At 38.5% G+C, this 60948-nt stretch overlaps 2 protein-coding genes across 2 annotated transcripts; one reads left to right on the top strand and one right to left on the bottom strand.

The window, feature by feature from the left end:
* Nucleotides 1–5367: 5367 nt before the first annotated feature.
* Nucleotides 5368–35073, bottom strand: ERO1B (endoplasmic reticulum oxidoreductase 1 beta; the record flags this gene model as incomplete). The annotated part of the gene is made up of 15 exons (XM_081997653.1): nucleotides 5368–6221; nucleotides 7124–7257; nucleotides 8714–8800; nucleotides 9941–10010; nucleotides 10870–11116; nucleotides 11270–11362; nucleotides 12831–12889; nucleotides 14839–14892; nucleotides 14983–15103; nucleotides 17779–17852; nucleotides 19949–20031; nucleotides 24465–24506; nucleotides 24906–24989; nucleotides 30191–30310; nucleotides 34975–35073. The coding sequence occupies 15 exons, from the start codon at nucleotides 35071–35073 to the stop codon at nucleotides 6161–6163; spliced, it is 1428 nt and encodes a 475-aa protein (XP_081853779.1). The 3' UTR covers nucleotides 5368–6160.
* Nucleotides 35074–43730: 8657 nt separating this feature from the next.
* EDARADD (EDAR associated via death domain) lies at nucleotides 43731–60052 on the top strand. The gene is made up of 6 exons (XM_081997042.1): nucleotides 43731–43875; nucleotides 48585–48643; nucleotides 50297–50336; nucleotides 53261–53349; nucleotides 56150–56195; nucleotides 58724–60052. The coding sequence occupies exons 1-6, from the start codon at nucleotides 43845–43847 to the stop codon at nucleotides 59098–59100; spliced, it is 642 nt and encodes a 213-aa protein (XP_081853168.1). The 5' UTR covers nucleotides 43731–43844; the 3' UTR covers nucleotides 59101–60052.
* Nucleotides 60053–60948: the final 896 nt, after the last annotated feature.

Consider the following 60948-nt stretch of genomic DNA (forward strand, 5'->3'; position numbering starts at 1 on the left):
GTCACGAGCTTTTCATAGTTCAAGGAGAAGTATAAGCTAATAATTTAAACTTTGAAGACTGTTGTAATTAATACCTTGTTCTAAGCCATGGTATTTCTGGCTTTGAATAGAGTTGTTAGAGGGTATAATTTAATCATTTTATGCTCATTTTAAAAGAGCAAATTTCATGAAGTGAAATGGCATCATTATTTTCTAAGTATTTTTATTTTTACACTGCATATTAAGTTAGAAATACATTATTATGATGAATACACTGTAAAAACATGAATGGGTTCTTCAAATGCATGACAGCAGCGATTCTTACATGCACATAAAAGCCTGTAAGGGAAAAATATCAACCCGATTAAATACTGTCTTTTCAAGTTACTGCTACCATCTCAGAGCACAATTTACTCTTTGGATCATCACTGCTTACTCAATGTGGCAAGATGGTTGGAGGCTAAAAGTCACCTATACTGTAGTTATGATCTCAAAACATGCTGCATTCTTCTAAGAAAGCAAGAAATCCTATTTTCTCAGCAGCTATAGGGACAGTCCCAGAATGGTAGTGAGGAGCATCTGCTGGGGCTGGAGCATTGTGAACTGCAAAACAGGCTGAAAATTTGTGTTTGAAAAAAAACATTATGCAATCATGTCTATCAATCAAGTTCTAGGTATATTATGTAGAAGAGGAAGTCAAATACCTAGCCAGGGAGACGGACACATGTAGCAGTATGTACTTACTGATTAAAAACCTAGGAAGTGCAGTCTGGGAATAGAACAAGAGCCAGGAACACATAAAGCAGAACAACCTCAAGTGGACCTAGACGATAATTCTGCATAACTAGCAGAAGGTCAGCAAAGCTGTGCTTCAGCCTTGTATGTTCAGGGATAAATTTGGTGCTTTGTGGTGGAAATAGTGGATAAATACCATTCTACTATGTGACATATGCACATAGCAAGCCTAAAGATAATTAATACCAATCTAAGGTGAGCAGGAACCCTAACTCTACTTTGGGTCTTTTTATTGTGCCCCATACTGACTGGTATGCTGTACTGTGAAGAACTCTGCACCCCCAGTGTCTCTTTCTCCTGCCAGTCTGAAACAAATACTGTAATTCAATCCACATTTCTCCAGGAGAAAAACGTATTTCTTACAGTAATCTTTACTTCTACAGAAGTAGTTCATTTGAGGTATATTACAGCATTCCAAAATGGTGGACAGGCTTGATGTTTTCCTCATATTCCACTTCAGGAAGAAGTACAGAATTCTTGCATCCATTTCACAGAGGATATACAGGAAAAAAAAGAAGGGATGAGGAGTAGATCTGACCAGGTCTGCTTGGAAGCTGACAGCACGATTGTGCTACACACATATGCCAAGTCTTCCACAGGGTCTTTAGTTTCTGGGGCCTTTGTAGCAAAAGCAAAGCACAAGCCCTGCCTCTGGCAGCAGCATAACCCACCCTGCAAACTCTTTGCCCTCCAAAGCTTCCATTAGTTTCTTCCCAAGTGTTCGTTGAAGGAAAAGAGCCCATTAAACTATCAGCCAGAGATCAAAAAAAAACCGGTGCCACGGGGCTGAGAGAAGAACAAATTTTATTAAACCCTTTGGAGTACAAAACTGCTTGAAGACCTATTGCAAGAAAAGTCTGCAGGAATTACATTTTCTTCACAGTGGATATAGCTGCACAGCAAAAATTTAGTTATGAGAATTCTGCGCTTAAAACAAGCTTAATCCCTATGCCACAGTATCCATGCAAAAAAACAGAGTGACAAGCCAGTATAACCAACCATAGTGATGAGTTTTAAATACTCTCAAACATGGGAGATTTAAACAACAATGGGAAAGGTAAGATCTTAAAATTAATCACTATAATTATCATCACCTGTGTAACAGGTACTCACCCACCTAAACTGGGGATGAAATAGGTGTATCAAATTTTTAGCAAGATAATTTGTTAAAAATATATACACAGAATCAAACAGCTGCGGAAATCCTTTAAGGGAAATAATTTCACATGGAGAGCCCCACTGGGTGAACCAACCAGAAAAAAATACTTGCAAAATTATTTTATAAGCTAGTCTGAGAAAGGCACAGAATGGACCAAACTTCATTTCAAAATAAGCCTTTTTGCCTCTTAAAACAATTGGACTTAAACAGTGGCTGAATTTGGCCATATTCATCCAGAAACATATTGTGATTCTGCCAGATGAATTTCTGATGTGCTGACACACTACAATGCACTGTAAGCGGCAACAGATGCACAGGTTACATTAATCTTTTGAACAGAATTAAAGTGAGAATGAAAGCCTGCTCATCATCATAAGCTTAAATTACTGACATGTAAATAATTTAAGTTATATATAATTTCTACCAAGTGTAGTTGAAAGGTAAATGAAAAGTAAAAAAAATTTCAAATGAAAACCCAAAAATTATGTTCAGAAAAAGTTGTAGCAGAAAATACTTTAATTCGCATTTTATAGATTCAAACATAGCAAAGATTCCAAAGTGTTTAGATCTCAGTAAGCAGTTCCAACATTGATTTTGATTTTAATAAATATTACACTTTAATAGGCTAGCTACATGGAAGAATTGTAAAGTGATGAATTGCTGATTGCTACTTTATAAACATAAGCATCTAGATATTTACAACATATTACAGGTTGTAAATTCCCAGAAAAGCACAAAGCAGGGTCAGATAAAGGCAACCCAACCATCAAAACACAACTCAGGGAAGTGTGGCACAGTGTATTTCATGCACATACAATGACATACAGCACAAATCACCAGCTGAAAACACTTTTGTTATTCCAGTTTACACGAGTCTCTACATTTTACTCTTTTAAATCTGTATTCGCACCTTCCTCCTCAGGCGCTGAAGAGCAAGTTGTTCAGCAACAGCGCCCTACATTTTACCTATGCAATTTGCACCAAGTCTTAGTTCACAGAAGTCCTCATGATTTGCGAAAAATGAAACATTTTTGTCTTTGTCCTCTCACTACCTCTGCAATTACAATCATTGTGTCATTTGTACAGGAGATGGTTCAGGTTGGAAGGGACCTTTAAAGCTCACCTAGTCCAGCCCCCCTGCAGTGAGCAGGGACAGCTTCAACTAGACCAGGTTGCTCAGAGCCCCGTCCAACCTGATCTGGACTATTGCCAGGGATGGGGCATCTCTGGGCAACTTCTACTCTGAAATGAATGGCAGACAATGTTGACAAGCTGATCTCCAACAGGGAGCTGGAATTTAAAATAGTTCACAGGTCATGGACAGTGTAACTAACCTTATTCTTTAGTATAAAAACAGATTTGTGAATTTCTAAAATTTAATTTAACATATAAAGAATTAAGCTATCCAACTCACATGGCAAAACTTCATAGGCAGCATAGTCACAGAATGTACCTCAAATACAGTAAAAAAAGATGGTGACAGGAAAATTTTTTTCAACTAGATTTGTAACCAGAAAAATCTTACGTCCTATTTCTACAGTAACAGTGAAGTGAAATGCCTTCCATATTTGATCGCCAAGCGAGATGTACCTTCAAATGCAACAGAACTTCCCTGTATGCAGAATTTGCTGTTCAGTTGCATTCCTGTGTTTTCATGACAGAAAGGAAAAGAAGGAAAGCTTCCCATCTCTGCGTGTCCTTACCCAACGGTATTAACCTTGCCTGCATTCTGCCAGAGGGTTGAAAGGAGCAGGTGTCCAGGATCTGCATGCCTGAATCCCTCACCCATCCCCTGGAGCAAGTGCATGATGCTAGCGTGTGATGCTGCTTCTGCGTCTGCAGATTTTAGCCAGGCACAGGTGGAAAAAAAGAAAAATAGCAAGTTGCATCCCCAGAAGGAGGTTGGAAGCAATTCACTTTCCCCACAAAGCAAGGGGAAAAGGAAGCAACAATTCAGAGACTTGGGTCCTTCCTGGGGGCAGCACACACAACACAATTTTTTTTCAACTAGAAAATCCTGCCTAAAGCTTTAGGCACTATAATACGTAACAATACAGATAAATCCCAGCTATACAGCATTCTTAACACAAGTAAGCCTACAGGTTCTAGCCCTTGCAGGTCAGTCCAAAAGGCAAGGAATTAATGGCCAACTGAAAACCACACTCTTTCAATATATAGTTACTCAGAAGAGTTAGCTACTTGGGGTGTAACTCATTTACCAAACACAGCTGTTCACATCTGAGCTAGTTACCCAGATTCTCCAATTTAATGGAGAAAAATAAACTCCAGGGTGCAAATACAGAGCTCAGAATAGGCCAGACGAAGCCCCCTAGGAACCACCTGCTCTTTTCCATTAACTAGAAAAAGGAAGCCTGTGGTATCTTGCTCGGACACAGGTGCCTGCAGGCCAGAGAGGCTACTAGGTAAGAACATAACATCCCCAGGCTGGCATCCACTTTCTCTAACACGTTAGATTATCTGCTGGCTTAAACAGGAACCTCCCACTGGATACGAGTTCATTGCCATTTTGTGCAACTATCACCAGAACTTTGTGGTGATGTCTTGGTTTTTTTCTTTTTTTTTCCCTTTCATTTAGCTTAACCCAGTTTGACTCAAGAGGGTTTACTTTCTTGAAAAACAGTGGTTTTTATAATAGCAAGTCAGCAGGATAGTCTATCTCATGTCCAGTCAGGTAGAAATTTGAGGCTAGTCTGGAAACAAAGGACATCGAGCATATTCCAGCTTTCAGAAAGTCTCATCTGTAAAGGACCACATTATATGGAAGCCAATACAGTTACAATCAATTATATAAGCAGGTCACTAAATATCTGGTAGGGTGAGAAATGTTTAAGAGCACTTTATTTTGTGAAGACTTATTTTTAAAAACAAGAGATGTATCTACACTGTACGAGCACTTCCTACGTTCATCACTCCTAACTTCACTTTGAAACATGCTGGTTTAAAAGATATTACTTCATTTTCAATTTAAACCAATATTTGGTTGCTACTAATCAGTAGTACTGTTTCTGAATTCTGTTTTGGACAATGGTAAGTTATAATTGACATTTGTGGACAATGATACATAATTTCTTATTTTATGAAAGTTATGTTATTAATATACCCGTTTTTTTACGCTGAATATCCTTTTAAAGAAGATACAGTTAAGGATTGCATAGATAGAGATGTGGTATTAAATGTCAGTGTGATGATGAATTTTAAAAAGCATCTTTTAAAAAAAGTGACTAGAAAAACAAGTTCTTACTTTTTGCACTGACATTTTAACCTACCACTAAAACATAATGCAAAGAGCAAATCTATTCCCATGGCTCAAAGATTGAAGTGTGCTATTTTAACATTTTAGACACTAAAAAGACAATTTCTGGAAACTGAACTTGCAATTACAATCTAGAAGATAAAATGGGGTAGGTGCAAATTTGATCAACCGAGGCTTTTTAGCTAGCAGCACTCCACTAATCGTCTCCCCCTGCCCTGACCCCTACCCCCAAGCAAATGCAGGTAGCCCAGGGGCTGCAAAAAAGTCACTTCCCAACTGTGCTGCTTCAGAGACAAGGTAGTTATCTTAAATAAAAAGGGAAATTCTGAAAAGCAGCATATAAGGAAAAAAATGTTGATATCAGCATGATGCAAAGGAGCTTGGTATGAAATAAAATTTTCTGCTCCGTAAATTTCCTATTTTTAAGTAAGTTTCATTATTACAGTAAGAAGTCAGAACTCAACAAGAGCCTTATTTCCTTTTCTGTGGGGTTGTTTTCTTTTCTTTTTTTTTTTTTTTTCTTTTAGACAGCCAGAATCAGCATACCCAATCCTCAGAATATACTGAGCTCAGTACTGGGGAGAGGCAAGAGGTAAACCACCTCTCTCAGGACAGGCCAAGTCAGGGTGGAGGTACATATGTTTTCATATAAAACAAACGTCTCAGAAAGACAAGGAAATAAAGAAAATTTATGAAGTTTCAGTACAACAGAACTGTGAGCAGAGAACTTAAAAAATAAAACCGATCAGCATAATTTACACATTTAAAAACCATATATTTCATTCATAAATATCTTTTCTAATTAATATCCATTCCTCGTTCAAACATAAATATTCAAGTTGGTATTTGATTTTACTTTTTATCAGTTCATATGAGTCCTCTAAGGATCAGTTCCTTTTGCTCAATGCAGTCACGTAAATGTTCTTCACTAATGGCTTGTGCAAAGGCCTTCATTACCTAGTTTGTTGTAATAAAACTTTAAAATTCTGCAACTCTCTTATACTTGTGGAAAGCCTGTAAAACAAAAACCCCTTAAGTGTTAGTAAGTCAACTGCAAAAGAGAAGTGCAAATCCCACAGGGGCTTTTTGTTTGGGTTTTTTCCAAACACAATTCTGTTCCAGATGAACACACTTAAGATACTAGTTTCCCTCAAAAGAACTACTATCTGACTCTGTTATATTTACATAATAAATTGCAGGGATTAAAGTTTTTATACACACACACACATATATGTATGTATGTATGTTTAATTGTCCCAACTTCATTAAACATCTAAAAATCTTTAGCCAGAGGTAATAATGTTTATTACTTTCTTTTAAGCAGGAACAGATTGTTAGATTCAAGAGCTGAAGAACTAGCATGATGAACAAAGCAAGTTCTACACATCTTTTAAAGCTGCTAAAATGTTTTATTTCATCACTTCAATGGAGTCAATTTTCAAAAAAATAATCAAAACTGAAGTTTTAACAAAAATAATCACATCATACACAAAAATCCAAAAGCCTAGGTGCTAAATGACACTGTTAAAAAGATCTCCAAGTATTTTTCTTCCTTTTCGCTACTTTTTACATACACACATTTAAAACAGAAATAGAAAATGTAGAACAGCTGTAGTCAGTGTTCAAAAAGAAGGAGACATACTCAACGTCTAATGCTTATGACTGGTTAAGAGACTTAAATCCAGCTTTCACAAGATGGAATTTATGAGTTTTGAGATAAACACAGAATGATGACCAAGGCTAGTAATCAACACTCCATGTACTCAGTTTGATGGCATTAAGTTTATCAATGTCACTAATAGTAATTCAGCCTTTACAAAGCTACAGCTACATGTACAACACCATCTTTCCACAGACCTCGAGTGTTGACACTGAAGTTTTAAGTTTTTTCTACTAAACAAATGATAAAAACTTACCTTCCAAAGGCATTTACAAGAGCAACTATTTCTTGACGTGTGAGTTGAAAACCTTTTGACGGGCTATTCTCAGGAAGGCTCTGTATTTCTTTCTCAGAAAACAAGATCTTCAGAGCAGTTCCTAAGCCTTGAGTCTACAAAAAATGGCCAATGTGTTAACATCAATAAAGATCACTCCTTTGAACACTCAGAAAACCATAAAAAAAGCTAAAAAATTACTAATCTAGGCCAACTGTAGTACCAAGTCTTATATATTGACACTCCCTCAACCCAAATAACCACACACAAACCAGGACACTAATGCATGTGCATGCCATCAGTTGCGTACCAGCTTCAGTCACATGTTTAAGAACGTTAGTTTCCTCAGGTGTACTTGCTCTTCATCCTCGTGTTTTTAATCTCTTCCTTTCCCATCTCTTTTTTTCCTCAGCCACAGCAGATGCATATGCAAATATGCCTGTTACAACGCTTCCAGCTCCCTCCCGCCCCTTACCTTAGAGATATGCTGCCAGAGCTATTGGACCAAATCTTCCCTTTTCCTCTCCCGTCCCACCTCAAAGTCAAACTAGGTTTTATTATGAGGTATCACAACACTTCTGCTTTTTCCACCCCAGTACCAGTAGCAGACATTGCAGTTTCAACCCCAATTTTCTATACAGAAATAGAACAGAAAAAGCTATTCTTATTTCCCCTTTTAATAGGGCTGCAAAAACAACCACTGGGTTTTTGTCAAAAGTGGTTGAGGCTGGCTGCAAGAGCATTTTACAGGTCAGGAAATGTGGCCCTATTTCATTTTGTGTAAGAAGGAAAAAACAATAATAGATCAGAAGCATTAACTAGGACAGGGTAGGCAGAATTCCAGAAATCCAGCTGAGACCACCAAATTTTTGATGTTATAAATTTCTTTGAAAACTGAACTCTGATGAGCCTAATGCTATACAGCAGTATAGTACAGTAGGCACCCCAAAGTAACAACTATTCTCAGCCTGAACTTAACATTAATCTTGAGGTTTAAAATCTTGTTCTCAAATAAAAATAATGTGTCCAGAAACTGAAATTGTTTTTCAACTTGCAGCTTTACTGTGCACCTTTGCATTCATTTGCTGCCTTCTGCATAAATGGTTAAAATCTGAATTACTTCTTTTTCTTATGCCTCACTTTGTGGAGTTAAACCTCACACTGGATTTTCTAACAACTAAGCAAGTGCTGTATTTCCAGGAAGGCTTCCCACAGGTGATTCTACAAGGCTGACCTGATCATTGAATACAGATAAAATACTGACTGCCAATAAGACTTTGCTGTGAAGCATCTGCTTTAAATAAATTTTTTTCAGAGAATACAGACTACACCTTTTAGTAAACTAAACAGCTGCTGACTAAACAAAATGTATGTTTTTTTAAACAATATTAAAAAAAAAATTTAACAGTGAATTAAACACATCTATTTTTAATATATAGTTAAGGATAGCAAAGACCAACCTTGTGCAGAAACTCTGAATACTAAGGTAAGAGGCATCTTGCCAAACTTAAATAGATGCTTATGCTCTAACCTCCCCCCCTGCCACGCACACAGACATAAAATAAACTGTACCTGCAGTTTGCCCCACAGCCTGCATTTGTCACATCCAACACAATCCATTATGCGGGATATGTTCTTGAAATGCAATCTGAATTCTTCCTATCAGTTAAAAACAAAATAAAAACTGTTAACTTAGAGTACTTCTTAGCTTTACAAAAACAGAAGGTTAACTAATCTAATACCACTAGAGTATCAATTCTTTATTACTAAAACTGAACAAAGCCACTACCTTATATGGTCAAGCCATAACAAGTCCACAAAAACCCAGAAGCTTGTTTGCAAGCCACTGCTAACAGTTAATTCCTCGGGAAAAAAAAACCAAAATCCAGGACATGCAGGGTAACGCTTTGATTCTGTACACTGAGTTTCTACCAACTCTCTCAAAATTTTCTGAGCTATAAGTACCATATCTGTGTCCCTGCCCAATTTTTCTTCCATTATTCAAATCCCTTTTGAACCAACCTACCTTTTTGAGAAACAGGCAAACAAGTTACAAGTCACAAAAGACATTACCTGTCCAAAGCTGTGGGTAGATTGTTGCTTTGCAGCTTCAGTCAGAGTGGAAGCAAGCACAGCACAGAACTAATTAAGATGATCTCAAATATTCAAGGTCAGAAAAACACTAGCTGGGCTGATAAACTACTGGCACCTTTCTAATACCATTCTTTCTAACGCAGATGAAATTCCATACTACTACTGAAATAAGCATTAAAAGTGTTAAAAACTATTAAAACAGACCTTTATTACTGAGCCACACTCCAAGTGTGGAATTTAGTGCATACCAATTTCAACACCAGCATGTTAACACTGGAAGTAACAGCAGTCACATTAGGTTCCCATGTCTAGGAACTATGCTTTTTCTAAAGTATTAGATTATATTTTAAGCAAACATCACTGATTTCCCTGCCCCCCCCGATATTTACGTGAAACAGATACTCTATTTAAAAAACACCATTGCATCTACTGGCAATACCAGTTCAGCTCATTCGCCTCACCACAGTCCTGATGGCAGACTCAAGGCACTAAACCAGATATTTCAATCTGCTTGGCTCAGGACAACACCTTGTATTCATTTACTATAAAGTAGATTAAGAGGCCTCAGAGACAATTCTGTAAGTCTTTACCCCTGCCTTTTCTACTCTCAGCAGTATGCTTGTGGTAGGCAGAGAGGTTTTCTAAAATAATGCAACTTAATTTCAAAATGGGTATGTTGGATGTCATTCAGAAAATTAGCTTTACCTTTAATGACTTAGCTCCTTTTTTATCTCCAGCAAACATGGACTTTTCATCAAAGTGCATATGGAAGGACCTAGTAAAAGACAAAATGCAAAAAACCCAAATGCTGGCATAAACTACAGTGTGCCATCAAGCTTGGTGAGCAGCTGATGCCATCAGTGCAAAATACTTTTCAGAATTCCTAGTCTTTGCAAAATAGCTCTTAAATTTGCTGAATGTTATCAGTTTTACTATTTGATCACTGTAACTTGAAATCTGTTATTTACAGTTTTGTTGGGAATTTTCTTCAAAAAAAGATTTCTTTCTAATATATACTGAAATTGTCTTAATGTTTGCCTTTCAGTTGATTGTTGTCTGACCACTTCTCAAATACGTAGCAAGATTACGATTAGAGATAGCAATGAAGCCACACAGCATGTTACCAATCACAAAAATTAGCAAGAAGGTAAGCAAAGGAACTGGACTAAAGAACCTTACACAGTAAACAGAAGGAAGGAGGAATGGCTAAAACCCCAGAGATTAAATCTATGATAAAAGCTGGATTACTCACTAGATCCTTAAAAGACTACATGTACTATTATCCTTTCCAAAATAAATCACATGCATCTTATACTGAAGAATCAGAAAAAGCAATAAATAGGGAGTAGCCCAGGGTGTTGGGAGGTGTGTGTATTTTTTGGTGGTTTTTTTGTTTGTTTCTTTGTAGTTTTTTGTTTTTTAAAGACAGGTATATTCAAACCTCAAAAATATTCATCTTGTCCCGTCAAACATACAAATTCCTCTTGTGCTCTCCCATGACTTAATTTTATTTCTGCATTCCACTCTCCTTGTCCTGTCCTATCAAGAAGTCATTCATTCTCACTTGTGAATGTAACTCAGAATTTCAAACTCTTGATTAAAAAAAAAAAAAAAAAAAAAGACCTACGCCTTACTTTGTATCCCTGAAGATATCTAGCAAGAGAGCTTTAGATTCAGCATCTTCATGGCCATTTCCAGTGTAAAGGTCAACAACTGAACGTTCAAAGTACGGTGCCACCTTTGACAAAGCACGCAGCTCTATCAAATATAAGAAATACAGATTTTTGAGCCTCCTCGGTCCTTCTCCTTTTGTTTCAATAGGGTCAAAGCGGCGAGTGAACTCTTTCACATTTGGTCCCCAGCGAGGCTTCCCCCAGGTTTCTACACAGAGGAAGAAAAAGGGCAGTGGGAGTAAAACACATATATTTAGAAAAAGAGAGCAACTCAGTATACATCAAAAATTTTCAGAAAAAACCAAATACATGTTACAGATACTGTAGAGTTCTATTCAACAGTTTTATCTAGACAAATTACCTTCAAGAAGATAATTTGCACACAGATGCAAGTTGATGCTAGCATGAAGACCAGAAATCAGTTTATAAAACACTCTTTTCTCAAGGCAAAGACCTGTCCAGGAAAAAAGACAAACAGACCCCAAACTAAGTAGTGGAAATAATGTATTAAAATTAATACACCGTGACATTTCAGTGATGCAAGTCTGTATTGTTTAACTTTCACGAGTTACAATTACAGTACTTTCGCATTGTTAATAAGACCTTATATCCATCATAGGAAAAGTTTACCTCTTCGTTTTTATATAAAGTAGTACTAAGAATGAAGTTTGACATTTCTTATTTGGTATTTTAATGTTCTAATAAGTACAGTCAAATAAGAATCTGGTCAATTAGTACAGATAAATTGCCACAAAAGAATAAGATGTTTACATTGTTTGAGTAATAAATTTGAAATAGTCTTGAATTTTGCCAGCCTGGAAGCCAGAACTACATTGTGACCCATCCTCATTAGAATTAAAGGTACCACCGAATTAGAGTAGTGATCTTACAGAAAAATATAAAAAACCCCAGAAAAGCTTATGGCATTGGAAAATAGCAAATATGTTTCTTCCCAGCTCTACTGTAAATTCACTGAAGATTTAAATGCATAGAGAAAAACCTTCAAAAATATGACTTTGATGGATACAGACTTCTACAGTGTAAACAGAAATGCAATGGCATTGCGTGGCAAAAATATAATTTAAATGCAGAAATTACTTATAATATCACTTAGACCCAGAGATAGAGACTACACTGAGAATTTAGACGTTTGTTCCTTTCTCAAAGATATGTTTGGGTGACTTCCCTGCCACTCCAGTCTCCACAAACGGAAGCAGGAAAAGTTGATGGTGAAGCCTATCTGTAAGGCTGAGATATGGCTTCATTTACAAACATCACATATTAAAAAGCATGTAAATTTGTATGCTTTCCTACAACAGCACCACTTAGAGATTTCCAACTAGACAAGTAAAGGCTTATGAAGGGCAAAATGAACTAAGTTTAAAATTAAGTACATTTAACTCATTTACTTTTCTGCACACCTCCAAAATGTGATTTTGATTGCTACCACTGTAATAATAATTTCCATTTAAATATGAATAAAGAGCAAATTGCTTTGCCTTCTGAACACAAATTATACTTACGTTAGTTTATATAGTGGGAACAGAACCATCAAAAACTTTAGTTTTTTAAAAACTGTTTTCAAACAAAACCACTTAGCAACGTTACTAATAATAATGTCCCTGCTTAAGTGCCTAAAATGAGCTGAAAATTCAAAGTAACTGGTATTGAAGTGAACTCCACCTTTATAAAAGACGAAACACTGAAGGGTTTAAGGAGTATACCATCTAAGTGAATAAGAAGATTTCCAAAGTCCCTCAAGAAAAAATATCCATTGAATGACACTCAGAAGTTCTGCACACTTTATTAAAAAGCCTGCACTATGGAAAACATTTGTGGAGTTTAAAAAAAAAAAACCTCAAAACCTACAGTGTTTCTTCTAGTGAATTTAACCTTATATTAACCCATCCAAGAGCCTTTACCTTCTAGCCATGTGTAGAAAGATTCTCCTGTAAATACAAAGTATATAGTTAAATGAAGACTATTCATTTTCAACATTACAGTATCTTTATATTACTATGCATATTAGCATTAGCCACCATCTGGACATAAAGCTAAATAAAATAGCTATTAAAGTAAGAATAGGCACAGAAGGGACTGAACTTCGAGGTTATTTTAAATCTGCCAGGGTCAGAACAGGAGAAATACAAGAATAAGCATGACTAAGCTACTGGTCAGGGCATTCAGAAGTGTATGGAAGCACAAGCCTGATTATATGTCCTAGCGACAGAAGAGTGTTAATTATATCTAATTGCCTTTACCTTGACTGCTACTGTCTGAGGGTTTCCTGTAGGCTTAGATCTTTTGCCTGAGAGCTTTCAGTTGACTGAAAAAATCTTAAAGTCTGTCTCACTGTAGACAGACCAAATGCTTTTTCTCCTCACTCTCTCGCCGCCTTCCCAAAATCAAGGACACTCAAGAAAGTACACAAAAAAACTTTCCCTCTTCTTTTAAGGGATCTGACATCAGTATCAATTGGGCACTGGAGGAGACCCAAGAATCCTTTAATCTATGCATCTCCAGTTATCTCACTAATAACATTATCACAACACATTATCTGTTACAAGGATAAGAACCAACAACAGAATTGTATTTTGCTCTTATCCAGTCCTTCCCTCTACTCCAAGTGAAAAAATCACCCCAATAAAAACATTTTCTGATCAGCCATCTGCATAAAAACATAACTTTCCTGCCCTCTAATGCAATAGCAATGAAGTGAATAAATCAGATGTCCAAAATTTGTTAATGCTTACTTCATTTCTGCAAGTCAAGCAAAGTAAGATGACTTACCATCATCTCCTCCTTGGGGGGGGGGGGGGGGGGGAGGGGGGAAAAATCCATAAGCATTAAAAAGGTAATTTCCACAGCAAAGTAGTAATGAAACACAGGCTTTACTACAAACACTGAAAATGTGCAAGCAATCTTATTTAATCTACAAAAAAATAGGCTACTTTCCATCCTCTTCCTCCGCCTCCAGATTACCTGAGACTAAACACGTTATACTAATGAAAGTCACTAAGAATTTGAAATCTTAGTAGCAGCTGATTTCCATATTCTTGAAAGCTGTGTATTTGCTTCAGAAAGATGGTTTGGAAGTCTTCATCTTCAGTTCACATTATTCAACAATCTGACCAGTGTTCCTTTCTGAAATTCTGATCCCTGAGTTAAACTGCTCTTACAATTCTTTCATTTGTGAATACTAGCAATATATTATGTCAATATTTATAATTACTAAGAGCTATTTTGATCTTCTAATGTGTAGTGATGTTTTCTGACTCAATCTATTGGCTAATAGTTAATTTTTAAGGAAAATGAGACACACTAACAGGGGAAAGCTGATTCATTTGGAACACCAGGTTATAGTTTTCAATTTAAATTTGAAAGCCTAACCGTCAAATCATTGGCATACCTTTTTTTTTTTTTTTTTTAAACATTCTTGCAGAGCCTTCCCAGGTATCCACTCTTCAAATAATGTAATTATTTGTACATTTGTAATACACTAAACATTATGGATGGAAAATGTACAGCTACATTACACTAGGATGACTATGAGATAAAGTGATTAAACTAAATGCTTTAGGAACAAAAACCCAAGGGAAGAGTACAAGTGACGAAATTTTTGTTGAACTTTAACTCCTTCCCATGCACATTGGAAAATTACTGTGACACTTTCTAAATGGTTTGAGACTTACCTTAATTTTCACGTTAGCTCCCTGACATTAATAAGCCTATTTATTATGCAGAAGATTAAGCATGTGTGTAATCAAGTATCACAAACCTTAGTCTAAACATTGAAAATGGACAACTACTTCTACAGAGGAAATTAAAAAAGCAGAAAGTACACCTACAGCCTGAAGACTACTGTTTGTATCACTTGTGCTGAAACAGTCACTATGTTAAAAGAACTGCATTAGAAAATAAAACAGGCACAACCCACCCCTACTAGGCGCCAGTGGATTTAAAGGACGATAGACAGATCGAGGCCTAGAAAATAAGTTAGAAAGCATAAAAATCAGTTTTAAGCCAAATTGAAGCACAAATATAAGCAATAGGCTTCCTCCCCCTCCCAATTACTTGAAGCAGTTTTCTTCGTAGATGCTGTTCCACACTCTCCAAGCAGAAGGCCCCTTGTATCCAGTGTAACGTTCTGGATTCAGCAGCAAATCCACATACTGTGCATCTGGAGATCTCTCATCTAAATAGGAAACATTTTGTTACATATTTTAACTGACCAGTTAAAAAAGACTTACTTTAAAAAAAACAGTCACACAGAATTAAATAAGAGGTCTCATATAATACTCCGCTGTCTTCCAGTTGGATTATAAATGCTTTGTACATAAAAATATAGCAATATACACACTAAATAGAAATATTGTTAAGTATATAATTTATTCCCAAGTCTTTTGTGTGGCCACAATTTCTACAATGTCTGAACACCTATGTGGCTTCTTCAACACCACCATAAACACCTGTCATGCAATGTGTTCTCTCACCCTATGCTAAGATATAACTAGAGTTTTGTTTTAAATGGGCTTCAAATTCAGGGTTGATTTGTTTGGCAGTATTTAGTTGGAGGGGTTGCTTTTTTGAAATGGGTATACTGCTAGAGGGTCGTCTTAATAAAGACAAGGTCAAAGAAGTGCATGTTGTACCTTGTACATATTTTATATTTATTAGCTAAATCCCTTTTTCCCAGGTACCCTTGTATAGGCAGAAAGTCTGGATCACATTGCTTAATTGAACAAACTTTCAGCATATTGCAGAACGCTCTGTTGGTATGGCAAGAAACATGTTATTTAAGCAGCATTTCAATAAGTTATACCCTCATCTCTAAAGTTCACTACAAATTCAAGCAACATATATCCAAAAAAAATTGTGAAACTGTACTCTCTCTGCTTAAAAACTCTGTACAAATAGGAACTTAAGCTAAGAGCTTTACAATCAGTAAAAAGCAGGAATAATTCCCTCCTCTGACATTCTAGGTCAAGAGCAACTAATGCCTAAAAAAAGCCACATACAAGACAAGACAGTAGTCCAGAGACTTATTCATAAGAATAGGCCAAGCAATGCCACTATTTCCTCAGATGTTGAAAAAAGCCAAAGAAACAGAGAGTGAAAGCTGCTCTAGAAAGAAGAGATGATTCTGCAAGAGCCGTTAAGCATCGCTTCAGCAGTAGTAGCAAAAACAAGTAAGAGAGACAGACAAAAGATGCACAACAACACAGTAAGTGCCAGATGAGACAAAGTCAAATTACAGCTTTATTTCTTTGACAGCATGGCTAACCTAAGCAGTTCCTACACTTCCCGGTCACTTCAGGTCTCCACTTTTTCTTCTCGTTACCCACATATGACTGAGTCTGTGGGGCAGTGCAACAGAAAGATGAAAGCTGACCTGGGTTATGAAGTTTTTTTCAGCTAGATCAATTCCCTTATCTAGTTTATCATTAGGCCCAACAAAAAGCTAGTAAAAAGTAAAACTGATGATATGGTTTTGTGCTACAGTTCAGTGAATTAAGAGCTCTCTCACCACCAGGAAGAGAAGAGAGGAGAGGAAGAGAACAAGTTTCCGCCTCCTCACAGTCAGTCACAGTAGTTACTCTCTCTCACCTCTTTCTGCTCCAGCTCACGAACTCACCTGATAAGCCAGTTCATCACAACAATCTGGGAGATGGGAGGGAGATGTCAACTTACTTTCCTGCTATTCAAGTAAGCTGAATCAGCTTACCATGCAGAAAAATGCATGCCAGAGACAGTGGAGAAAAAAAAAAAAGCACTGGAAGAACACAGCTGGTGGCAATACATCCTCCTTCAGCAGAGTATGATGTAAGGAGAGATGGAGGTAGGATCAGGAACTGCTTAAGTTAGTATTACTTCTAAAAGAAATGTTCCTAAACTATACCTTTCCCAAATGAGTCCTCTTAAAAATGTAAGCAGGCAGCTTGAAGATAGTAGAGACAACAACAGCTTATTGCATGTAACAGTTCAGATCTACAGTAAAGCTCACAGACTATTTATTACAGACACAACTGGTATAGAAAATTTTCACAGATAAGATGCAGCAGAAGTGCTGAAAGAAAACCGCAGTTGGTAAGTCCACTACAGCTGCTACTTTCTCAGGTGACACCAAGCATTAGCCTAAAGGTAGATTAAAACATCTTGTATTACACCCTAAGTCTTCCTAGCATAGAAAGGCATGGGTATTTATTATTCTAAGGTATTTATTAAAAAGGCCTTTAGCAGTCATTCCAGAACTTGGCAATTACCATGTTTATCTGAAAAACATTCCTTTGAGCTTTGAATGTTACAAGCAAATAAAAAGACTCGCATATGTGGAGCAGAGGGAAGACACAATCTAGTATCCTAATGTTTTAACAATAAGAAAGTCCTTACGAATAAGGTTGAATTTAGTGCAGGGATCATTTGGAAACATAGCAAGGCTGGAAGAGGAACAAACTCAGTCGAAGCATAGGCAACAGAACAGCAACAAGAATAATGTACTAGTAAGAAAACTGAATCAACTGCAAGTAATTTGTCTTATATTCGTGCTAGATGCAACCCTCTGTGAGAAGCAGCTTTTTAAAAAAACCACATGCTAACCCCTCCTATTACCTTCTTTTTTATTTCCATAAAAAGTTTTCTGTTCACTATTCTAACAGGAGGTAACAGTGAATGTGCACTGCACAGATTACCAAATGCTCCTTGTAAAAAATTGCATTCATTGCATGTAAGATGATATGAACTATCACATCTCCATTTAGCACAAAATTAAAACTTTTTTTAAATCGTTATTTGCAGAGAAACTATAATCTTTTGTGTTTTTTAAGAGACAGCAAATAAAACAAACACTCTGAAGAAGCTTAAATGTTTTACCATCAAGTTCACAAAAATGATCCTGTGAATCATCGTATCTTGCCCAGTCAATGAAAGCCTCCTTACTTTGGTTACTGAAGGGAAAAAAATACATTTGATTTTAAACTTCTAAATAAACAACATCATAAGAGCTACCAAAATAAACACAATCCACACAGTTAACTTGGAACTGAATTATTATATCTGAAGCTCGAGAATATATAGCTACCACTTGTTAGCTACACAGAGATTCCAGCAGGCATCAACTGCAATACTTTAAAAAGTCATCTTAATGTTAGACAGCAAGAAAGATTTCACCATCTTCATTTGAACAAACGGTGCAGTGGCACTGACTTCTCCTTCAGTAACAGCTTGGTAAAATACTTTCACAGCATACATTTTTAAGACTTTTCAAAGTACTACTTTCGCAGCTGTCACTTCGGGGGTGGAGGGCTAGAGGGAGGAATCTTATCTTGGTAACCTGTACTTTCAATGAGATCTACAATATTTACCCTTGTTTTTTAGTTGGAAACTGGATGTCTAAATGCCCCTACCAAGCTAAATTACTCTATGAATATGATTTGTCTTAAGCCTGTTAAACAATAATGGTATTCCACTCAGCCTAGCATTTTCAAAGCTGTACTGTACCAGAAAGACAAGTACTTTGAAGTTCCCACACTATGAAACAAAAACAGTGCCAAAAGCTGAACGCTTTCTTTTATGCATATGTACAGCACAGAACTAGTGATGCCACACTACTGACAGCAAAATGTAAGCAAAGTTAAGATTGGTAACTCTGCTCCAGGGTGCCGTGAAGCACCTTGAAATAATGAGAAGAAGCTATCCCGTTTGATCAAATTAGTACTAGCTCAATTCTACAAACAGAGGCAATTCTGTAACAAGATACATTTCTAACCTTCTGCCAAATCATAATAGGAGACTTTATATTCGGCATTAGGTGAGGAACTTCTCCAGTAATTACCAGCAGGCAAGATTTGATAATCACAAGAATACAGTTGATAAAGTATTTTATATTAAAGTACCCGAAGTTGATAAAATATTAAAGTATTTGAAGGAAAGCATTTGAAGAATTAAAGATTAAATTCCACTATTCTACAATAATATGGTTATATCAGCAGGGAATTTTAGTCTGTCAGCTTAAAGCTTAAACTATAAAATTTTGAAGTACCGAAACCCATGAGGATGACGCACTGCTAGGTAGAGAACATGGAGGTTTGCCTACAAAGCCCAAACTTTTTCTGCACTTGCAGGATCCATTACCTGCCTTCTCCCAACTTTAATTGTCTATCCTATTCTCACAAAAGGCGTTCTCTTTAGCTCTCCATATGTATACTCAATCTCATATTCTTTTGCCCTACAGGAGTGGAAGAGAGTTAATTTATTTCCCCTAAAAAAAACTTGGATAAGGGCACTACCCAGCTTGATTTAAAACACTGCACACCAGGCAGCAGCAGTCTCTTTTTCATGGCAGTTCCATTTTGTTAGATGACAGGAAAGAGTTTCAACACCTCTATAAGGTAGAACTGCTGAAATCTGTGGCCAAAGACACCACACCTCTCCATCAACAATGAAGAATTGATTTGTCTATTTCTACTTTTTAAAGGTGGGTAATCTAGTAGAATGCAAGTTTTCCTAAGTGCTGTTCCACATAGTTTCCTATTCCGGTGCAATATCATCCTGCAAAATTCCTCCCACCCAACCTTGACTGTGCCATACAATAAGCAAGACCAGGGAATTGATCCAAGCTAAAAATAACTTTGCCAACAACAGTAACTCACAAGCTCCCTGATCTGGTTCACTGAAAGATCACAAACAGGCACATCAGAGGGACAGAGCACAACAGAATCCCTAAATCCAGCACAGTCAGCAGGAACACAGACCGATACTGGTAAAAAGTAGAAAAAAGGGTGGATTTGCAAGTTTCCTGCAACTCTTGATGCTGTAAGATACCTCTTTCACATAATTGCAAAGTGTACTTTTAAAAAAAAAAAAGTCTACTTATCACTTAACAGCTTTACCTTCAGATGTTCTTGCATCATTTCACATTTACTTTCTAATGGGCTATGAAAAGAATGAACAACAAAAACCAACACATTGCAAAGCCAAGACAGACAAAATGAAATGCTCCTTTGTTACTATTTTTGTACTATTATTGTAAATCACAGCATACCTTAAGGTACTGTTAACCGCTCCCAGTTTGTTAGCTTGCTCACAGTCTTCCAATTCTTTGGAATTATTTGCCACTTTTGAATACTGTAAGAAAGTTCATATTTAATACACAAATTAATTAGCTAAAATTCTCTGAGGAAGGTGCTGTGAAGTGTATTTCTAGGTTTAGCAGTGAATTGGTTAGTATTGGGGAAAATCCCCAGGTTCTAGCAGCAGTAATTCTGGAACATTTCTTATTTCTGTTTTTCTTCACTTAATTTCATCAGGCCAATTTAGCTCTGTAGATTTAACTACCACAGAAAATTCAGCTAAATATGTTAAAATTTTGTTTGTTTTGGGGTTTTTTTGTGTTCAAATTAAATGGAGTTCTGAAGTGTTTCAGATACTTATGTTCTTATAAAAGGACCTTGGAAGACAAGCAGTGCCATACCTGTAAACATACCTTGTATTTTGCACGCATAATGGTACCCCAAGTTTCATTGGTCATTTCAGCAGGAAAATGTATCAGTTTTGGCCATTTCCCCCTCACATTTTATTCAATCCTATTCACTGGCATGCTTTAGATGTGCACAGGTCTGGAAGAGAGGCTTTTCAAGCTGAACTAAAATTTTGATTATTTTAAAGCCAGAATTGAAGTATTTAAGCTGAACTCTGATTCTACAACATTTTTAAAAAAGTAATCCACTAAAACAGACTTACTATTGGAATACTTCTAAGGAAAACATTTGAAGAATTAAAGATTGAATTCCACTAGTCTACAATAATATGGTTATGTCAGCAGGGAATTTTAGTCTGTCAGCTTAAAGCTCAAAAAGTCCTTCTAACAGTTTTGGAACATAATAGTATCGGTGCTCTCTTAAAAGATAAACAAACCAAATTTCCTCTTTTTTTTTGGTTTTGGAGTTGTGTTTTGTGTGTGTGTGTTTTCTTTTGCAGACTGAGCCTTAGGTTTACACAGATTTCTACCTTATCGCAGTCCCTAAGAAATACAGAAAATGATTTAATGTTAAGTAACTGATAGCTTATATAAATCTAAACTGCTGGCTTCCCTTCACTTCAGGGCCCATACATACCAACATGAAGGATTACTATCTAAAACCAGCTCAAAATAAAAACGTAAGCTAAAGGCTTTAGTCAACCCTTCAGAAATAGCAAACAACAATAATAATTTGATAGATTTAAAAAGAAAGAGAATAGTTCATTTCTGAGGACAGACTTGTGGTCAAGATGCCAGAGGCAAAGTACCACCACAATACATATCACAACACTTCTGAAAAAAAAAAAGGATTGAATTAAAACTGTTCAGATGAGTAAGCAAGACAACTTGCTTTAAAAATGCATTTGCCAGAACCAATACAAGGAAAAATAGTGGAACCTACTGAAGACTCAAGTGAAGGAGATTAAAAAACCCAAATAATTTAAACCTTGTTAGGGGCTTTGCCCATAACAAATATTTACTCTAGAAGGAACTTCTCACTCAATTTTCTTGGATTTGCCTAGTGTAGGAGCTCATTCTTTACCATCGTATGAATGTTAAATGGAAAAATCTGAACAAGGAATGGATCTGACCTAGAATTAAACAGATACTGCTGATGAAATAACATACTGAGATGCTGAAGTAAACATTCTGCGTGTCTAGAGCTGCAAACCAAACCCTACCCTGAAGTGAAAAAATTACTGCCAAGAATATAATCCTAAATTTAAGGTTTCAAACAGAATGAACATTCAAGTCTCAAAACACGTTTCCAGGCCTCACTATTCTCCAGTGTTTAACAGAAACAGCTATCAGATCAGTGCTCTGTGACCACTGACTACATCAGGACAAAATATCTTCTCCTGCCAATGCAGGATCTCCTAAGAACAGGTTCTGGAAGAAAACAGGAAAGAGGTGGACAGGAAGCAAAATACTAAGTTAAATGTTGTAACCTTGAGTTACTGCATCCTGTCCCTTGCTTCAAAGATTAATACAGCAGTTCTTTAATGTCTAGCCCCTGAAAATGTGTTCATCACTCAAATGAAACAAGACTACAGAAAGGGAAACTACTTTGTGCCTCTCCAGCACCGTTTCAAAAAGCTTATGTTGGTGCCAAGAATTAAAAAGAGATCCTCTATTACTAACTGCACTTCTGTGGGGAAGCTGTGCAAGTGTAACCCTGGTCTTTGTGGACAGATGAGCTTTCAAAAGAAGAACAGTTCTCTCTATGGTTCAGCAAACAAACAAGAAAAATCCCCCACGAAAGCCTAAATAAAGCTAGAAGTTTACAAGCTCATCTACATTAGGAGAAAAGGGCAAGAGGAAACTGCACAGAAGTGAAGCACTTAGACCACAGAAAACTTCTCCACAGGATTCTTCCAAATATATCTACTTCTTCTCCCAAATATATCTACTCAAGAGATTATAGCTCTCATTAATAAAGATGTCTGTCTTTGTTTTCACCTTTCCAAGGCAGACACTATCAGGATGAAAGAGAGAAACTGGACATGTATGTCCCCAGAGGAAAAACACCTTTTTTTAAACCAATACTTTAAGGATAATCCACAAGATGCAGGACTTTCCCAAATGGACCAACCACAGGCTAATAGCACAGTACTTGCATAGACCTTGAAATAAAACATTCACACTAAGGTGAGTTTGATGTTTCCTTAAAAGGGATATTAAATGAGATTGTCAGAAAAATAAATATTTCTGCAGGAAAATTGCCATCAGGACTGACATAAATCTTACCTACACCATTTTCTTACTTCTTATGATTCAGTTAAAGATCTTTCTTGGAGCCAATTAAAAATTGACAGACAAGCAGCAGATATTAGTGTCTTTGTTCTACTACAGATTGAAGGTGCAGAATTGCCCAACTTTCAGTACTGTAGCTAGTTACAACAACCTACAAGGCAATTCAAAGGAAACAACTGTAGCAAATATACCAGCAAATGACAACTTCCCAAAGAAGCTATCCCAGTTTCTTTATTGTGGTGAAAGCAAAAGGTGGCTGATTTTTCACATTGGAAATCCAATTCAATACGCTCATGTGAAGTATCTTAAGAACAGCATACTCTTTGGCTACAAATTAACATCTTATTGCTCTCACGATTCATCAGTCAGGAAGCTCGGATGCCTACTAGAAGAATCCTGTCTAAAACAGTCTTTGAAGTCTTAAAATGCTCCTTTAGGAGGCATCACAGTATTCCAGGAGTCAGTTTCTCTACAATCAAGCTTGGAAGAGAACAGAGACAATGAAACAGAGAACTGGCAACAGATTATCCAGCTAAAACTCAAGTTATTCTGCCCAGAGTTAGCGCCAGTGTTTTCCCAGAACAACTACTGCTGCTTGTGCTGAAACAGTGAATGACTGACATTTTAAGTCATGTCAGTGAGAAAGATGTTTCTTCTCTGATCACCAGAAACCTTTAAATGAAGGGGCACACTTTACTTCAGAGTGAGCTTAGCAATGTATGTATAAACAGGAGACAAGACTTTCTCTTGAGCTAAAGCTTGGGCAGACTTGCCTGCACTGTTCATGATGGCAGGACACAGAGTCATCAATTCACAACGAAGTATTCCTCTCAGCTATCTTTGGCAATCTTTCTTTGCAGAAGGTCTAAACTGAATGCCAATGGTCATTTATGATATGGCGAACTACACTCAGGTGAGGCAAGTAGCAGCTATGGCTGCCCAGTGAGGTGGAAAGTACTGGGGAGGAGAAGATGGAGATATAATAGTTAAGCAAGAGTAAGTATGAGTCTACAACACAGCCAAGGCACTCAACAGGAAGAAATATAATTTGAGCACCATTATCCCATCAACTGCTAAAATCCTTATTGCTAGGCACTGTGTTTGGGATTTGCGGGTGGGGGAGGATTGTTTGTCTTTCTGCTATGACTTCTTTCCTAGGCATATATACCCTCTTTACTTCTTTGGCTTTGCTAAGATGACTTGAAGATCTAAGAAGGATGGCCTGTAGAGAAGCAAGCAAAAGCCAACAGCACAGACTGACTACTTAAGCTTGCACTGACCACTTCAGCCTACGTTGTCTTTAGGCTAATGACCTGCTAAATATTAGACGTGGCAAAACTATATGTAATCATTCGGATTCTTTTAATATTAGAGGTTTTGGTTATGTATGATTCTTACAAAGGACTGCACTGCTACTGCATCTGTGCATCTTAGCCTATGGATTTATAGAAGATGGCCAGTACTCAGAAATGAACGGAGAATTTTGCATCAGGCATTATGTGGCCATGTGCCGCTGTCCCTGGTCACTCACGGATTCAGTCTGCACCAGGTCTCAAGTTATGACAGACTCAGAATGACATGACAGAACCAGCTATGTCAGAAACACTATTATACATAAAAGCAAAAATGTAAAGCCACATACAGGAGGTGCTCAGTTATGTTAACAATTTCATCACTATGCCAAGACTGAAGGTTTGTAATAAAAAGTCACACAGCTACTGTAATGTTAAGATTTAAAAAAAAAAAAAAAAAGCAGAAAGAACTTAGAACATAAATGACTACTCACTTTATTAGAGCTCCCAGCCTTAATTCCAACAGGTATTTTGCTCTAAAAACAAAAAATGAATCACAGTTTTTACACTGTTCACAGAAATAATTATGCATGATTAAAATCTACAAATTAAATATCATTCCTACAGAAGTCAAAGCAAACATGTTTTTAAATAATTAACTTGCTCTTTACCTTCCCAACATGTCATATCTAAAACAGTGCTAGAGCTTAGAAGAGACTTTAAGAATAAGTCACTTGTTTTATTGATAAAATGACCAAGACCTTAAAATACGTCGGTTGTATTTCTGCTTTTGAAATTGAAAATAATTTTACCATCACTCTTACTTAAATTTAAGTTCTCCTTAGTAAATATTGTTAGTATAGTACTAATCACTGCAAATTAGCAAGCTTTTTAACCAAATAACTTTTTTCTATTTTATATTATTTGATCCATACCTCAGGACAAGGCTCTACATGACAATCTTTGATAGAACAATGGCCATCATCAGCCCAAAATGGGCATGGTCTCTTCAGGTTGACCTAAACATACAAAAACAAAAGCTTACAATCAACATTTATGTAAGGCAACTTGAAAAGAAAGAGTTCTTAGTATCAGGAAATCGTTTCAAATTCAAGGAGAGGATACAAGGAAAAAGGGTTAAATGTAGTACTTTAAGTCTGGAGGTTGTGGGAGTTCGGCTGGTTGACTGGTTGGTTGGTTTCTTTTAACTACTCTGCCTCCGAGTATGGAAGCTGAAGCTTGCTGCGGTAGAATTGTTAGTGATAATGGTCTCCAGTGGACACAAACACATAGCATATTAAAGCACAAATTAAATCTCTCACCACTAATATAACTTCAAATCAGTAAATAAACTACTAAAAAGAAGGCAAATCAGATGTATGTAGCTCTAAAATGGTTGTACTTACAATCAGTTGAACTTGTACTATACTGATCAAGAAAATACATTTGATGGAAGGCAGTCTAGTGCACAAGTTTACTAATCCAAGTAAGTGTTTGGATGATTTCAGAATTCAAGCAATAAAACCAGGCAATCATTACTACACATCATAGCTAGTCAAGGAAGAACGAGTATCACAATGCCCTCAAATTAGAGAGCTGATATTGGCGGGAAACCTCATGAAATTTCACAAGGACAAGTGTAGAGTTCTGTACCTGGGGAGGAACAAGCCCATGCACCAATACAGGTTAGAGGTTGACCTGCTGGAAAGCAGCTCCATGGAGGACCTCGGAGTCTTGGTAGACAATAAGTTATCCATGCACAGCAATGTGCCCTGGTGGCCAAAATGGCCAATGGTATCCTGGGGTGCATTAAGAAGAGTGTGACCAGCAGGTCGAGAGATGTTATCCCCCCCCTCTACTCTGTGCTGGTGAGGCCTCATCTGGAGTATTGTCTCCAGTTCTGGGCTCCCCAGTTCAAGAGAGACAGGGAACTTTTCAAGAGAGTCCAATGGAGGGCTACGAGGATGATCAAGGGACTGGAACACCTCTCGTATGACGAAAGGCTGAGAGACCTGGGGCTGTTTAGTCTGGAGTAGAAAAGGCTGAGAGGGGACCTTACCAATGTCTATAAGTATCTGAAGGGTGGCTGTCAGGAGGATGGAGCCAATCTCTTTTCAGTAGTGCCCAGCGATAGGATGAGGGGCAATGGGCACAAACTGCAGCCCACGAAGTTCCACCTCACCATGAGGAAAAACTTCCTTACTGTGAGAGTGACGGAGCACTGGAACAGGCTGCCCAGAGAGGTTGTGGAGTCTCCTCTGGAGACCTTCAAAACCCGACTGGATGCGTTCCTGTGCAACCTGTCCTTGGTGATCCTGCCTTGGCAGGGGCTTGGACCAGATGATCTTCAGAGGTCCCTTCCAACCCCTACCATTCTGTGACATAGCACAAATATAAATAAAGATGAGAAACCACTTCAGAAACATTAGCAGCAAATCCTATGATGATTAGTGCTCCTATCTGTCATCAAATGGCACAACAAAGGCAGGGAGTACCACATGTATTAGCATATACCACATGGCAAGAGATTCAAACACTTTACTACACTTCACTTGGATTGTCAATGTGAAAGTCAGTAAAGAAAAAAAAATAAAAATCCCAGCCTTCCCTTACGTTAACCTTATACATACTAACAAACATTAGTGATAAAAACCACTTCGTCCTCATCACTCCTAGACTGAAAACTATAGACTAAAGGTTTTCCTGCATGATCAACCAGAAACAATGCAGAAGTACACTATCTTTGAAATCTAACATTACAAATAAAATACAAACCATTTATCCTCAGTAGCAACCACTATTTTCCAGATAAAAAGTGAGTTTTAAAACCTTGAAAGTAAAAAAACCAAAAACCACGCAAATCAAAAATTACTTCTATTCTTTTACTTTTTCTTTAGCACAGCTTGTACTGTTTTTCTTCAGTTGATAAATACTATTCATGAAGATATTCAAACTGAAGTCACTACTTATATCCAACAAACTACATCTTGAATGATTTGATGTATCACTTATGTGAAACTCTTGCAGATATTGAATTGGATTCTGTAGTCAGACATAGCAAGAGTTCTATAAAATGCACTGCAAAATTAAGCCTAATACCCCAAGGATGGCATCAGGTCCTACAGTAGTTTCAGCACAAAAATTTAAGAATTAAAAATGTGCTTATAAAATTTATATATAAATCTTAAGTCAGAAAACTAATCCTTATGCTAGCTTATGAAAAAAATACATACCAGCTGTACGGTAAATTAATAGTCACACACCATATAGAAGAGTATTCTTGCTATACTTAATAGGTTAAAAGATTGAGATTAAACACTTCATCAACTTCGTCTTCAGCAAAACATGTCTTCCCCTTGTATGTAGGAACATTGTTCTAATTAATGTAATTTATATCCTATACTTTCACTTTACATAAGCAGAAACATAGACAGGAAACAAAGCTTAAACATCTAGTACAGTAGTGCCAGAGCAGCCCCTGAGGCAAAGAATTGGCAAGTGAACTCTAAATCCCATGCTCTGATGAACTTGGGAGTCCACTGCATGTAGTACCTGAAGGGTTCCTGCTATGATAAAAGAAACACACTACTCAATATTTTAATTTGGAGAGAAACTGAAATCACTGAACTGTCTTGAACAATTACTCCATTTAAAAAAACCTTTATGCTTTGAACACATTTAACTGACAGAATACATTCATACTGGATCAGTACTTTGCTTTAAGTGGCCTGTTTTTGGAGGAATACAGTAATAGAAGCCCAATGACTACGTTCAACTGAATTGTCAAACCAGAGCCTCAGCAATTAAAAAAAATTATCTAACTCAATTTTTTTCCCCAGCATTATACACAATAGACTAAGCATAAGGAAAACTAGATCAATATGCCTCTGATACAAAGCAGGCAGAATATGAAGAATTTGAGATGAATTACAGCCAGATTTTATTCTCCCTTCTGTCTATTATCTTAATTTTGCTGGCTAAGAAAAATCAAAACTACGTACCAGAAATAAACAACTTTTAACGCTTGAAGGATAAACTGTTCTGTGGCCCTACGTACCCAAATTAAAGCAAAACAAAAAGAATTCGCTCTTCAAATGTTGTCAATACCACAAAAGATCCCCAAAAAGCAAAACTTAATGCTTGACTTGCTCAACTACCCTTTATTATACTGATTTCCTCTACCAAACCTTTCATCAAGTAAGTTCTTTCTGTATTTTCAAAACATGCGTACCAAGTTAACTGCTATCTAACATCTGAAGGAAAGACTGTTTTCCAGGTTTCCATTCTGATGTACTTATTCAGCATGACTGGGAATTACAAATTCAACTTTAAAATGTTAAAGAGATTCCCCAGTCAAAAAAAAACCCTAACAAGACATTGAGCAGATGGTATGACTTCTTAGGAGTGTTGACAACTATCTTTTAATTACAGTTCAAGTCATGCTAGCACAGATACATTAAAAGCAGAGATTTTACGTGTGTCCCCCCCCAATTTCCTCTATTCAATCCACAAACACCATCTCTAGGGGAAAAAAAATGTAACTCAAGTCTGAGTTCTTTTATGGCTGTTGAACTAGTAACACAATGGGAATACTATGACTGTAGTTACAAAAGTTCATGATCCAAATTCCTATTACAAATTAAATTACTTCAGAGTAGGAGTGTTTTCACTCCCAGAAGACATATACTCCCCCTATGCTTATTCAGCATTTAGCTACACTGTGATTGACCTAGATGATCACCGCCCACCCTCTCAACTTCCACATCCATCTATGTGCTTAATAGCACTTCCATGATTCTGTGCAGGGACATAAAAAAAACCACCTCTGTTGCTTATTCAGTGGGGAAAGCATGAAAAGCATCCTGACTTACTTATCCAGTTTGCTTGTTCAACAAAAAGTCTTCCCTGTCACAACTGGAAGTACCAAATAATGCACAGTGATGGCTGGGCTGCACATTGGCCCTTGTAATTGCCCATCTATTAGGAAGATCAGTACGAAAGATGAGGTAGGACTGCAACACACCATTAAAGTGAGATCTGCAGAACTGCTGTTGAAATGAAGATTAGCTCTAAATTTGCAGGATAAAATTACTCTTGTATAAAACCTTGTACACCTGTTGCTCCTGTTCTTCAAATACTTTGTTTTGTATCTTTCTGTTGCCTCTGGAGACTCTAATCACCACTACTATGTGATGTATTATCACTGAAGTTGCACATATCTTGTTTCTCCTGAAAAGTGACGTTAGCACTGTATCATGTAGCAGGAGGAGATTCAGGGTGAAGTTACACGTTACTGCTTGTGCAGACTAGAAAGGGAAGATTCTAGCACTTTTGTCTCTCCTTCCTCACATTCATAACCGCATCTTGCATGAGTTTTATACTTGTCTGATTCCAGATCACCTACATAACTTGCTACATCCTGGAAAAAGCCCAACACAAAACTAACAACCAAACCCAAACATCCAAACTAAAAATATACCAGGTTAAAGAAATGCATTGGCCTAATGCAGTCAGACAAGACCAAGAGCTAAAAGTATGGAAGGAGGAGCAGGACAGTCTGCCCTAAAGGAGTGTAACCTCCTTTTTCCAGTAGCAGGCAACCATCTGATCAGCTCAGTCAAACTGCAACCTCATTTTCAAGCTAAGCATATCTGAAAACACAAGTATCAGGCTTCAAAGTCTTATTTTGCTCATAAGATTCTAACACAGAGAACAAAAAATGTTTAAAGTCATAAAAACTTACATACTTACATACATACTACTTGAAAATTGAATATTTTAACCTATTTTTAAAAGGAGTAACAGTTGTCTAGATAGCAAACACTAAAATCAGAACTAAGACAGCAACTTAAAAGACAACATTGTACTATTTCCATTTCAACTTATGCACATTTCTTACAAGTATTGCACGCTGTCAGAAAGTTGCTAATATACAGTCCTTTTCTAGATGCAGCAGTACAAAGATACTACCTTTAAAATTACCACTTAACAGTTGAATGAAAGCAGTCATGATTTATTGTCACCGACTCCAGAATTAACACAGTAAACATGACTTATTACCAACATAACTGTCAGGAACTGAAAACCTGCCACAACCAAATTAAAGAACTGTGGCTTCTAAAAGACAACTTAATACAGACAAGTTGATTTGATATGTAATCCTCCCTATATTTTCTGGATTTTATTTAAATTATTCTGGAAAACACCATTCTAATTGTACCTTGTAATATCTGAAGTAATCACGTTCTTGCAGTTTCTGTATTTTGGGGAAGATCTTGAAAGTATTGAAGTCATCGATGCTTTCTATGTCACACAAACAATCATCTAGGACTCCTGTGAGCTATTAAAAAAATACATAAAAATTTATTTGTAATCAAGAAATGCGATATTAACTACAGAAAAATCTTCTAAAGAGAAAAAGATGTCAGTCAAAAGAAATACAAATGAAATGCAATTCCATCGCAAATAATTTCTCATCATTAAACTTGTCTACAACATCCCTTACATACTCAGAATTAGAAAATAACGGACCTTCGGACTTCTTTTTTTGTAGCTTAAGTCCACCTCCAAACGCAACACTGAATCAATGTTAGCCAGATAAAGACTTTCAGCTCTGAGATTTGTTGACAGATTCAGCTATAAAACTTTCTGCAAAATGAGCAGCAAGATTTTCCAAACTATGAACACATGGTATGTTATTAGCATATCAGAGCTGCATACGAAGTGTTCTCCTACCAAACATTCATTAGCTGAATTGCCTAAAAAAACCTCACAATCATGCACTGTCATCTTATTTTTATAATTCTTCTCAAAGTGTAAGAACACTCCAGCTAGTTTCTTTAGAGGCATGGGAGAAAGGGGGATAGATACTTTTGTGCCCAAGTTAGTAACTTCACAGTTAAATTCTACAAATACTAGGAAAACCAGGTGCAGGCACCTATACTGTAAGGCTGCAAATCTATTGAGAAACTAAGTCTGGACTGTCCAGGCCCTATTCTTCTGCTGGTTCAAGGTACTGCACTAGCCTAAGACCACCTCTACGAAAAGAAGTGCACACAAGTGCAGAAGCACTATTGCCAGCACAGGAGAGGAAGGCAGGACTGTGCAAGCAGCAGAGAGGACAGGCCCAACTAACTTTGTAGACTAAGCTAGGGCAATGCTTTTGCTGCGACCCTGACGGTGTCTTAGGGAAAGGCAGAAACACTGAAAGTATGATTCTATGAACATTTGTATGATAAATTTCATTACATTTAACTACTCCCAAGCCTAGCTAGCTTCTTAAACAACTACAAACATGTTTGAAAGGCCTTCCAGATGTAAGCTTGAAGGCTTTAGACCACATCTAAGGGAATGGAGCCCAACACTGCTGTCAACTACTACTGTTCTTCAGACAGACAGGAAATTCGTTGACATACACAATGGCCTAGAAAGCATATAAAATAGGAAAGACCACATATCTTGTATCTTGCATGGGCTTAGAAGAGTTTCTAACTATTAAAAGGTTATGCGCAAAAGGAGAAAAATATTTTGTGGGGGTTTTTTTTCCTCCACAGATTTCACATAGATGAGATTATGAAATTATCTAATCTGTTTTATGCATGATAAATCACTCCACTACTTTACAGAACAGATACCCTTATATAACCCAGCCTGATGTAAGACAGCCACTAGAAGCTGAGTGGTAGGCTTCTCCTTTTTTATGAAGCATAAAGAAGGTCTGGAAAATGGATTTTCCCCAACCCCCTGTGAGAATAAAGATGTGAGGGTATGGCAATAAAGCATTTAAGTAGAAAATTCACCTATGTAGATCCTGCTTTTACTGAGGCACTAAGGCCAGAGTAGATACGACAATGAAGTAAAACTCATTTAAGGGAAGTTACATTACACAAAGTCTTCCATGCTGTTATGCTTGCCATGTTAATGTTATCTAACTTCAAACCTGGGTAATCAGCTATGAAAGAGTCTATGTGCAATTACAATTTTTTCACAAAGCCAAGAAAGCTTACAGCCCAACTTTGAAGTCAGAAGGCAAAACTTGTTACTATTGTTACTTACAGAAATAAAAACCCCATGCATTTTAATCTATAATGATTTAATTACAGATTTCAAATTTTCTTATCCGTCACACATAGGCAGAAATTAATTTTGCAGTCTTTACAGCTAACATCATACCACAAAACAGCAGTACATTTCATTATAATATAAGCAGGTAAAAAGAGAACTCTGAACATTTTGCTCAAATATTATTGAACTGTATAAACGGTATAAACCTTACGTGAAGAGCAATAATTTATTAAGCTGAAAGCAGCAGGAAAGCTCCAAGAAATTTTCTTTGGACTCAGTAGATAAAGAGTAGGAAATTATTTTGATGACGACCTCATGAAGCCATCCACTGCTTACAAAAATATTTTTACCATCTATGCAAAACTGAAACCGCTTTTTCAGGGGAAAAGGTTCCAAATAAACATGCAGTAGTTACACTCTGTGTCAAATCCCCATGAAAAAACAGAAAGCTGCAACTAAGAGGGCAAACTAATGAAGGTCACACCTTTGCCAGATGTCTCTGATAAAATCTCAATTCTGAGAACACCTTTCGAAATGCAGCACAGTTTACTTAGAACATTATGAAGTTTCAGAAATACCCCCCCCCGCCCAAAAATAGAACTGGTCTAAGACATTAAGAGAAAAATTAATTTAGAGTAACAAGAGCAAGCAAACAAAACTCTCCATTTCTTTCTCACAACTTTTAAAAAACTGGAACAGTTAGCTCCCTGTATATGTAAAATACCAAAATTAATGTTTCCTTGGAAGGCATGCTCTAAAATTAAACTATGCCATATCTGTACCAAACCAAAATTTATAAAATGGTTTGACAGCACGTATGAAACACCAATACTGTACATCAGTGGAGTCAGTTCATAGCACGCTAATGCAACAGCAACAGAGGCTTCAAGTACCCCTGTTAGAGGTTTTTTTATTAGTCCAGGTATAGTCTTCAGTGCTCTCACTTGCATAATGATGGAACACTCTAAGAACACGCAGAAAATTGTTTCTTTTTTTGTTGACACCTGGATCTTCTTTTTCAAACTGGAGACATCAAAATAAGAACAGTGTATTACACAGTTAAAATTATGTATTGCAAGACCTACTTTGCTACTCACACAATTGGTATTTTGCATTTTTGTAATTGAGCTATACTAGTTACCTTAGTCCACAAATATAGAGCCAAACTGTACTGTAAATTATCTCAACTTTTATTACAATTGCCAAGTATCAAGCTTTCTTTTCACCTGTTAATTACTTTGAACTCTATGATAAACTCTAAAAGCATTAGCCTACTATAATTCAGGAGTTCAAGAAGTCATTTGATATTTAATAGTTGGTATTTCTTCTATATTTCCAATATGCTTATCAAAGTATTTCCATGTATTGTCAAACCTAGCTTAGTTCTTGTACAGATATCAGAGCCATACTGGAGATGTTGAACTTCTAACTTATCTTCTCCAAGGTAAATCAATCTTCCAAAAGAAAAGGTCAATGTCCAACCTGCATCAATTACTCCTTATGAAATCTGGAAAGGGAAATGTATTCAGCTCTTCAACATTAAGAAAAAGCTGAATAAATGCATATACTAACAAGCAGAATATTTATACAAACAACCTTATTAGTGTTATCAGGTTGTTATACTTTAATTGCTTCAACAATTAGAAGACCGCCTGGGACGCCTTGTTTTGCTCCTTAATGTTTTACTTTGCCATAGCTGCAGAATGAGAGAAAAGCTATAGGTAATATGACTCCAAGAACTAATGGGTAGCTTATCTTTTCCCTGTGCCAGTCAAAATCTAGGTACAATATGCTAACAATTTTATGAAACGGCAACAACCAATCTCTCCGCCAAGCCCCATAAGAAAGCCACGACAGTTTGTTAATGGCTTCTTTAAGAATTCCAATTCAATTAGCATTTAGTTATGCTAAAATAGCTACTAAAATAAGGGATTTTAAAACCTGAGAAATTTTCAACTTACAACAAAAAAAACCACTGCAATAAAAGCTATATATGATAGACTAGTCACTGCGTTGGATGGTCACTTACAATATAGCATGTTATACAAAGCAGAAAGTTAGAAAATATAATAAAAATAATAATCAGATACAGAAGACAAAAGCTTTGCTCCACGTAGACACCGTTATTTCCATATAAACTCACTCTAATGTCTTTGGTCCAGATGAAATCCTTCCCTACCTGACACCAGCTATTATTTCAGTCACAGTCATACTGCGGATGAATAGCAAACTCCTAACTACAGACACTTGTCCTCCTGAAGCTGTTCGGGCAGTTTACAGAAAGAAGGAGCATTCTCATGCTTCTCTGTAATGTGGGAAAACGGACGAGACCTAAACACATGCCAAGCCCGGGAACTGATGTTACCATTCGAACATATGGCTGCTCATCGACTTCATAAGGACACCGAAGTTTCTGCCTAAAGCCAAGGGTATGATCCAACCCAGAGCTTCCCAACACAACACCCCACAGACAGCAAGCACTGTTACTTGGATTAAATAACTCCTCTGTGTGGCTGGACCGTTATATAAGGGTACTGCCAGTGGTTCCCACGTCAACCAACTTCTCCCCTCAGCGTAGCAGCGGGGCCTCACAGCCCGGAGGCACCCAACCGCCCGGCCCCGGGCCGTGTTCCGGCAAGTAGCAACCGCGGAGTATCGGGTAGGAAGGACGTGGGCTACAGGCTTCAGCGAGGGATCCCCTGACTTCGCCGCCGGTGAGGATGCACAAGACACGTCCTGGAGCTGCCCTCTCCCCCACCGCCCTCCGAAGCGCGCTCACCACCTCCTCCAATCCGCTCTCCTTCCCCTCAGGCAGGGGTCCGCTCCCCTACTCAAAGGCGGTGGGGCATCTCTGCCTGGCCACGCTCCCTCTCCACGCCTCCCCCCCCGCCCGCCATGAGGGGACCCTGCCGCATCGTCCCATCCGCCGCTGGTTCCTACTTGGGCCTCCGCTGTCAGGACGCAGCTGAGCACCGCCAGCAGCCGCGCTGCCAGCTGCGCCCTCGCCGCTCTGCTCCGGACGGCACCGCCGCCACTCATGCTGCTGCTGCTGCTGCTGCTGCTGCTGCCGCCGCCGCTCCGCCCGCCGCGGCTGACGGGGGAGGGCGGCCGTCGTCCAGCCGCGCAGCGGCCGCCGCCGCCGCCACAGGAAGGAGACGGGACGAACTGAGGGTCGGCGGCGGTGGCAGCGTCTCTTCCCGGCGCGGCCACTCCTGCCTGCGGCGGGAGCCGTCGGGCGGGGGCGCCGCGCTCACCTCAACCTGCCCGCGCGCTGCCGCTACAGCCACAGCACCGACGCGCGCGCACCGTCCTCTCGCGCAGCCATCACCACAACGGCGGCCCACCCGCTACTCCGGCAGCCGCGCGGCATCTCGGGAACTGTAGTTCGCGCGCGCGCGCAACCGCTGCCGGCAAGCAGGGCTGGGGCGGGGCACGGCGCGGCACCCAATCGGAGAGGACCACGCGCGCCTCCAAAACAAGCGGCGAGTGAGGGACTGCTTGGCGCCTGCGCCTGGCGGGGGAAGCTGTACCCGCGTGCCGGTGCGTGAGGGGAGGCACGCGTGGGCGATGGCGGCGGATGGCGCCGTTCCGTGTGGGTGTTATTCGCTAGCCCTGCGCTACGTGGTTGCGTTAGGCGATGGCGCCCGCCGCCAGGTTCCGCCGTTGGGCGGGAGGGGGCCGCCGCTGGGAAGCTGAAGTGTCCGCTGTGTTTATCGCCGCCCAGGTCCAGCCTTCGGCCGGGTGTCTCACAGGGACAAAACGTAGAGACTTCTTGTCTTCCTGCTGCTGGGAAGTGCCCTAGAGGTGAATTGTGTTGAGTGTTTGGAAGCGGTTTTTTTTCTTTCACGTTAAACCGCCCTTTTCTCTCGGAACAGCTTCTTTTATTTATATGAAGATGACTACAGACTTTTTTTTTAACAGCAAGGGGCTGTACAGGGGGATAGGAAATACGGCTTTGCCTTGTCTAATTCTCTTACCTGTTCCTTTGAGAGTAAGGCTGAAAGCCGGTGGAAAGGTAATAGACTGTCCATCCACTGGCTTTTTTTTTAATTCGTTATTTTTAGTGGTAACCTCCCCTTGGCCCCGTATTTTTTTCCGTGGAGACACAGGCTACTGTGTGGCAAATTGAAGCCTACAAGACTGGAAGAAGGTCTTTTCAGATGTGGTTTCACGTTACAGATAAGATAATGAAATACTGAGTTGTGTGGAAAGAGTCAGTCCTATTTCAGGTTCCCCACCCCCTGTATCCGGGCTAGCAGTCCTCAAGTTGCATGTTAAATCAATTCATCTACTTGAGCGATATTTTTTTTTTTTTTACTAGGGATAATTTGCTGCCAAGAGCAGCCAGCTGGGCTGACTTGCTGTATGTCTGCTTCACCGCTCAACCTGATCGAGTGGAAGAGGCAAGAGTACGTACCTGGTAGGGAGAGGGTAGGACCATCCCTTAAAGTGGCTGCTTGCTGTTAGATTGGTTTAGCTACACCTAATTTTATGTTATTATTTATTAATTTTTTACTTCCCTCCCCCCTTAGGGAGAGTGGTTGGCACTTGAGAGGTTGAAAGTTATGGTATGACATTAATTGAATTTGTCTAGCTGTGCTTTGCCAATAGCTATTGGAACTGGTCTAAGACTTACTGCTGCTGCTTCTCAGTTCCTTTCAAAATCTTAAACCAAACCAACAATCCATCCAAAACCACAAGAGCTCAGAAACAATCTTTTGATTGCAACAGTGAAATGTATATATGTAATTCACTTCCAGAATTGTCAAAAATTCATATTCCTGTGGGAAAATGTGAGTGTTGCACTGATTTCATGTACAGGGATGCCGGAATTATGATTTTATTTTCAGTCCATCTGCGATCTCACATTCTTCTTATACCTTTTCAGTTAGAGGAGAATACTCCTTTACTGGAGTATGGAGACAAGCTTTAAGGTCAAGAAAACTTAAGAGAGCTTAAAAGTTTTTAGATTAGCCATTTTTATTTACTTAAAATCAAATTAGTTTTCCATCATATTTGTCTGTAAGTGCCAGTACATCACAAATTTTGCATTGCTGATGATGGCTTGAAAAGATGAAGGATTGCTAGCTATGAATTACAGAGACTAAGAAATGGAGTAGGAGGTAGTTTTATAGTTTGGTCCCAGAGAGATGATGTAATTGCTCCTTCCTTTCCTCTCTGGAGTACAAACAGTAGACCCACCATTTGCGAAGGATTAAGTGAGAATCTATTCCTACTTCCAGCATCAGTGGACCAACAAATTTGCTAGATAGTTGAGAAGAAATGGCAGAACAGCTAATGTTTACATTGCCATGGCTTGCGCTCACTATCAGCACTCCATACTTTATCACAAGTGATTTGTACTTCTCACAAAGGAACTGCTTCTGTTTAGGAGATTCAGGTGAATTCATTGTGTTTGTTTGCACTTCATAGCTTTGATTCTGATGCAAATTTTTTGTCATGAGTATTAAAAAAAGCCCCAAAACCTTGGAAGAATCAAGTGCTTGCACTGTCACATTCTTGCACTGCGTAAAGGACTATGCAAATTACATGTAAACTATCATATTTTCTAAGTTGTCAGTTTAGATAATGTGATGTTAGTTACAGAAAGTACTTTATTTCTTCGCCTCTGACAGTCTTATCCTGCTTGCAATTTAGTTTTTGACTGCTGCATTAGAAGCATAAGGAATTGGCTGTAGAAATGTATAATGGATAATTTTAAGAGGGGGAACAAAAATTAATTCCTTATATACATAAGTGTTATGTGCTATACCAGAGCTGAATTTAGCTTAACACGGTTTTCTCAACTCTGGGGTATTTTCAGTCTTATTTTATGTTTTAGTGTTGATTTCAACCTATGAATGCTACTTTGGTAGTGGTATAAAAATGTTTTTAAAAAATGTAAAAATGCTAAAATAGGATTTTTCTGTGAAATCAATTTCAGGAAACAGCTGCAGAAGAAACAGCCTTAAAATTGCAAATGAAACCTAACAGCATGTTACAAACCTGTGAGTACCTACTAAGCCTGTTTCTTTTAAAGAAATTATGATGTTATAATATTTAGAAAGGGCTGAGGACAAGCCTTTACTGGGGAGAGAGATAATCATAGTTTACAGCTTCCTGGGCTCATGAAAAGAGTCTGGCATATATTTATAATTTTTCAATGTACATGTACATTCTAAGATGTACGTGCTTGGCATATGAACAAATATGTCATTTCATGATATGCCTGGCTATTAAAAATGTTGACAGTTTTATTTGCAAGCTCTAACATTTTCTTTCTATGTGCAAGCAAAAAAGCCTTGAAAACAGGAACTAAAAACGTTATTCTGTATTAGTAAGTAAGAGTTAAATAATGCACATCATAGTCACCTCTTCCCCATCACAACGTTATTCTCTAGCGTGGACAGACATCTGGGTGTACCAGAGAGTGCCAGGCAGTCTTTTAGTTCATATAACAAACCTACGATTATCAAACTTGCTTCTGGCTTGCAGCTGGAAACTGATAAAAGTCCTGCAACACTTCTTGTATTAGCTGCATGGGTGCTTTTTAGTTAGCTCTGTGTGCCAGGATTGATCTTATGCGCTCTGGTTGTACACAGAAATCATGATCTGTGGTCATCAACCATGTAAAAATGTTATCTTAGAAATTATTATGGACCAATTTAAGTGAACGGAAAGTCAAAACAGGGTGGCTTCACATTTCACATTAGGAGAACCTTGTAAATCCTAGCTGCTTTGCCAAGTTCATGAACTAGATTTCAGTAATCTGAAACGTGGATTTCTGGAAAATTTTTGCCCTTGAAACTTTTGCCTTTATTTATTTTTCCAAATTAACATTTGAATGAGTCCTTTCTAAACTTAGGAGAGTAAACCAGGGGAATCAATACGTCACAAACTTCTGTTTAAGTCTGGCAAACAGAAGTGGTGGGAGTGCAGTGCCTGTTGAGCAATGGAACATCTTGTGGTAGCCTAGTTATGAAGATTTAATGATACAGCAAGGCAAAGCTGTGGGTAAGAACTTTTAGTAAATCACCTGATGCAAGTACAAAAAGCAGACAAGTAGTGGAGCACCTGAGTTGGGTGGTCTATCAGGCCTGTTACAACTGAAGTACTTGTGTGCCCACACCCTGTTTTATCCAGCTGTTGTTAGGCCTGATGCAAGTTGTTATGTTTCCTTGCAAGTCATGCTTCACTGACATCCTGTTCTCGCCTACTGATAGCTGCCTTAAAACCACAATCTGGTTAAGTCTGAGGCAACTTGTTCCAAATAGCTTTTGAAAAGTACCCATGGATGTCTAGACAAACAAGAGAAATGGCAGGACTATGGCTTGTAAATGGCAAAACAATAGGTCAAATTCAGTATAGTGGAAAAAAAGGAAAATTTTTAATATGAAAATTGCATACACCAGTATCTTCATAATGAGTATAAGGAAAAAGAAGAAAAAGAAAGATAGAATACAGTAAAAAATAAAAAATATCGAAGTACAAGGAGGGAGTACATTTTTTTTTTTTTAAGTTTTTGTAGGTGGTAAAAAATTAACTACAAATCTTAGCTATACACCTGTATCCTCATTCCTGTGTTTCTCATGTGTGTGTTATAGTTGAATGTTAACAAACTGCATTGTGTAGTGTATGACAGCATGGTTTGAATCAAGAGTATAGAAGTAATCTCTGGAATGTTACTGTCATTCCTGTAGTACCTATAATTTTTGAATTGCAATAATTACTAACTGTCAAACTTCTGAATATAGCAGGTGCAGATGAACACAAGTAATTTTGTTTAAAAAAAAAGCCCCACAAGATTTATGCATTTGCATTTTGTATGCATGTGCTTATCTGTCAACAAATTGGACCGTGAGGTAGAGATCTCAACTAAATTATACATTTATGGAAAAAAGCAGCCAAGCAGGGGCACCCTGGTAATGCCCCTGCAGAGGGATAAGCTGCAGCCTGAAACCAATCGTATTAGGCTCAGTTTCAATATGTCGATATAGAGAAAGCAAGGTTTCACTGTTTTTGTGGCGTGTGTTTGACTTGGACACATCACAGCTCCCGGAGTGGTGGGAACATTTCCATATCATGCCTCCTATAAGGCAAACAAATTATCCACAGGCTTATGTAAGATGGTCTAGGTGTGTGTAATTTCGTATATTTTCTCCACATAATGCTGTTTCTGTCAAATAAATGTCAAAATTGTGACATTCCTGTACAACTGTAAAAGAACAGACCAATATCATTATTGGCAAAGAAAGCAGATTTAACTTTTTAGCTGCTGGTTAATTATTCCTACTCCAAAACAGTCTCAGAATTTTCGAGAACTGACTGGTCTAGCAATACACTGAAGCTGACCACAGTCGAAAGCTATCTATTGGATACCTGGCAAAGAAAATGCAGGGAGGTGTTTCCCAACTCTACTGAAATGCATTAGAAGTGAAGAGCTTATGTTGAAACAGAAGTATTTTACTTAATACAAACTTCCTTAAATGAAGATGTTTGAAATGTATAAAGCAAACTAATGAGGAAGAATAAACAAGGTTGCCATATGATACTGGCAAGCCCACAGTTACCGTGACTGTTAGCAGCCCTTGTCAGGGAGGATTACTGTTACACTGTGTTAGTGGCATTTGTGATCTGGAACAGAAGTTCTGTATTTCCATGGAGAAAAGTTGTAAAGGATCAGTTAGAAAAAGCTTTTATATCTTTTTTTTTTTTTGGGGGGGGGGGGGTGGGGGGTAGGTGGGATGGGTAGCAATAATATTTTGCTGCACAGAAATATATTGTCCATGGGAGAAAAAAGGTTTTGTCTGCAGCCTTGTGCTCAGAAGATGGGAAACCCCTTGAGACTGTGGGTTAATTGCTATTTCAAACAATAAGCTAACTGGCTATGTATTACCAGATAGTTTATAGATCTTTGGGAAAAGTCTTTGTCCTCATCAAAGATGGATGGTTTTTTGATGGGGCCAGGAAAGGGATGAGAAGAGGCATGTGTAGACATGATTTGTAAAAACTATTTGAAAATATTAATCCTGTATTTGAGAGGAAATTTACAAAATCCTGAACTCTTCACATTATCATTAATTACACTAAATTTAGCAGCTTGCATGGTTACAGCAAGATAAGATACAGATTGTACTTAAGTATAGAAATTTTATGAGAAAGGTCATCCACTGTTTCAGAGAATGCCGTTGCTTAAAGTTATCTTATTCTGGATTTAGTTTTTGTGATACAGTTATATTTAGTTTTGCCAAAATGATTGCTGGCTTTCTGGACTGGTCAGTTAGTTAAGTAACAAACAAAAGATTTCTGTGTCACTTATTCAAGAATGATACCAGAACAGGCATGCCACAGCCAGATTAATCTGTACTGTTGACAGTGCTGTAGAGATGTGTATATGTAATTGCAGGATCCTCCTTCAGTACTAGGAAAAAATTGTTAAATTATGATGACTAACCTATGTTTTGAGGCAGTAATTTTATCTAGACTATTGGCTTCTATTATTAAATTCCATTATCTTAAAGAGTTCTTTATGAATAATTTGTTTAAAAAATTCTGTTTCAAATTGAAAAGCCAATGTAATTTACAGATACGCTTTTAAAAATATGGGATTTTTAACAACATGAACCAGTTTTGGCTGCTGGTACAAGTGTTGTTCCACTAAAATTATTTTGTTACTGTTTACTAAAATAATTTTTTAATCCTAATGTAGGAAGATTACAGGTTGTAAGTTATCAGAAGAGTAAATGCCACATTGATGGTCAGACCTAGCTTAGCTCCTAGCACCAGTGCTTTGTATGTTTCTGCAGTTTACAGCCACCTATGTAACAATAGTACCCTAGGGATATTTTGAAGGATGTTAATAGGTACATTTTTATATAGATTATACATATATTTATCCAAATTTTTTTTTAGTCACTGAGTATATCTACTTCTAGGGTTAAAACCAGTAGTCTTCAAATAGCATACAGGCAATGTATACATACATGCAGGTCCTTGGAGCAGATATGGCATCTGATTTATTGAGGCATAAATTTGGCAGGTGTAAAACCCAGAAAATTCTTAGCTTGACTGTGGCTTTGTCATTCCTTACAGTTATAGGAGTGGCTCCAATTATTAATCTAGTATTTGTACAGTTCTGTGTTGGTAAGAATACACCTTCTCCACCCTCTAATTCTCAGGCTGATGATCCATCACCAAAAACATTGTGCCTCTAAGGAAATTTAGGGAAACATACAGGATCAGAAATTTTATTTCTAATTAGACTTGGTGTTATCCTTTTGAACTAAGAAGTGCATCTGTTTTTGAGAATGAGTTTCAATATTAATGTTGAAGCAATCAAAGTCAATCCATACCTTGAATAGCCAGCCTCCAATGATATGCCTAAAAGAATACTACTTTGGTTTTTACACATCATGAATTACAGAAGTGTTACTTCTACCTTGGAGATTAATATATATAGATATATATTTGTGTGTGTGTATAACCCAATGGCAAAACCTCCATTTATCTCTCAGGTGAAGTAAGGGTGATGCTCTGAATCTTCTAAATACTATGTCAGTACTCTCACTGGTAGGATGATTTAGGTGTACGCTGTAAGAGCTCTCCCACAAAGACTTGCTCTTCTACAAGAATTCACAAATTCAATAACATAATAATTGAAAAAAAAATTTATATTAACGAACAGCCAAATAGCAGGATGAGCCACTGTCTTCAATTTAAATTCTGAAAATAAGAGCAATTTCATCTTTATCACATTTTTTAGATTTGTAACCTGCATGAGAGATGGAAAAGCACTCAAATTTTAATGCTTTATGGACCAAAGGCTGCATTTAGTTACTCCAGTGTAAGCCAGTTGACTGAACTGGAGCTCTCCGAATGTAACAGCAGAATTTGGCCATAAAGTAACCTTTTTAATAAATGAGTAGAGGCTAACACACAAATGTGGTCTTTATAATGGCAAATTCAGTTATGCTGGTTTCTTTTGTTGGTATTGTACAATAAATAGCAATATATGATATTTCTTATTTAGACAATGATTTCATGCGTGGACCCCATTTAAGAAATATGTGTTAATTTAAGTGTATTGAAACCCTAAGTGAGAGAATTTGCCAGAGATGGCAATGAGGACCCAAAGCAAAGATTTGTATTTAGTGTCATGGTATCGGAAGTGCCTGTAGCATAAGAGGAAGAATTTTAAATATTCGTGAAAAACTGGCGCAGTTTATGTTTGTTGCTCTGCAATACTTGTGTTCTTAAACTCCGTTCGTGCACTGCGAGCCATCTGCCGAGGTACCTTAAACCCTAATGGAAACCACCCCTCTCTGTCCGAAGGCAATTATTTAAGCGCGTTAGTACCTGTAGGAGCAGGAGAGCGAGCACTTGATTTTTATATGGCTGAAGTAACCTACTTTAGTTCCAGACTAGCGCTACTCAAGGAGCCGTCATACGCCTCCTATGTCTTTGTTGGTAACGAAAGGCGGAGCTTCCACGCAGCGGCGCACCCCCGCCCGGAGGAGCTAACCCGGCATACCCGCGGGAGAGCGGTACGTCCCATGGGGAACGGCGGGCTCCCGGCGGCCGCCGCGCTTCGCTGCGGCGGACACGTTTTCTACCCGGGCTGGAGTCGCGGCCGGGAGCGGGAGCGCCCTCCCCGCGGAAGGCGAGGCGCGGCCCCGCGCCCGGCCCTACCTGCAGCGGGGCTCCGGGCGGGGCGGCGGCAGGAAGGGGGCGGCGCGGCGGCGGCGGCGGTTCCGGGCACGTCGGCCGGCGCCGATCGTTCCTCGCGCTGGGACCCCGCCGCCGCCCGCCCCATGGCTGCTCCGCAGGACCCGCAGCCCCCAGGTGAGGACGCCGCCGCGGGGAGCGGGGCGGGCGGGCTGGCTGGTGGGGTGGGCGGCGGCGGCGGCTGCTCCCAGGCCCCCCGGCGGGTCCGGAGGAGGCGCGGCGCCGGGTGCGGCCCGCAGCGCCCAGCCGCCCCGCCTCCCTCCCCGGGCAGGGCTGACCCGCGGCTGTGGCTTCTGGGAGCCAGGTGAGGAGCCTAGCCCGGCCGAGATTGAAAGGGTTTGTTAGTTGCTCCCTTCCCCTTCCGCACACGCTAATTAAGCATGGTAATAATTTATCATGTGCTCTGCTGATGTGATTTAGTGCAACTTGTCCTGTCAAGCCTGCTCCAGTGTTTGGTGTATAAGTTAGCTTGTGCTTGCTAACAGCACATTAAAAAGCCATTTTCTTAAAATCCCAGACTCCAGGTGGTAAGGAAGCCCATGCTCTTTAACGTACATGGCTAATGGTGGAAATGACTTTTGAGTACCTCATCTCAGGTGTGCCAGCATCACAGTTTTTTCCCTACCTATCTGCTCAGACAGTGACAAAGTTTTGAGTAGTTAACAATAAACAAAAATGGACAAGTGTTGGTGGACTTAGATTTTTCAGAGAACCTAATATTCTAATATAATTTGCTGTATTTTCTCCTGTTACTCAAATTTGAAATTCATGTGCCTCTGGTCAAAGCACCATTGTTGATTTGGGCTTAATCAAAGGGTTCATCTCTATGAGCAACATTAGTATTAGGGTGGTCACTTTGTTTCAGTTGAATTAAGTTGTACTATTAATGTGTGTGCCCTGCCTTGGCGTGAAAGAGGTCTTGCATGTGTATGGTTGAATTACGTAACTACCGTAGGCCTTCCATGCTTCACCCACTACTGGTGGTGTCAAGGCTATGTTGCAGGGAAAATACGGTAACAGAGGGGAATACCGTCTCTGTTATATGGTGCTTTGTGAACCCCTTCCTGCTTAAAGGTCAAAATGCTGAGGTCTCCAAAACTGACCTTCAGACTTCCTTCCAATGCAAGGACAAAGAGCAAGAAAGGGTCACAGGGCATGTGATAGGACAAGGGGTAATGGCTTTAAACTGAAGGAGAGTAAATTTAGATTAGGTCTAAGGAAGAAATTTTTCACTATGAGAATGGCGAGGCACTGGAACAGGTTGCCCAGAGAACTTGTGGATGCCACATCCCTAGAAGTGTTCAAGGCCAGGCTGGATGGGTCTTTGAGCAACTTGGTCTAGTGGAAGGTGTTCCTGCCCATGGCAGGGGTGTTGGAACTAGATGATCTTGAAGGTCTCTTCCAATCCAAATCATTCTGTGATTCTGTATGCAGGATTAGAAGCTTCAATATGTGTGTGTATACATATGTATACGCATATATACACCTGTGTGTATATATAAAGTTGGCAGGCTGTTCGCAGTGTTAAGTGCACCTCTGTTAGAATAGCAGTATTGAACAGAGGGAAATGGTACAAGTCTGCTGCTTCTGTTGCAGACTGGTTATACTGGACAGGCTCAGGCAGAAGAGCCACTGTAGCCACTGAGCAGTCAGTGTGCAGGTGCTGGGTGGCAGAAAGGAACCTTGGGAGCAACCATCAAACCTGACTTAAGTCTGTCCAAGTCAGCTTGCATGTGCTGATTTATGTACATCTGAGTCAACTCACGTGTGGTTCCTGGCAGATGTGTGGGGGAAATAAATGTAGGCCGGTGGCTGTATGCTGTCAGTGGGGAGTATGGTGGTAGTGATTTTTTTGAGGGATCCCAGGTAATGTTGTTATCAAGCTGTCTGTCAAAGTAACTATGAAATCAGATGGTCCGCAGATGGTACCTGTATTTCCTGTCAGCCTTTCAACATGCAAAGCTGTGGATGTTTTACATTTGAGATAGAGAACTTTCCTCCCTGCTGTTTTGTGCACCTGTGTCCAGCTGTATGACATGAGCTGCAGAATGCTGTGGGAGGTACATGTGGGAAGGAGAGAGGGGACATGGCATTTTAATTGTCTTATTCACAACTCAAGTCTTTGGTTTTCAAATTGCCAACTATCAGTGATCAACAAGACCATGCTGAATCATCCACAGCCAGTATTTGGAGCATTTATTCTTAGGTCCAAATATTTGTACACATATATGCCACTTATAGAAGATGTTGGGACTTGGTAGTGCTCCACAACCTAAACCACGTGGAAGTTGCTGTTCTTCATAAAGAACTAGAAAAACAAAGGGGAAGAAATTGGGGTATAGGGAAAGAAATACAGTTTTAAACATTTTTCATGAGGGATACTAAGCAGGAAAGATGCAGTCACAGATCCATGGTGACTGTGTTTCTCTGTGAGACCTAGAAAGCAGGAGTCAGTTAAAGGTGCCACCCTACACCCCATCACCTCTTGTAGGGTCACCCTGGGGTCTGTCAAATCCTTATTTTAAACGCCTGTATTCTTGAAGCTTCTCCATTTTTTTCAGTGCTTCCTTCTGGATTGTGGAAAGTAAATAATTACCAGTGTTGCAATGTACCTTGGCCATATCTTGGAGATGTGACAGAAGATAGGGGATGAAGTCCTTATGCCATAGCTACAGTAGCCACCAAGGTTCACCAGCGCATGGACCTTTTGTGGGGCCTGCTTTCATCTACCTTAAGGCTGCTCTTGCATTACAAGGACAAAAGAAAGATTTTATTTTAATTTTTTTTTTAACTCAGCCAAGAATCTGTAAGGAGGAGCTGTAAGGCCTCCAGAATAAACTGATGATGTTGCATGCTTTGCCACTGGGTTTGTTGGGTCTTTGCTAACAGTGGAGAAACAGCAAGACTAGGGATGCCTGGGCTGGCCTTCTTCCCTGGAGCCTTTCTCTGGCTCCCAGTACCTCCTCCTTTTCCATCTTTCCTTTACAGGATGGTCTTCTGTATTTGCCCTAGCTCCCTTTCCATTTCTTTTGCAGCTCTCCACTACAGTTCCCACATGGATCCTCCATTTTTGGACCTACTCTCATGCAACATCTTACACCAGCTTATTGTATTTTCTCATATCCCAGTCTGACTCCCGCCCTCTGTGCATTGGAGTTGGGAAGCTTATGGGGGTTTGTGCTGACCCTTGCCATCAGGGCAGGCTTTATCCAGAATGTTCTGTTAATACCATGTTGCTGGAGCAGTGATTTAATATTTGCCAAAAAATGGCACATATGACAAGAATACGGGGTTTTGATTTGGGTTTTTTTCTTCTTCTGCATATGTATTCCTAAACTTCACACTGCAGTGTGAACATGCTCAGCTGAAATTTCAATGACCTCTGCTTTTGTAAAATGTTGAGTGTGTCTATCTGCAAAGGCTGTGCTCAATCCTTGTAGATCTGACTGCTCTGATCGTGTGCCACTTGCTTGGAGAATGTGCGTGGTCTTCCTGTGAGCACTAGCACTGAGCAAGGCTCTTCCTGGCATTGCAGAGAGGGGCTGGGCACTGCACCGGACACGCAGGAACTGCTGCTGATGGGGCTGCCTCATGGATGCAGGAGGGAGAACAGTTCTGTCCTGGAGCCCTGGGGCTGTATCTGTCTGGATGCTGTCACCTTTTTTTGTTTTCAGGCCTGTTTATTATACTGTCTTTGTGTTGTCTTATGCTTTAGCTTGTTGTTCTGTTGTATTGAGTAGATTTGTAGAAGCGGGACACAAAATAAGCAATTATGCTAGATTTGAGTTGGTTAGAATAGTGTCTATGTAACTTAAGTACTTTTGGGGGGTTAAGTGTTTATACTGGGCATTTTGTAATTAATATCTGGGGCTAAGTTGTGTTCTAAAATGCACTGATTTCTATATTTGAGAGAAGGTAGTCACCAAATATTGATTCCAACCACCTCTTTCTGCTTGCGGATGAAACCATTTAATGTGTTCTTGTAGTAAGTATAAGGACTTTTAGAATGCGAGTAATAAGAATGGAGTGAAAATCCTACTACATAATTTAAAACGCTTTTAAATTTTTGAAAACATGATACTTATCAACAGAAGAGATTCCTCAAGGAAATGGCATGATGATGTTAAATTACAGGAGTGGTGGTGTGAGTCCTGACTTCTGTATGAGATTTGTTTCAGATTCTCTGTGCACTTTTGGTCAGTACCCCACTACTATTTGTCAGTTTAGCCATCAGTGCAGCGGGGTTGGCATTTAATGATTCACCTGCAAGTGCTTTGAAGATTTATTTTTGTATCCTTTTGATGCTAATATAATTGAAGTTTATGATTCTTTTGTATGCAAATAATTAATGTTTACCTCAAGTATATTTTTTATTAGGTTTTGTACTGCAGTCTCCTGTTTATTATAGTATTTTTGTTGCAGTGGGTATGTTTACTGTCTGAAATACTGCTCTAAGGAAAGAACAGTGCTGCCACTCAGAGAACAAAATGTAGCTTTTAGCAGATTTACTGGATTTTATTCTTTATTGCTGAATTGTTTTGTGATTTTTTTTTTTAACTAAAAATAATTTAGAATTTTCATTTAAGTCTATCTTTTGTTAGTTTAAAGTTGTGTTTCCTTGTTGGATGTAGTTTCTCATCCATGTGCTAGTAGCTCTGACAATTTCTAGTTTGTCATCGTTTCTTGTGGAAATGTAATTTGACATAATGCATGTAATGGCTGCGTAGTTGTGCTTTACCTTGGTCAGACAAAGAAGCAAAATATGAATTGCCAGACATAAATATTTTAAGGATTATGCAGTGATAAAGCTTTCTGTTTTCCAGCAGATCATGCAGCAAAAGAGCCAGTGGAGGATACGGATCCAAGCACTCTTTCCTTAACAATGGTATGTGTTTCTGGTCTGATGCAGTTCAAATCATTATAGCTCTCTACAGTTACATAATGCAAAAGTGAGGTAAAACATACAAGGATGTTAACTCAAACTGTAAGTGTAGTTTTGCTTATCTGTATGATTGTATAAACAAATTTTAATTTACTAACCTTGTGCAATTAAAGTGTAAGTAAAAATACCAATAGGTACATAAGCTGAATTTGATGGTATCAGCTGAGCTTTCCATGGCATAGCCTCTAGAGGTTATGACAGTCCCATTTTTTAAATTTAAAAACTCTGGCAAAGGAGAAAGATTGGTGCTGACATTCTTCTGTCTATATGGGTTGGAGCGATAAGAAACCCCGCCTAAAGCTTAAAATTTCTTCCTGTACCTATTTTGTCTGATCAAAGTCATGGAAAGGTAAGACCAAACAGCAGTGCCTTACAGCAGGCGTGGGTGAACCTAGGGAGAGGCCAAACAGCGCACTCTAGTGCTTGCTGGCAGAGTAACACCGTTTATGACAAGTTTCAGTGTCTTAGGATATTAAAGATGCCAGTCTTATGCTGAGACAGGAGTATATCAGGTAAAAGTACTATGAAATTCTGTGAAGTCTTTTAAGATATTTTTCTTTTTAAGATTGCTATGGATTGCTTACTCTGTGGGAAAGTTACAGTGCCATGTAGACCAGAGAAGACTGTTGTCTAATGTAGTTATGTAAACAGATTGAAATGCATTGGTTTGTTTTATGGATGGCAAGTGAGCAAGCTTTTGCTTTGCCTTGATGTTTTCTTTCCATTTTGAAGCTTTGCCACAGGGAGTCAGCAGGAAGCTCTGAAAATTTCACTAGTACTTTAAATGCTGATCCTTCACTGGGATCCATTATTGCAGTCTGTGTAGATACAGAATCAAAAAGATACAGACTTTGTGATTGTTTTTGTGGACTGACTAAATTAGATGCTGTGTTTTGCTAAGGGGAGTTTTTAAAAGGTGGGGAAAAGTTGCTATATCTGAGACAAATGAAAGTTTGTTTATGCCCCCCACTTCCTTGAATTAAGATGTCTTTAATCTGTTTGCTTGGTTACCAGCTTCTGTAAAAGCCACAACTACTTTCACATAAAGGTACGGGCCATAGGGAAGGAGGTGGATTTCAGGTATAATGTACATTATAACATGGCTGGAAATCAGCAGCTATCCCCTTAAACTCAGTAATAATAGATTTCTATTAATCAACTTTTTAATTTTTAGAGCAGAAGGGAAAAATGTTTTTTTTTCTTTCAGTACAGTAACATTTTAATAAAAGCTTGTATCTGCTAAAAGAGCTTTTGAAGTCATCTTCATTCCTCCTGGTCTGCATTACCTTTTCTAGATTATCTTGCTACTTAAATGCAAAATCTATTTCCCAACTCCTGCTTTTTCGCTAAGAAGTAATACTTTTAAAAATACTGCAGCAAAGCAGCAATGTCTATTACTTTGGCATGTGCTCATTGGTAGTGTTCATAGCATCTCAATTCCCGCATAAGAGGGGTGTTGCTGTGTCTGATTGTAGACAGATCAACTAATAGCAATTTAAAAGATGTAACTATAATTACGCAGTTTTATATACTGTTTCTCCATCACAATTACACTCAAAATAACAAACATTTGTGTCTCTTGCCTTTTTGTGACAGACTGAAAAATACCCTGTCCAAGACACAGGAGTACCTAAAGGTAAGTATTGTGAATTCTGTCTATTTAGGTGTCATAGATCTGTGGTGTTAGGTGCAATAACACCATTGGTGTTATCCAACAGATTGAAATACTCTTACTTTTTCCGAGATGTTTATGTTTTCAATGTAGTTTTGTCTTCTGTATTTTTGAGGTCAGTTTGGTGTGTATATACAACTTTTGAAATTTCATTCCAAAGTTTAGTTTTGATCTAAAAGTCAGCCTGAAACTATCACCAGAAGATCTTAGTTCTCAATCTGTAAAGAAAATGCAGTGGTGCCATCAAAAAACGGTGTTCAGAGAACAGATAGTAGAGACATGATAATGTTAGAAGGTGTCTTTGAAGATATTACCAGTGCCTTCAGCTTATCAGAAATATAATCCAGAAATACCTCCCAGGTCCCTTGCCTCTGATTGCGTTCTCAGCCCTATAACCAATTAACTCTTCATGACATCTTTTACCTTTAGCAGGTATTAATACCATCTACTTGGGAACCTAATATAGCTCCACTCTGCACAAGTTCCTGTCTCTGCACTGAAAATGGAGTGAGGGAGTGCAGGTTCTGTACTGCACTGAAATAAAATAGTTGGATTACACAGTGCGAATATCCCCTTTATGGTTTCCTTGACATGTGGGGTGGGTTTTTTGTCATCCCAGGCTTCACTGTTGGCTTTTGTCCAGGAAATGCACTGGGCAGGGGCTCAGTTGAGGAGCACTATGCAGGTAGTGTGTTCACTATCCTGTGTTGCACAGGCAGCGGGAACAGACACAGGAAACTATGCAGAAGTTAGTCACAATGGAATCTTTTGCCAAGGAGTGTTAGCAATATACCACTGGGGTTAAAGGAAGGTGAGAGACTATTTGAGACTATATGAGCATCTTCTCGTAAGTGCTGCTCAGTGGGGAAGGAGAACATGGGATGAAAACTAATTTGAAATCATAAACTACTTCTGTTTATTTGCAGCCAGGTGTTTTGTTCCTTCAAAATTGTTTATTAACACTAAAGCAATTTATCTGGAACATTCTTTTCCATATCCTGTTTTTTATTTCACCTGTGACATCAGGTTCCCCTCAAAAGTAATTAGATAAAATCCTAAATTTCAAATTTGTCAAAGCTGTTTGAAATCTGACATTCCATGCTTTAAATGCATGTAATTTAAAAGGGAAAGCTGAGAGGAAGTAGAAATTTCAGCAATTTCTGTAGAAAGGAAGTGAACTTGGTTTATTTTTAATTTTAGTTTCTGCTTCCTTTTGCTAAGTGTAAAAAGATGTAAGTACTAATACAGCTTGACATTTCCCGTTTGGAGCTGAAAGTGATACAAATACCTCTTAATAGTCTGTTCATTTCCATGATTTAAATTTTTTTCTGAGAACAACTTATTGTAACTTTCTATAAAAACACAGACTTAGAAATATGAATCTGTGATCTAAAGTGTGTTACAGATGTGCAGGTCTGATTCTATGTAACACAATTATGTTTGCTTCAGACATAATGTTTGAATAGACAGTATATTGGTCGGGGGTGTGGTGGGGGCTGTTTTGTTGTTTTCATAGGTCAATTAATTGATGAACCATTTTGGGGCCATAACTTAAAAGTGCTTGGCACCCTCTACCAATTATGAATTGAAGGTGAGTTGAGGGAACTTTTCATGTTGCAGGACTAGGCTTAATGTTTACATCATGTTTTGATTATAATTCTACCTCCATTCAGATATAGAACAAATTTCACATACAGGGTTTCCACACAAATTAAGTGGAATTTTGATGCCCATGCTCTGCCTTTTCAGCCAGACTTTATTGGATTTATTAAGATGATCCTTATTAAACATTTACCCTGCTGGGGGTGAAATAGTTGGCTTTAAGTTTCAACAGTCTTATAAAACCAGAAAAAGAGGAAAATCCTGATTTTGGGTTTGTTTGGGGGTTTTTTGTTTGGGGTTTTTTTTTGAAAGTATAAGGATGAATTATTTGATTCAGATCAGTTTCTTGAGTGAGTTAAGGAAATACGTCGTCTTTCTGTTATCTGACGATTCATAAAGATAATATCTGTTCTTTAATGAGATCTTACCACTAAACAAACAGCAAATGGAAATGTACCAGCACTACAAATATAGTCACTACCATGGAGAGTTCTTGTGTGTAAAAATGTGCAGAATGTAGCCTCTTTTAAGCTCATGTTAATGGTTGGTCACTACCTGACCCAGGGGAATTAGGCAAATGGTTTGATGATGAGGACCTTATTCATCATGCAGAGTGAAATTTGTCTGTTTGCACAAGGTTCACAAAGGGCTTATGCATCCCTTGTACCCTATTTTGAGGGCTGAAGCGAAGCCTGAAAGGTAAATAGAGTTTGTGCTGTATTGGAGAATGTTGTGCTTTTCAGTGGACTCCTAGGGCAGTTGATAAACACACTTTGAAACCTATTATTTCAGTGCTTCAGCAAACTCCTGTGTAGTAGGGATAAGTAGAATGAGCCTAATTAACAAAGGGGCAGAATAAAAGGTAAATATTTGTGTAGTACATATATCAACAATTATCATTGTAAGTGTGATGAGAAAAACAAAGCAAAAAGGGATTATACTAACTTGAGACAGTCATCTTCAGCCTACTTTGATGGTTTGGTTAATATTCTCTGGTCAGCTTTCTGAAAGAACATGACTCTTGCTTCAAAAATAGTGCGGTGGTTGTTTAAAATACAGTTGCTACATTAATATCTGATCTCTGCAAGGGTTATGTTTCTTTGCACAGTCATGCTTAGCATGATTGTTGCAGTCTCTGCCAATTTAATATTTTGTGCTTTTAATATAGCATTTGCCAGTGACTGATCATGATCTGGAGTTAAATTTTGTATGCTAGACACCTGTAAGTCTTAGTATTTAAATTTGTATTTGGGTGGAAGACGAGTGTTTCACAGTCTTTGTCTTAGATGAGGAATACCTGACAGATCAAGTTACATTGGAAATTGCATCTGTGAACATCAAGACCCTTACGTCAGATTCTGGCCTAATCCAACAGGTAAGAAAAATGATGCCTGAATGTGAACTAAGCTAATGCCATTTATTAAATAATGTTCACAAATAAATATAGTTTCAGACTGTATCTGGAGAGCATGGAATTACTCAGTAAAACAGACCAGAAATAGGCTCTCTTTTCAAGAGTTCAATGAAATGAGCTTTTGTGGAGAAGAGCAAAAGAAAGGTTATTTAATCATTAATGTGTATTTTGTAGTTTAAATAGGTTTTGATTAGTGTGTAGATGCTCTGAAGAAGAGCTGACAAAAAGTTAAGGCTTTGTCATTGCATGCTCTCCCTCTTTTCTGCTGAAATTAGAGCCAGGGCAGAGAAGTAGTGAAGTACGGAATCCTAGTAAGGAAAACCACCTAATCGTGGTCATTTGACTGTTCTGCTTTGACGTTGGGACACTGCTATTCTGGTAGCAGAAATGCTCTCCACTGTTTGTGAAATCTTGCATTGCCACAGGTTGGGCAATGCTGAGTGACCCTCATGCTCCATGGTTGCCATCTTTCAAGTGAATGTTATTTGCTGAATTTCAAATTGATTCTCTTTGGGTTGAGCAGAAAGCTTGGAGAAGAGAAATGAATGAGCATTTTCCAGTGAGATGCAGAAGTAAAAGGAGTTCCTTATGCGAGCTGAATTTCATCAGAAACAAACATGGGTTTGGTATGCATTTCACAGGTGATGGAGGTAACTGTCTCATTCCCATCATCAAGAAGAGAGCATTTATTGCCAGCTTAGAATCACTAAAAATATATTTCAGTGTATTAGGGTGTTAATGGTTCTACAGAGCTGAAAAACTTTCTGCTTATCTTCAGACTGTGCATAGGTTTATGGCTTTGATTAGACCTGTAGAGATTGATTGGATTTTAGTTGTGGACAGAAAATATTCTTGCTTAATACCTTAATTTCATGGGCAGTAGCACTACATTCCAATTACATTACAATGAAATGATCTTGAATAAACCTGAGTGCATCTGACTTCATAAAAAAGTACATAATAACTGATCTGTAAAAATACGAATTTTGAGAACAGATGTACGGCACAGGTAAGTATCCCTGGTTTTCTTTGTACTTTTTGCCGTACTAGCTGCTCTTGTTGTTTTTTATCAGATGTGAGTATAAGGACATCTTTTAAAGGCATTTAGGTATTAGCTTTTGCAATACGGTTTGAACTTTCATAAATTCATGAAGTCTGGGAAATATTACTGAAGCTCAGGACAGCAACACACCTATTGCAAAGTAAGTGAACAGCGTCCACTTTTATTTGCTGTTTGTTTCTTTTGAAACAGATCTCTGGGGAGGCTGACCTGTGATGGGCAGCTCCTCATTCTCCCAGTGAGTTACCCTTCTGGGGATTTGTTCTTCAGGGCTCAGTAATAATGTTCTACCTTTTTTAAACAATTTGTGGGAATGGAGACAATGACTATAGTCAGGATCTCCAGATTTATTTTTTCTTAAACTTTGGGTGCTCACATGTTGCCATGATGGCCAAGTTGATGTTTAAAAAGCTTCATCCACATAAAGCTTACATGGTGCCAGTGGAAAAGTAAACTATTAGAAAATAATGGCAAGCATTATTCTGTTGCAAGTGGCATGTGCAGTGTTAAAATGCTTTTGAGCAGAGAGCAGATGTTTTGTGGGATGAACTGATGTTGCGTGTGTGATCTTGCAGTTTTGAGGGAATAAAGAAATGCTGAAAACAGCATGCAAATTTTTCCTTTCCTAACAAAGTCTTTAAGTATTTTGGAGATAGTTTACCTTCTTTATAATTGGGCTGTGAATGTATGCATGTTCACCACATCAACTGAAACTGCGTATATTCTATTTTTAGTGGATTTCTTAGTGAAGGTGTAGCAGGTAGCAATAGAGTATCTTATTACACTATATTGTTACTCAGTTGACTTGTGTTTGCATGCACAGCCTGTAAAATGTTAAGAAGCCTGCTGTGATAGTTTTGGAAGAATGATGTAATACAAAAAATCAACAATACTTTATTGCAGCTATCTAAGGGGGAAATCCCCTTCTGCTTTCATCTTTAAATCCTCAACAGAAGAAAGCTATTTCACCTGGCTCCACACCCGTGTAGTTAAAGTAAGGGCAGCTGCAGTTTCCTGCAGTTCTAGGATGAAGGTGCTGTCCTTCCCGTTTTTAGGTGTTGCTCTCCAAATAGTAGAATTGAAATGTTACAAAGTGTGTTGCAGTCTTAAGCTGCTAAGTAATTTGATTATGTTTAATTAGCAGGCAAAAAGCCACAGAGGGAATGTTTGCTTCAACCAGGAGGAGGGTTAGACATGAACCAGTAGAAATGTTCAAGTCCACCTGTTGTCTAGGAAAGCTTCCTATGTATGTAAATAAATCTGTAAAAAAAAGCTCCTCCACTTTTCCTAGATCAATGAAACAATCTCTTACTGCTGCATGTGACAGGCAAAATTATCTTTTTTTTATTACAAAGCATTTTTAAAATCTTTTCAATCAAGCCATATGAATTGTTGAACAGCTGTTGAGGGATTAAGAACAAAGTGGTCAAAAGATGTAAGCCCATAACATATCGTTAATAAAGATGACATTGTTCAGTGCATACAATCAACAGGGCAGTTTTGTGAGCGAAAGCGTGAAAAAGCTGCCTGAAAAGACTGCAGATTGTCAGTAATTCCTCAAAACCAGATATATTCCCTGTCTGACATTACAGGTAGATCAGGATTCTGCTAAGTAATCTCTTGCCACCTGTGAATTAGCCAAATAGTTATTCTGGTGTTCAGATACATTGTTTTGATTTATATTTGTTTCCTGTTTTGTAGCCAGAAGACAAAGACATGCAAAACCATGGTGACGAGTCACTTTCAGGTAGTATGTCAACTTTACTGTTCTACATATTTTATTCCTAGACTTTCTTTGAAAGCACTTTATTAAAAACTGCTATTTGTCTTAACCAAGAACTGCCTGGGTAGTCAATGGTTGTGGAGCTCATTACATTACCAGTTTCATTTACAGCTTCCTTTTTGTTCTAAAGTGGATGGTGATCAACAATGCAGACCATACAAAATGTGTAAGTTGGGCTTTTCAGATACATCTAATACATCCACCTTGGGAATAAATCTGTAAACAGCTACCTGGAGAGAGCAGAAGCTGGCAATGGGCTGTGGGGGCTTATTCCATAATTGCATGAGCTCAGCTGGGGATGGGGTGTGTGTGGATGATATACAGCCCTGTTAATCTAACTGAACACCTGAGAATTTCCTGTTAGTAAGCTTGTCCTATCATGTACCATTACAGTCATGCAATTAGGTGGGTAGGTCTTCATTTTCATGTCAGTATCTAACACAGAGCATGTTAGAAAAGCAGGATTCTGCATAATGCTTTTGATGACCTTTAAAGGTCTCTTCCAACCCAAAATATTCTATGATTCTGTAGTCTGCACACGGTATAGCAAAAGAAGCAGGTTGGTTTAGTTTTGTTTACCTGTAACTGTGCCCTGTGTTTTCTTTACCCCTTCTTCCCTGCTTCTGTTGGAGGATAAAACTTACTCTGGCATCCTTGCAAAGCAAAATAAGATGAAATTCAGATAGGGTGCTTTCCTGCCCTTCGAGCTCAGCCAGAACTTTGATCATATTCCATTCATTTTGCCTTGTTTGTATAACTAAATCTTGGTATGAATGAAGCAAGCAAATTTTGTCTCACTTCAGCAAGAGTTTAGGGTGCACAAGAAGAGCAGAATAGTTCATGTATGTATTTCTGCACAGAGCAGCTGCAAGGCCTGTGGAATACCTGTGAGCAAAGATGTGACCAGAACGTGTTTCCCTGTAACAGGGAGTCTAAGCATTTGTATGAAGTTATGTGTCTGCAGCAGTGTTGTTGCTGCATGCCATAACTTGTTGAAAACTTCAGAAGTTGTCTTTGGCCTGCTAAAAAAGCAAGGTGATGAGCAACATTACGAAAGTTCTTCTCTTAAAAACAAAAACCAAAGTGCATGCAGAAGCTACATTCAGCTGAGTTGTTTATCAGCACTAACAGTCAGAATAAAAAAATCGTGATTTGACGGTCTTTCTGGAATTTTCATACAATCTGATAATAGTTACTGCAAATGAAAAAAAAAAAAGAAACTCCAAGCAAAAAAATCTAACAGATGCTGTTGTCTGTATGAGTAGGTGGCACTGAGTACCAGATTTGCCCTTTGCCAGAGTTACAGTTCAGGTCTCTTAGACCAGCACTGATCCAGCACTTGTAAATTGTGTGTCACTGTTTTCTGTTGTTGTTTTTAATCACTCTTTCGATTAATATCAGTTTTCTTATTGTAGCATCCCTTTCTCAAAGAGTTTTATCCCAAATAGTTACTTCCCTATTTCAAAGTATACAATGAGGCTGGAGGGCAGAAGCTTTAGAAAGTGCTTCTAGGCTGCATCCATTACTAGTTTTCAGACATACCAAATTCTCCCTGCCTTCATATCTGCAGCCAAAATGCTTAAACAATGCCCTACACCACTGCAATGTTAAAGGTCTTAGTGTTAGTATTTAACTAGAAGTATGACTAGAACTGGTTTCTACATGCTTTTACGGGTTATTAATACGTAATATAGTCTGATAGCACCACATTGTTCACAGAGCTGGGGAGATACTGACAGTTGTGTGTGGGAAACTGCAATTTTCAGTATTTGATGCAGATTTTAGAACATATCACCACCTACTTCCAGCAACTTGGTATTTTTATGTTTCTCACACATGGAGGAATATGCTCTTTATTCCTTTCAATAATGTACATTTAAAATAGGCTTGCTTGGTAGAACAGGGACAGCTTTTATTGTAAGAGCCCTTATAAAGCAAAGGAACATTTCCACTTTTTCATTGTGTTAAAGTATTAGATGTTGTCTTTGCACCAGTCAGCAGAGGTTGTCCTGGTGCAAATATTTGATGTTGTTATGAAGGCAGCAGTTCAGAAGTGCAAAACCTTTTTCTTCGTCCTACAACATATGTATACAATATGTACATAATGCTCACATAATCCTGTTGGTGATGTAAGCAGGGGTTATGGCAGATTCAAGGAAGCAACGTAGTTCCCAAAAACAAAAAAGGGGACTATCCCAGCTCATGCACTGGATTGAATAGCAGGCCTTTTCTATAAAAGTATAAATATAGTAATTCCAAAATTACTGTCCTTTTGATTATAGCCACTGAGAGTAGCGAAGAGAGAAGTCTTAAAAAGTTAATTTCATGAGTGCTTTGTAAGGAAGGGCATTAAATGTCACTATTCTGACTTTTTCAGAAGTGATTCAGAGGAACATAGTACTGTTCAACCCTTTGTGTTTTTAACTTGTTGTTCCCAGCAAAACCACAGCAAGAGATTCTAACTTCTCCCCATGTAATGGTTTTCACTGTAGATCTCAAGAAGACCTGCAAGGAAAATGGCACCTGCTCCTTATGCTTATTCCGTGCACCGACCATCAGTGACATGCTCAATGATGAGGACTTGTTGTACACAGTGAGGCTAAAGCTGGATCCCTGCCACCCAACAGTGAAAAACTGGAGAAATTTAGCAAGCAAGTGGGGGATGACCTATGATGAATTGTGTTTCCTTGAACAGAAGCCCCAAAGTCCCACCTTGGAGTTCTTGCTACGGAATAGTGACAGGACTGTGGAGCAGCTGATTGATCTCTGTAAATTTTATAAGAGAATTGATGTTGTGAAAGTGCTGCTGAAATGGGTGGAGGAGGAATGGCCCAAGAGAGGGAACAGAACTTACCAGAGTGACTTCTAGGTCAAAGAAAGTTGTTAGTCCGTACGTGTTAAATGCTGGGACTAGCTGCCACTAGTACATGGAAAGTTCCCCTCACAAGAGAGAGAGCCTGTACTGACGGTTTGTATATGGTGTAAGCTTTACGTACTGTATACACATATATATGTTCTGTGCCCTTATGGTTGCAAAGATAACCTTCCAAAAATGGATGGAATAATTCAGGTTGTGTTCTTGAGTCTACAGATGCCTTCAGTTTCTTTGCTGCTGTTTGTAGGCTTTGTAAGCAGAAGAGGAATGAAAAAACCAGACCACTGGTTTTACTGCAGCAGCTGTGAATCATGTCCGTTCTGTGCTGTTGCTATTGGGAAAGCCACAATTAGAAGGCAAGTCTCTTGCCCTTTCTGGCAGCCCTTCCACAATTTTATATGTTCTACCTAGTAGAAGATGAGGGGTTATTTTTTTTTTCTTCCTTTTTAAAATTTTTTTCTTTGTTTTTGGCACAGGAACGCCTCAGTGTTCCAAGCAGCAGTTTGGATTTGCATGTTATAATTAATTCAGTGTTTCAGCATCACATTCAGGCAAATTAAGCTTTACATCTCTTTTATAAACAAGAATCACATTCAGGCGAATTAAGCTTTACATCGCTTTTATAAACAAGAATAGATGTTAAATAAAATACTTGCATACTTCTACATCATAGGGCATATATTTGCTGTAGAAGAAATCATGCAATTCAGAGAGACTTTCCAGCCCATAACCACTAGCAACCAAAAAACCCCCAAACAATTAAAATGCTTTATACTTAAAATTACTTTCCAAAGTTTTGAAGACAATATACACTCGGAGTGCACTTATCTGTTTATCTCAAATGCATTTTGCTTTGCAGAGTGAGGTGACGGCTAATGCCTCACCCACAGTATATCCTTAGTCTTTAGTGTAACTTCCCTTTTCACAGGCTGTGGTTTTCTTTACAGTCCTGTGAGTTGACCTACTTTCTGTCCCACACCAAAGTAGTTGCACGCCTGCGTGAAAACACAAATTTATGTATTGATTAAAGCCACTCTAATGGGAAATTAAGAGGTATATTCATCTGCAATCCAGGTGGATGGTTAGTAAAGCACTTATGGTGGTTTAGACCAATGTTTCTCAAAGAATTTTGAAACTCTGTATTACACTGTTTACATTTTAAATGTTTTGGGAATTGGTCTTTTTCCCTACCATTCTTCTGTGTTCTAATGTTTTTAAAAAAAACTCCTGAAAAATCAGTTATACAATATTATGTATAAAGTAGTTGTAGCTATAATGCCACACACAAAAATGTTGTGACTTAAAAATACTTCTAGTTGTTACCCTTACTAAGAGCATCTCAGACAATACTTAATATGTACATAGGTGTATATATCAAAGCACTGGTGAACAGTATGTCAAGATGTGGCGCAAAACTAGAATGGGGCAGAGGTTGCTGCACTGTTTACTTTTCTTGAGTAGAAATTGCTAAGAATTAGTAGCAAAGCTGAGGGAAGTCTAATGCTGTATACTGAGTTTTTTACTGTAAGAGAATGAAAAGAGACTTCTAGTAATACTATACTATAGATACTAAGCGATATGGTTAGAGGAGCTAGAAGTGAAGACTAACATTTTCAATGTCAGGCACTAGTTCTGGGGTGACATAAATTAGCTTTATTTTAGTGACTTCAAGAAGCTGAAAATCTAGTTTCAAGGTGAAAAGACTGACCTAAATTTGAGGTTTGCATTTTTTTCTTTTTTTAAAAGCTTGTGGAAGACTGGCATTTTTAATAACTTTTTTTAACCATTCCTCAAAAAAACTGCTATTCTTTAGAACAGTAAGTTTTCTAGCCATATTTTAAA

The sequence above is a fragment of the Phaethon aethereus genome (assembly GCF_964289735.1).
Source record: "Phaethon aethereus genome assembly, chromosome: 3".
NCBI lineage: Eukaryota > Metazoa > Chordata > Aves > Phaethontiformes > Phaethontidae > Phaethon > Phaethon aethereus.

What these genes read in the sequence shown, in the direction of transcription:
- EDARADD (XM_081997042.1), top strand. Translation starts at nt 43,845, where the DNA reads ATGGCTGCTCCGCAGGACCCGCAGCCCCCAG. An exon ending in GCACTCTTTCCTTAACAATG is followed by an intron (nt 48,644 to 50,296) that starts GTATGTGTTTCT and finishes TTTTTGTGACAG; the next exon opens with ACTGAAAAATACCCTGTCCA. An exon ending in AGACACAGGAGTACCTAAAG is followed by an intron (nt 50,337 to 53,260) that starts GTAAGTATTGTG and finishes TCTTTGTCTTAG; the next exon opens with ATGAGGAATACCTGACAGAT.